General features: G+C 36.1%; 4 protein-coding genes across 4 annotated transcripts; 3 read left to right on the top strand and 1 right to left on the bottom strand.

Moving 5' to 3' along the window:
- Positions 1 to 22673: 22673 nt before the first annotated feature.
- LOC120425179 (uncharacterized) lies at positions 22674 to 23884 on the top strand. The gene is made up of 3 exons (XM_039589612.2): positions 22674 to 23286; positions 23354 to 23543; positions 23602 to 23884. Exons 1-3 carry the CDS (start codon positions 23101 to 23103, stop codon positions 23712 to 23714), a joined length of 489 nt encoding a protein of 162 aa, XP_039445546.1. The 5' UTR covers positions 22674 to 23100; the 3' UTR covers positions 23715 to 23884.
- A 12328-nt stretch (positions 23885 to 36212) lies between these two features.
- On the bottom strand, positions 36213 to 48156 carry LOC120425232 (SET domain-containing protein SmydA-8). The gene is made up of 6 exons (XM_039589667.2): positions 47596 to 48156; positions 39623 to 39760; positions 38953 to 39075; positions 37520 to 37710; positions 36717 to 37462; positions 36213 to 36648 (listed from the first exon to the last, which is right to left on the bottom strand). The coding sequence occupies exons 1-6, from the start codon at positions 47782 to 47784 to the stop codon at positions 36410 to 36412; spliced, it is 1626 nt and encodes a 541-aa protein (XP_039445601.1). The 5' UTR covers positions 47785 to 48156; the 3' UTR covers positions 36213 to 36409.
- Positions 48157 to 55931: 7775 nt separating this feature from the next.
- Positions 55932 to 58018, top strand: LOC120425035 (methanethiol oxidase). Its single transcript, XM_039589407.2, has 4 exons — positions 55932 to 56092; positions 56159 to 56322; positions 56385 to 57601; positions 57696 to 58018. The coding sequence occupies exons 1-4, from the start codon at positions 56080 to 56082 to the stop codon at positions 57742 to 57744; spliced, it is 1443 nt and encodes a 480-aa protein (XP_039445341.1). The 5' UTR covers positions 55932 to 56079; the 3' UTR covers positions 57745 to 58018.
- A 3812-nt stretch (positions 58019 to 61830) lies between these two features.
- LOC120425025 (three-prime repair exonuclease 1-like) lies at positions 61831 to 62860 on the top strand. The gene is made up of 3 exons (XM_039589399.2): positions 61831 to 62111; positions 62169 to 62219; positions 62281 to 62860. Exons 1-3 carry the CDS (start codon positions 61892 to 61894, stop codon positions 62634 to 62636), a joined length of 627 nt encoding a protein of 208 aa, XP_039445333.1. The 5' UTR covers positions 61831 to 61891; the 3' UTR covers positions 62637 to 62860.
- The last annotated feature ends 9229 nt before the right edge of the window (positions 62861 to 72089 follow it).

Raw genomic sequence — 72089 nt, 5'->3', positions numbered from 1 at the left:
GGCTTTTTGCCCCCGATAGAAAAAACAGCAAAGGCTTTTCGACCGCATGTTGTCGTGGTGCAGGGGCGCCGACTAGTCCAAAATGTTGGGGGGGCACGGTTGTTTTCCGAAATCGATAGGTAAGAGTGGCGATTAGATGTTAAAGTTTCATGTATATCACGAATTTAAATAATTTTTTTACGATTTTTTTATCATTCGGAATCCATTTTTTTAGAAAAAGATAATTTATTAAAACGTGATTGAGAATGTTAATTGGGGGGAAATTTGTATATGTTTGGAAGGCAAATTCCTTCTCATTGGCATATTCTCACTTATTTTCTAGAAGCAACAGTCAATAATAAAAATAATCAGATATTTAGAAATTCAACAAAACAAATATTCTTAAAATAAAAAGCAAAAGAAAAAAGCAAAAATTTAGAACTCCAGAAATTTTAAAATACAAATACACATTTGAAAAACATCCATTTTCCAAATCTGCAATTTAGAAAAAAAAATTCAATATTCCAAAATAAAAAAAATAATATTTTAAAAAAATTCTAGGGTTAAAAAAACTCATGGCTTAAAAATGTTAAGAAGTAAAAAAAATAATCAAAAAACCAGAAATTTATAAATAACAATATTTTTCAATATTTTTTCAATTCAATGTTTAAAAAAAATCGAAAATTTCAAAATTATGATACATTTATCAATTTTTTAAGAATTCAAGAATTTTAGAAATTTAAGAATTTAAGAATTTAAGAATTTAAGAATTTAAGAATTTAAGAATTTAAGAATTTAAGAATTTAAGAATTTAAGAATTGAAGAATTTAAGAATTTAAGAATTTAAGAATTTAAGAATTTAAGAATTTAAGAATTTAAGAATTTAAGAATTTAAGAATTTAAGAATTTAAGAATTTAAGAATTTAAGAATTTAAGAATTTAAGAATTTAAGAATTTAAGAATTTAAGAATTTAAGAATTTAAGAATTTAAGAATTTAAGAATTTAAGAATTTAAGAATTTAAGAATTTAAGAATTTAAGAATTTAAGAATTTAAGAATTTAAGAATTTAAGAATTTAAGAATTTAAGAATTTAAGAATTTAAGAATTTAAGAATTTAAGAATTTAAGAATTTAAGAATTTAAGAATTTAAGAATTTAAGAATTTAAGAATTTAAGAATTTAAGAATTTATGAATTTAAGAATTTAAGAATTTAAGAATTTAAGAATTTAAGAATTTAAGAATTTAAGAATTTAAGAATTTAAGAATTTAAGAATTTAAGAATTTAAGAATTTAAGAATTGAAGAATTTAAGAATTTAAGAATTTAAGAATTTAAGAATTTAAGAATTTAAGAATTTAAGAATTTAAGTATTTAAGAATTTAAGAATTTAAGAATTTAAGAATTTAAGAATTTAAGAATTTAAGAATTTAAGAATTTAAGAATTTAAGAATTTAAGAATTTAAGAAATTAAGAATTTAAGAATTTAAGAATTTAAGAATTTAAGAATTTAAGAATTTAAGAATTTAAGAATTTAAGAATTTAAGAATTTAAGAATTTAAGAATTTAAGAATTTAAGAATTTAAGAATTTAAGAATTTAAGAATTTAAGAATTTAAGAATTTAAGAATTTAAGAATTTAAGAATTTAAGAATTTAAGAATTTAAGAATTTAAGAATTTAAGAATTTAAGAATTTAAGAATTTAAGAATTTAAGAATTTAAGAATTTAAGAATTTAAGAATTTAAGAATTTAAGAATTTAAGAATTTAAGAATTTAAGAATTTAAGAATTTAAGAATTTAAGAATTTAAGAATTTAAGAATTTTAGAATTTAAGAATTTTAGAATTTTAGAATTTAAGAATTTAAGAATTTAAGAATTTAAGAATTTAAGAATTTAAGAATTTAAGAATTTAAGAATTTAAGAATTTAAGAATTTAAGAATTTAAGAATTTAGGAATTTAAGAATTTAAGAATGTAAGAATGTAAGAATTTAAGAATTTAAGAATTTAAGAATTTAAGAATTTAAGAATTTAAGAATTTAAGAATTTAAGAATTTAAGAATTTAAGAATTTAAGAATTTAAGAATTTAAGAATTTAAGAATTTAAGAATTTAAGAATTTAAGAATTTAAGAATTTAAGAATTTAAGAATTTAAGAATTTAAGAATTTAAGAATTTAAGAATTTAAGAATTTAAGAATTTAAGAATTTAAGAATTTAAGAATTTAAGAATTTAAGAATTTAAGAATTTAAGAATTTAAGAATTTAAGAATTTAAGAATTTAAGAATTTAAGAATTTAAGAATTTAAGAATTTAAGAATTTAAGAATTTAAGAATTTAAGAATTTAAGAATTTAAGAATTTAAGAATTTAAGAATTTAAGAATTTAAGAATTTAAGAATTTAAGAATTTAAGAATTTAAGAATTTAAGAATTTAAGAATTTAAGAATTTAAGAATTTAAGAATTTAAGAATTTAAGAATTTAAGAATTTAAGAATTTAAGAATTTAAGAATTTAAGAATTTAAGAATTTAAGAATTTAAGAATTTAAGAATTTAAGAATTTAAGAATTTAAGAATTTAAGAATTTAAGAATTTAAGAATTTAAGAATTTAAGAATTTAAGAATTTAAGAATTTAAGAATTTAAGAATTTAAGAATTTAAGAATTTAAGAATTTAAGAATTTAAGAATTTAAGAATTTAAGAATTTAAGAATTTAAGAATTTAAGAATTTAAGAATTTAAGAATTTAAGAATTTAAGAATTTAAGAATTTAAGAATTTAAGAATTTAAGAATTTAAGAATTTAAGAATTTAAGAATTTAAGAATTTAAGAATTTAAGAATTTAAGAATTTAAGAATTTAAGAATTTAAGAATTTAAGAATTTAAGAATTTAAGAATTTAAGAATTTAAGAATTTAAGAATTTAAGAATTTAAGAATTTAAGAATTTAAGAATTTAAGAATTTAAGAATTTAAGAATTTAAGAATTTAAGAATTTAAGAATTTAAGAATTTAAGAATTTAAGAATTTAAGAATTTAAGAATTTAAGAATTTAAGAATTTAAGAATTTAAGAATTTAAGAATTTAAGAATTTAAGAATTTAAGAATTTAAGAATTTAAGAATTTAAGAATTTAAGAATTTAAGAATTTAAGAATTTAAGAATTTTAGAATTTTAGAAATTTAGAATTTTAGAATTTTAGAATTTTAGAATTTTAGAATTTTAGAATTTTAGAATTTTAGAATTTTAGAATTTTAGAATTTTAGAATTTTTGAATTTTAGAATTTTAGAATTTTAGAATTTTAGAATTTTAGAATTTTAGAATTTTAGAATTTTAGAATTTTAGAATTTTAGAATTTTAGAATTTTAGAATTTTAGAATTTTAGAATTTTAGAATTTTAGAATTTTAGAATTTTAGAATTTTAGAATTTTAGAATTTTAGAATTTTAGAATTTTAGAATTTTAGAATTTTAGAATTTAGAATTTTAGAATTTTAGAATTTTAGAATTTTAGAATTTTAGAATTTTAGAATTTTAGAATTTTAGAATTTTAGAATTTTAGAATTTTAGAATTTTAGAATTTTAGAATTTTAGAATTTTAGAATTTTAGAATTTTAGAATTTTAGAATTTTAGAATTTTAGAATTTTAGAATTTTAGAATTTTAGAATTTTAGAATTTAAGAATTTTAGAATTTTAGAATTTTAGAATTTTAGAATTTTAGAATTTTAGAATTTTAGAATTTTAGAATTTTAGAATTTTAGAATTTTAGAATTTTAGAATTTTAGAATTTTAGAATTTTAGAATTTTAGAATTTTAGAATTTTAGAATTTTAGAATTTTAGAATTTTAGAATTTTAGAATTTTAGAATTTTAGAATTTTAGAATTTTAGAATTTCAGAATTTTAGAATTTTAGAATTTTAGAATTTTAGAATTTTAGAATTTTAGAATTTTAGAATTTTAAAATTTTAGAATTTTAGAATTTGACCAAAAACGTTTTAAAATGGATCCCAATACTCAATAATGCTGATTTCCTGTTTTTTTTATTTTTAGTATTATTCTCTACCCCCTGATTTTTCGGCATATTTTTTGAGGGTGCAGTTAAAATTTCTTTAGCCTTTTTATTTTTTTAATCGAACATAAATTGCAGAAGACGATACACTTGTGTTTTTTAAGATTATAATGTGAAATTGTCTCAGATTAGGTTTTAATTTGTCTGTTTCTCAGTAGAGCGGTGCGCTAGTTTTCAAAAATTTATTTTTTTTGAAACAATTGTATTTTTCGGCTAAAATTGGTATAGAACGGTTAGCGGTTAACAAATGTATTTGAAATCTTTTCAAATCGTTTCTAAAATTACCCAAAAAATTATCGAATTAATCAGCATTTTTGTGTGTTTCAGTTTATATTCGCTAAATCCTGATCTACAATGGCAAATCGCAGAATGTTGCGTTTGAAAACATGATGATTGTTTTCGCAAGAGTTTGCGTAAGTTTGATTGTAGATGAAGTGCTATGGAAAAAGTACATTGGTTTTGTTTTTGAAACAACATGCACAGATAGAAATCTTATGTGCAAATCCGTTAAATCTATGTTGACGACATCTCTAAAATCATTTACCAATGACTCTGTGCTCTTGTACTAAGCTTACTAATTTTCCTAGAGAGCACAGTGGTATAGATAAAATGTTGTCGACTTAGAATAAAAATGCATCTAAATCCAGAAAATTGTAAACGATTTTGTTCAAAAAATTTCAGCGATTTCGAAAACAACAAATGTTTTTGAACTATTTTACGGATTCGCTTACAAGAATTCTATCCGTGTGTACAAACAATGTTCCATTTAAGTTGTAGATATTATTTTCAATTATTTCTGTGATTTTTTTATATTTGATATAAGAATATTTTTCTTCCAAAATTTCTGGGGGGGCACAATGTATGGGCTGCCCCCCCAGTCAAATTTTAGGGGGGGCAAAAATTACCGTGCCCCCCCAGAGTCGGCGCCCCTGTCGTGGTGTAATCAAACTGAGGAGGTGGTTTCCATTTTTTATTGCCCTGGTCAAACAGACGACGACGACGAACCGAATTGAGAACAATCTAGATAAGATTGGCGAGCGAAAGTATACTCTGGTACTTTTAAAAATCATGCAATTTAATATTTAAGCTGAATTTTAATATCTTGCTAATAGAAACACAATTTTGTAAAACATTGTTACACTCTAAAAATTAATCCTGCAAAGTTACCAAAAGCACGATACTTTAAAATGGAATGTTTTACTCTGAACGAAAAAAATATCTTTCTGGGGATTCAAAAAGAACATGACATTTCCCAGAAAAAGTACATATTTCAAAAATGTTTACAGTTGTGTAATGAAATATGAAAGCTTCTGGTTTGTATTGATTACTACTGAATGCTCTCAAAAGCACACCAATTAAACCTTTGAGAAGGTAGTTTCCAAATATATACAAGAGGTCAGTTATTAGGTTATCTTGTTTTTCAAATTCCCCAAAAAGTATGTTTGCATCAATGTTGAACAAATTAATTAAACTTTACAAGCTTCAAAACGAAGCTATTGGACCGGAAACTGGACCGAATGAAACAAATCCGGACAAAAATTAGTTCAGCCAAATCCGAGAAAATTGAGTGCGTGTTTTTATTAGAAAAATGAATAAAATCGATTAAAGTTTTTAATATCACTGAGTGTGCTTGTTATCCTAAAGCTGGTTGAAAATTAATTTACAAATTTTGACTCTCCTGACGTTTGGTGCTGATAATGGGAATTTTTATTTCCTGACGTGAAAAACGAAAAAGAGAAAGCTGGAGATAGCACTTTGAGAAATAAATTGTCCCTTTTCTCACAGTTGAAACAGCGATTCGCACTCATTGGGTAAGTTTTTTTTCTGTACCAAGAGACTTGTGAGGTCGTAACTTAAGCCCTTGACACTTTTCCTAATCAATTGGGAAAGGCGAGGAAAACCTAGAGGGGTTGCGGAGGCTGGTCGTAAATAATGTTACGACGAGTGGATTATTTCTGTCAACTTTGTACCGAAAGTGTGTCCCAGACGGGGAGCACACAGACACACACACACACTTACAATTTATGGTAAATGAAGTCATAAATATGTTATGGCTCTGGTTTGTCCACTCCCCGAATCAGGCCACTGAGCTGGGGGTTGTCTTTTTTCAGTGCGTTTCTGACCAAATGTTGGAATCTGTGTGGACATGGCCCATCCCGGACAATAACAATGTTGGTGTCCTCTAACTTCGGGTCCAGCTTCCTTCGAAATGCAAATCTCAGCCCTAGCAAGCAACGGATGGCATTTATTTTGCATGATGGTGTGAACGAGCACTCCAAACTGCTACTACACTTGTGTGACGATGGTGATTAAGATACTGCAATAATGTTTTATGATCTCGTAGCATTTTTTTATGTTTGTTGTCGTCTACTGGTTGGGAAGAAGTGGATCACAATAAATTGTGCTTTTGTTATAAATCATTAAAATTATGTTCAAGATCAATTTTATTGATGTTAGCAGAGTTTTAGTTTATTTTTTTATGAATCATCGATTCCAAAATTATTCACGTTCTTAGAATTGCCAACAAAATTTTTGGCACTTCAATCTCTGCAAAAAAAATACACTTTATCATTTTGAAACCCAAAATTACCCTTTATTACAAAGTTTCACGCAAATCGATGACGGGTTGGGGCAACTGCCTTGTAAGCTGCACAGTAAAAAAAAACGTAATTTTGGAAGGTGAAAATTTGATGGTGTAAAAGTTTAAAGTTTTATATTACCTCTAGGGTGCACAGCAACCAAGGAAGTTTTTGCCTTCTTATACTAAAATTACGGACCCAATCCTACAAAAATCTGATTTTAAAAATAGTCAAACTATGTTGTAAATTATTTGTTAGACTGTACTTTAGGGGATGAATAAAAAAATTATCGATAGTTTGGGTAGTTTTGAAGATACTAAAATGTCTGTAATAAAAATCTTGGTGCGAAAGCTCTGGTTGATGTGCACTGTTAATGATGTGGCAAAACACTCAAAAAGTGGTAAATTTACACATTTGTAGAGGTAAAATTACACATTTTTCTGGCAAACAAGAAGTACCCATTCCCAGATGTAATACTACCATGATTTTTTTTATCAGTGTGGCGGAGAATAGCCCAAATACTTAGACTTAAAGTGCAGACCCTTTTACACGTTCTAGTGACATTCATTTGAAAATCAACCTTGATCTCTAAAGTAAAAAAATCGCAGCACATTGCATTGTCGCCGCAGGACTTAATCTGCTCGTGACAATGACAACAAAATAAGGTATGTGTTCCTTAGATTGAACCAGTTTGTATTTACAATGAACTCCCCCTTCCTTTGCAGACTAGACAGGGAAGCTAGTGTAGAGCAAACGTTTGCTCTCGCTGATTTTTTTCTGCTTGTGTTTTTTATGCTTTTTTCTCTTTGAAGTAAAAAAACTAAAGGTATGCAGTGAACATTTTATTCCTTCCGGTATCCGGCAAAGCTTTTATGCTGCACTTTTTACAAAACATTGTTTATGCATTGTGCATCGCGTTTTCTTGTTTTTTCTATGCTTCTGCACCATAAACGTATCTTCCTACACAAGTACACAAGCTTTTTATATTTGTACCTATTGGATGTGCTTTTTATTTGATATGAATGAAACCGTCTCTGTCTACCACAGAAATTCCAGTGACAATGTGGAAACTGAGTTTTTGAAATTTCTCTCAAGCTCTTCTTTAAAGAGTCTTCTCTGAACATTTTCAAGTATCTCAAACTGTCGAATATTGCACGAAATTCGATCCAGAAGCTTTTCCGTCATAATTAAGGAGAATTTAACTTAAGACAGCGGCGTAATAAATCACTAGTCACGCCCACGTCACGTTCAAGGACAAACGGAACAAGCGTTAAAAATATGAGGAAAATTTCGAGAAAAATCACCATAAATTACGAAACCTATGGAAGAGATGCTGCATCCAAGGAAGATAATTTATAAATCAGCTGCCTACTGAAATGAATTATGAGACAATTTCTATCGCTTTCAAACCTGTCAGAGTGCGGCTTCCGCAGTAAACAAACTCTTGTTTGAGCGAGTTTCATTTACAGAACACTGCGCTGACTGCTGCCAAACAGCTAATTAGAACAGGTACACTTGGCATGAATTCAGCGAGCTAGAAGTAACGATAACAGGTACTGCTCTGCCTTTTGTTGATTTTTCCAATAAAATGTTTTTCCCTTGCAATAGACTGTTCACACAGTTTTATATATCTAAAGTTTTTTTAATAGGTCCTATAAACATCACAGAAAAAAATTATGGTAATATTCATCAGGAAATGTTGACAGATTTTGTGTCAAAAAAATGTGTAAAATTACATCAGAAAATTATGAATTTTCATCAGTTTCTGGTGAATATTCCAAGAATATTCATTAGGTTCACATTTTTACACATTATTTAGGTGATATTACTCAAAAAGGAGGTAATATTGAACCTAGCAAATTTTCAACATTCCAAAATTAAACTTTTTTTGCTGTGATATGAAAGACAATAGTTTGGGATTTTTTTGTTGATGCCCTGCCTTGAACTCTCAAAAACTGTAACAGAAATAATAATAATAAAAATTGTGCCTCCAAGATTTGTACCAATTAGTCCCTATTTTGCGCTTTGCTCTTTTGAAATATACACACAGACAAAAATTATCGTAATATTGATCAGGAAATTGTGACAGATTTTGTGTCGAAAAAAAATTGTAATATTACAACAGGAATTGGTGAATATTCATCAGTTTTTGATGAATTTTTATCAGGTTTACATTTTTACACATTTTTTATGTAATATTACTCAAAAAAGATGTAATATAAAGCCTACCAAATTTTCAACATTCCAAAATTAAACTTTTTTTTTACTGTAATTTGTTTCCAAAAACTTTTTGGGAAATATTTTTATGTAGAATTTCTAATTTTTCTAAATCCAAAATTATGTTTTATTTTTAACCCTCTACAATCCAACCTTGCCGTTAGAAGGGCTTCGATCTAAAAAAAATCGCAAAATAGTAGTTTATGCAACAAGTTGCAAAAAGAAGATTTTTTAGCACGAGTGGTACGTTTATCCAACGAGGTTTACCGAGTTGGATAAATAGGACGAGTGCTTACAAAATCTAGTTTTGCAACGAGTTCCATACAACATTTTGTGCAATTCCGAATATAACCTTTGAAATAATTGTAAATCATTTAATTTCCATGTATTTAGTTTAGTAGTTTCACGACGGAATTGCAAAAAAACAATTTTCATCAAATTTTTGATCTTTAAAAAGCATTGGAAAGAAGAACTCTTAAAATTTTAGAAAATTTTAGGGATAGATGTTTTGTTTGTTTTATGTGACTTTGCCAATGTTTTTAAAAATGATTTTTTTTCGGGATCAACTTTGGCTGTGTTTTTTTACTAGTAAACTAGTTTAAGTAAAAAGAAGTATGCAGTATTTTTTATAGTGTCTCAAAATATGCCTCTACGTATTTTTTTACATTTAAAATGATAATGGTGCCATTCTAGAGCAGAAAATTAAAAAACAAGCAAAAAATTTAAAAAAGTTACTTCAAAAACAAGATAAATTAAAAAGGCAAAATGTAATGATAGGAGGTGGTAAAATTGGCCAAATACTATAAAAAACATAAATAAACTAAACAAGATAGATGCAAATTAAAATACTAAAAATAAAACTAGAAAACACATAAAACAATAAAAGTTAAGTTTTTCGTAGAACAAAAGTTGCTCAAAATGCCCACATACACGGGGAAAAAATCCGAAAAAAATTTGGGCAGTAAAGGGTTATTAGGTACATTTTTAAAATTTGCAAGTTTGTTTGACCACTTTTTGATACGATGCAACGGCTTCGAGATACTTCACAAAACTTCGTAATATTAACTAGGGTCTTGTGGGACCCCAAGACGGATCGAATAGGACCAGTACGGTCAAAATCGGTTTGCCGGTCCGGAGATAATCGAGTGCATTTTTTCGGTGCACGGACTTACAGACATACACACGCACAGACATTTGCTCAGAATTTGATTCTGAGTCGATATGTATACGTGAAGGTGGGTCTAGGAGGTCGATTTAAGAAGTTCATTTCGACGCTGTCGTGCTTTCATGTCGCACCCGCCATTTCGACGTTCCGAGAAAAACGCGTTTTAATGTTTGACCTTGAATAAACAAAAACGAGAGCACGCAATGTAAACTATGAAAAACACATTTTGTTTGGTTGACCATTCTGTGCATTGTCCCGAAGTTTGGTTGAAGTTGGTTGCCGGAGTCCCGAGTTATAATTACAAATGTTTACGGTAGTCTAACTTGTACGTGCGTCAAACGCATTCTGAGTTGAAATCCCTTTGGCCAATTGTCACACTTACATCAATTTTCAGGGAGTGACAAGATAGCACGACAAGAATGAAACTTCTTTCATAAGAAAAGTGACAAAAATCCGCGGAGCTTTTTTGGTTTTTATTGAATATCTCAGGATTGGAATCGAATTTTGGGGATCTGTGAAGGTCAAAAGGTGAGGCATTGTGAGCTGCACAAAATGGCGTTTTTAACTCAATTTGGCCCAAAATGCACGTACGACAAGTTAACACGATGGCGACGATTTTACGATTGATTTTGAAGCCTTTCCTCAGTAAGAATGGCAAAAAGGTTCAACTCTGATAAAAAAAAATATGAAACATTGATTTTTATCATAAAATATCAACTTTTGTTGTCAACAACAACTGTTGAGCATTTTTGAATTTACCTTCAAAATTTTTCAACTGTCAAGAAAGCACAATCGATCGGAACTTCTTTTCATATGAAGTGTGACAACATTGCAAGGGGGTTTTACAGTTTTTGTTGAATAGATATTGTTGGATTAAAATCAAATTTTGAGATCTATGAAAGTCAAAAAGAGAGGCATTTAATGCTATTCAAAATGGCGTCCTTAACCTAATTTAGCATAAATGAACATGCGACATGGTAGCACGATCATGACGAATGGTTGTTTTCTTACTGTATCAAAACTTTTGAATGTATATAACATTGTATAACTTGAAATGATTCTTTCCACTCAACCACAATTCAATCTGGGCAAACTTCTCTAATCTGTATTATAAACTAGAGCACCCACTAGCTTCCAGTGATCATCTTGGAGGGGAGGGGGGTTATCTTCCCACAAACTAGAATTGAGCCACCTCGTTACAAGTAAATGCAACACTGAGCTCGAATGCAACTGCACGGAATTGCATTTCACATTGCCTCGGGCCAGAACCCACCGACGTGGCGCGTGCGAATCCACCGGAAATCATATTCCAATTTGGCTTTTGAAGGCAACTTATATGCAAATCCAACGTGTTGCTTCCTGCCACGTTCAAGATTCGCTCCGATTCACCACCAAGCCGGCAGCAGCAGCAGCAGACACCAGCGTCGTCGAAAGTTCCCACGGGAAAGGAAAGGATATGAAGCCAAATATCTTCACGTCGAAACGGGGGGAAAAGCTTACAAAATTACAAAGTTATGTATGGAGAATAGAAAAGGGAATAGGGTGGATCAAGCTTTAAAGTGAAATTGAGTCAGCAATCCAAAAGTGAACATTGTCCCCCTCTTCAACGAAATTTTCTAAACATAAGAACCAAAATCCACTATTCGTAAAAATCCACCACAAGTTTTTGTGAACCACCCTAACATAAGTTGCATTTCCAGAACCCATGTGCAGCCACAGTCAGTCAATCCGTCCCGGGGAGTCAAACTTCCGCCGAGCGAAAGCCAAAAGCCCCGGTTGATGACGGTGATGCCTTGCGGGATAAACAGCAGCCCGAGCAGGAGACACCGTGACACAACTGTCAGCCAAAGACGGACGGATGGACGCCGGCGGCGAGAGTGGCCGGAAATGGCACCGAGATCCGTTTCAATTTGCATTCGTGCGGGGATTTGGTGCCGCCATGGAGACATGTAAGAAGGGGGTTTTGGTGATTGAATATATAATTTTGATGGTGTGGTGCGAGGATGAAACCGGAGGAATCATATTCCTTGGATGAAGAAGTTTACAGATGTATAACTTCCGTTCTACCTCTTTATTTGGGTGCAGAGGTTAAATTTAACTCAAAAGACTTTGTTTCATTTTTTTGTTTATCAGAATTCTTCACGAAACTGGGGGTTCCTTGGCCGAAATAATTTTTTTGTTTTGCCATTAGGGTGGCGCCAAAAAGCTGCAATTTTCTTCGATTTACGCCGTTCAAATGGCAAATGGCGATTTCTGGAGTTTTTTTTTTTGGTCCAATAAACCAAATTTCCAGTTTTTGCCTTTGGGTGTTTTTGAAACCGCCTTGAGTATTAAAAAACACCCAAAAAGCAAAAACTGAAAATTTGGTTTATTGGACCTTTTCAAAAATAACTCCAGATTAAAGCTTTAGTTCAACTTTTAAGAAAAAATAGTATAAAGTTCTAAGAACCGTATCTCGGAATCCTGTTATTGAAATTACACCATTTTTGATATGTTATGTAAAATTTCCAGAGAAATCAGATAAAAAGATTTTCAGACATGGGTAATTCTCTACCAACTCACACGAAATCGGGAAAAGTTGTCCCGATCCCTTTTCGATTTGCGTGAAACTTTGTCCTAAGGGGTAACTTTTGTCCCTGATCACGAATCCGAGGTCCGTTTTTTGATATCTCGTGACGGAGGGGCGGTACGACCCCTTCAATTTTTGAACATGCGAAAAAAGATGTGTTTTTCAATAATTTGCAGCCTGAAACGGTGATGAGATAGAAATTTGGTCTCAAAGGGTCTTTTTATGTAAAATTAGACACTCGATTTGATGGCGTACTCAAAATTCCGGTAAAACGTATTTTTCATCGAAAAAACATTAACAAAATTTTAAAAACTTTGCCATTTTCCGATACTCAACTGTAAAAAAATTTGAAATATGTCATTTCATGGAAAATTTAATGTACTGTACAGAAGGGTAATTTTTTCATTAAGAACAAAATTTATCATTTTAAAAATTTCATGTTTCTCTAACTTTGCAGGGTTATTTTTTAAAGTGTAAAAATGTTTTACAGAGTTGTAGAGCAGACAATCACAAAAAAAATGATATATAAACATAAGGGGTTTGCTTATAGAGCAATTCCATGTCAAATAGGGAATCGGTTGTACCCGACCCTCTCCGATTTCAATGAAACTTTGTAGACATGTTATCCTACGCTTATATAAGCCATTTTTGTGTATATGGAGCCAGTTACACTCGATAATGACATTTGAGAAGGGCGTAAGTGTTTTAAATATTTTTGTATTTCGTAATTTAAATATTGCTGTATCTCGAAGCCGTTGCATCGTATCAAAAAGTGGTCAAAGACAAACTTGTAGGAAATTTGACGGGCTTTCCGGAAAAAATACACTGGAAGAAAAAAACACGCCACTTCTATGAGATTTTTTGATTTTTAAGTTTAAAAGTCAAATTTGAAGGTGAGCCCACGATTTTTTTTCGTTCAAAATTTTTGTGAAAATAGCCTAAGATGTTACAAAAAGACTCACGAAAAATGCAGGATGGAGCAACTCACCTAAAAAAATACAAAAATCATTTACTGAAACTGTTTTTTTGAAAAGTGCTCTAAACGTCAAAATTTTCAAAAGCCGATAGTGGGAATCGATTCTCCAGACAATTTTACATAAAAGTCTCCATATTGACCATTGTCCTAAGTCCAATCCTTGTGAAGTTACAGCGGTTTTAAAAATAAAAATGTTGAAAAAATAGGTTTTTTGATGGTTTTTGGCAATTTCTATGTGACAGAATTGATTTTTCAGTCTCGAAAATATTTTTACCGGAAAGCTCGTCCAATTTCCCACAAGTTTGTCTTTGACCTCATTTCAATTGGATGTATGGGCTTACAGATATAAGCTTATTTACTATCCAGGTTACTATACTACACTGAAAAAATATTATGTTTTCAGTTATGAGCAATGTAATTAGCTTATATCTGTAAGCCCATACATCCAATTGAAATGTGGTCAAAGACAAACTTATGGGAAATTGGACGAGCTTTCCGGTAAAAATATTTTCGAGACTGAAAAATCAAGTCTGTCATATAGAAATTGCCAAAAACCATCAAAAAACCTATTTTTTCAACATTTTTATTTTTAAAACCACTGTAACTTCACAAGGATTGGACTTAGGACAATGGTCAATATGGAGACTTTTATGTAAAATTGTCTGGGGAATCGATTCCCACTATCGGCTTTTGAAAATTTTGACGTTTAGAGCACTTTTCAAAAAAACAGTTTCAGTAAATGATTTTTGTATTTTTTTAGGAGAGACATACCATCCTGCATTTTTCGTGAGTCTTTTTGTAACATCTTAGGCTATTTTCACAAAAATTTTGAACGAAAAAAAATCGTGGGCTCACCTTCAAATTTGACTTTTAAACTTAAAAATCAAAAAATCTCATAAAAGTGGCGTGTTTTTTTCTTCCAGTGTATTTTTTCCGGAAAGCCCGTCAAATTTCCTACAAGTTTGTCTTTGACCACTTTTTGATACGATGCAACGGCTTCGAGATACAGCAATATTTAAATTACGAAATACAAAAATATTTAAAACACTTACGCCCTTCTCAAATATCATTATCGAGTGTAACTGGCTCCATATACACAAAAATGGCTACAAAGTTTCATTGAAATCGGAGAGGGTCGATAAAAAAGTACCTAAAAAATTACTGTTTTGGGCTGGAATTGCTCTATAAACATCACGAGTTATCGCGATTTTACGGTGATTTTTGTAACTTGGCAGGGTTATATTTTTAGAGTGTAACAATGTTCTACAAATTTGTAGAGCAGACAAAACAAAAATTTGAATATAAAAACATAAGGTTTTTGTGTATATTTTTACGAGTTATCAGAACTTTACAATATTTAGATTTTTGTTCGAAGGGTGCTCCTATCCGAAATAGGGTGGTCCAAAAAATACGTTTTCGTCAATTTTCGCAAAAACCACATTTAAAAAAAATCATATCTCTAGAATGGCTGAACACATTCTAGAGCGTCACGTTTCAAAAGAAAGGTTATTAGGCTTTTTAGGAAAAATATGTTGAGGTCCGAAAAAACCTGCTGAATATTTAAAAAGGTCCTATGCAAACTTCATTTGCGGATTTGAAGATCTTGGGACCAAAGAGCTCATATCTTAAAATATTTTTCCACGATTCCTTGTAACATAACATATTCTTAAATTGCGAATATCCATTAACAAGATTCGGAGATATGATATTTATTAAACATAAAAATGGGGTTTGTCGACGCGCCGCACTCTTAAATGGCAATGGCGAATATAATTTCTCTTTTAACTTTTTTTTCACCAAAACTGTGACTTTTTACGTGATTTTGTAACTTTTTTTAGCTGAACCTATCCACAATATTTTTTTTATCAAGGAATTTTCCATCGCTTTTTATCAGTTTTAAAAAAATTAACATATTTTGCCCATATTTTGGAACTATAGCATTCAAGATCAGGGCTAAAGTGTTCTTATACGCTCCGCCTTCTGATTTGCTGAAATCTCAAGCACTTTATGGAGATTTTTGAACAATTTTTCTACCCCTAAATTAAAGTTGAAAAACGATTTAAATCATTTTTGTGATGTTTTAAATAACAAAAAAAACAACAATATATGGGTCATTCCAGGTCAACTGAGTACACTTTTGGACTCGACCTTCACCGATTTGGACCAAACTTGGAGGGAACGTTCATCTATCGATAGTTTACAGAAATCCCAAGTTTTGGTGCTGATTGGACCATCCCTTTATGTTCGGCACCGCCCTCTTTTTTGGCGATTTTCTAAAAAACTTTTTTTTCTTTTGATTATAACTTTGCAACTATTTGAGCAAAAGACTTTCTACAGGTTGCATTTTATAGAAAATTGTCCAAGGAATTCGATAAAAATAAAATTTTAACCCTTAAATGCCCACTAATATTATATTTTAACGTTTTAAGTATTAAAATTCAGTTTTGACCAATTCCTTATAATTTTATTTGTTTTATTTTGTCACCATCGTGTTCCCCGGACAATTTTACATAATAATCAATGTAGACCTAAAACTAAAATGAACTATTGGCGAGATACAGCGATTTTACTGAAAAAAGTTTGATTTTGTGCTGCACTCTGTCCTATGAATTCAAATCCGAAATAAGTTTCTCACATATAAAAACCGAATTATATGGGATTCATGTACTTCCGATTGCTGCGCAAAATCAAACTTTTTTCAGTAAAATCGCTGTATCTCACCAATAGTTCATTTTAGTTTGATGTCTACATTGATTATTATCTAAAATTGTCCGGGGAACACGATGGTTATAAAATAAAACAAATAAAAATATAAGGAATTGGTCAAAATTGAATTTTAATACTTAAAACGTCAAAATATAAAATTAGTGGGCATTTAAGGGTTAAAATTTTATTTTTATCAAATTCCTTGGACAATTTTCTATAAAATGCAAACTGTAGAAAGTCTTTTGGTCAAATAGTTGCAAAGTTATGATCAAAAGAAAAAAAAGTTTTTTAGAAAATCGCCAAAAAAGAGGGCGGTGCCAAAAATAGAGGGATGGTTCAATCAGCACCAAACTTGGGATTTCTGTTAACTATCGATAGATGAACGTTCCCTCCAAGTTTGTCCAAATCGGTGAAGGTCGAGTCCAAAAGTGTACTCAGTTGACCTGGAATGACCCATATTGAGTGGTTTATCCAATATTTCTTAAATTTTATAAAAAACAAGCCTTACCCGACAAACATCGTCTTGTATTTTTTTCGTTTCTTGACGTTTTTAGCTTGTTTCCGGAAAATCTGCAGATTGTATGGGAAAATTGCGTAAAATCGAATTTTGATCACAGGAGGCTGAATAAGCAACAATCTGCTAGCTTATCTGAATAAATATTGTTGAGAGGATGAGAGAAATATTATTTTTTTTTTCAAGATTGATTTACGTTTAGGACAGTAAACAGAGTATCTTACAGGAAGTAGATAAGCGAATCCAAATATATGTCGACTAAAAATAAGCACTTAGAATTCAAAGTCTGCAATTTATTCGATGCAACTGCATCAGCACTTTTTATCTACTCGGTGTGAACATTGGCTTTTGTCACATTTCGACGTTCCGAGAAAAACGCGTTTAAATGTTTGACCTTGAATAAACAAAAACTAGAGCACGCAATGTAAACAATGACAAACACGTTTTGTTTGGCTGACCATTCTGTGCATTGTCCCGAAGTTTGGTTGAAGTTGGTTGCTGGAGTCCCGAGTTATAATTACAAATGTTTACGATAGTCTAACATGTAGGGGAGAGTGGGGAGACTTGATCCCCGGGGACACTTGATCCCAAGCCTGTATCTCGTCAGCATGTGGGTAAAACAATTAGCTTTGTTCTAGAAAGTTGTGCGAAATTGACTAAAACTCATTGTAAAAAACAAAGAAAAACAATAAAAAAAAATTAGATTGAGTTACACACATTTTTCTAAAAAGTGCTGCAAAAAACCTCCAAGAGATCTTTTTTCTTTGTTTTGATATGTATAGAAAACACTCGAAATTTATTTAAAAAAATATATATTTTATACACGAATTGTTTGATAAACTTATCAACTCCAAAACCCATACGCATTTGACGTTAAATTTATCGTCATACTTTTGTTTAACAATCAATTGTTTAAAAAAGTGCGTTTAGGGAGACTTGATCCCTACATTTTTACAGTCACTGGAATCAGCCTCAAGATTAAATAATTGGGCTGGATTTTCTTACATATTTTCCTTTAGTATAGTTGTACATAACTTACTGCAGTTTGAACCATTTTTCAAAAGTTTTGTAAACAAAAATTACCAGCTTTTGTAAACATGCTCAATTGTGGTCTAAAAAAGACAATTTTAAGTTTTTAAATATTTTGCATGCTAAACTTGTTATATTTTGAACACAAACGTACAGGTTTAATGTGAAATTGCTGTAACTTATAGAAAATTAACAGTTTGGATGAATAAGAAACATTTTGCTTAAGATTTCTTAAAAATGTTGAAAGGGGGATCAAATTACCCCCAACATTTTGAAAATGCCGGTTTAAAATGTTTTTTTTAAACGCTTGGCATGATTCGAAGAGTTTATCTGATGAAATACCCTTATCAGCCAAACATAGTTGAATGTTTAAGCTTTCAATTCATGCAAAAAGTTCAAAGTTTTGTGAGAAATTGACAGAGTTATGTGCGATACAAAAAAAAGGGATCAAGTCTCCCCACTCTCCCCTACGTGCGTCAAACACGCTCTGACCTGAAATCCCTTTGGCCGGTTTTCGCACTTACATCAATATTCAGGGAGCGACAAGATTGAAACTACTTTCATATGTAAAGTGACAAAAATGCACGGAGTTTTTTTTTTGTTTTCGTTGAATATCTCAGGATTGAAATCGAATTTTGGAGATCTGTGAAAGTCAAAGCATTGTGAGCTACACAAAATGGCTTTCTTAACTCAATTTGGCCCAAAATGCACGTACGACAAGTTAGTACGACGGCGACGAAATGTTATATATCTAAAGATAAGCATACATTAGGGTGGGTACGTTTTTCAAAAAGTTCTCGGATCAAGTTTTAGTATGGTTCCCCTTGTAGGGCATGCCCATAGGGACTTTCATGCCAAATATCAGCTCATTTGGTTGTAAACTGGCTGCGCGCATCAGGGTTAAAGTTTACATGGGAATTACTATGGGAAATTGGAACTTTTTGTTCAAACGCTCCTACAGGTCTGGGAAAATCACGCGCCAACTTCTGGTATGGTCAGGCCTATGGGGAATGGTCTGGAGAACATTTTTCCCGAAGAGAGCATATGGATTCGTTGTCCCTAGACCTGGCGCATCGGCAAACAATCCGATGTCTCCGGAATCAACGAGTTTCCCTGAAAAAGCATAAAATTTTCCTTAGCATGCTATGAAAGCTTGATGCACACCGCGACGCCATACGTCAGGCAGCTACCACGTGGGTGAGAAACGGCTGGAATATTCAATTGCAAACCTTCTTTTAACTAGAAAATGATCATTTCGAGCGATCCTGATATTATTTAGTCGAATTCAGAATCTTTGCATAGAAAATTTGTATTTTTTTGCAAATATTTCAACCACGTGGTAGCTGCCTGACGTATGTGGTACCAACATTACAAAAAAAGTGTGCCATGGCATGACAGCCAAACTTTTTTTCTAATGTTGGTACCACTGCGCGATTTTGACATTTCGGGCGTGCACCATTCGTAACGCCATCTTCGCTTAAAAATCTGGATACGATTTAAAATTTAATAGCACATATATACCTTGATCAACACTTGAATTAACTATCACAGGTTTAATATGACTCAAAACATTGAAAAGAGCAAAATAATACGCTCATTAAATTGTGTCGAGCAGTGTCATTTCTCACCCTAGTACGAAAGTTTAAAATATAAACGTGACTCAAGCTATCAAAAATTGCGTACATTATTCTCGCATATTACTAAACAGGCCTTAAATAGTTCAACTGGTGACGATGTGACGATAAAATTATCGATATCACAATGCATGTGAATATGATTTCAATTGAATAACGATGCATAAGTTTGGTACAAAAACTGCAACGTGAAACGGCCACACATCAGATTCAACTGGTTAGAGAACATATTCAGTACACGAGCAGACGTGACAAACTTTGGAGTGAAAAAATAACATTACTTTTTTTCTGTTCAGAATGGTTTCACAAGAATCCTTCCGCAGGATGGGCTACATTTACGCCGGAGTAGGCTCAATCAGCTTTTTGCTCTTATTGATCAACTCTCGCCTGTTGGTGGAAGATATGTAAAACTTTGAAAAGTCAATTTAAACATTTTTTTTTTGCACATTATTTTCATTCACTTCATATGTTTTTATATTAGAAAAAGAAAGCATTTCAATTGCCTGCCTTTTCTTTGCCATCTTCTCGATGACTTTCGACATTCTGCTCATTGTAGGGATAACTTGGGTAAGTTACACCAGTTAACTTAAATGTGCTTAACTTTTCTCAAACGCCAACCTAACCCCCGCAGCAGCGCAACCAGCTCGTCATCGTACATCTGATTTGGGTCGCCTTTTCGTACGTGCTGCTCGTAATTACCCTGTTCGTTTATGGCGTCATCCTTGGGAAACGGGCCGCCACGTATGAGCTGGTGCAAAAGTCCGCTTTGCTGTCAAGTATGTTGTCGACTAGCAACTTCCCAGTCACAGAACATCGTGGATTCTAGCATTCTAGCAGAAATGTTTCACCGTTCTAGCAGGATTCTGGCAGAATCAGCTCTGCTAGAATTTTTCGTGACTGGGTTAACTAAACTTACAAAAATTCCAATGATTTGTAATCTGTATTTTTTTAGTTTTCTATACCTTTATTGCTTGGATACTAAACGGCGTAATTGGAGCTTACTCTGAGACAAAAAAAACCATCGACACGAAGAACTCCAATTTATACATCGATTAGAGTGAATCACGGTTGTGTGGGAAATTTGATGCTTTTTTATTCATTAGGCGAATAAAATTTAATGAATTTATTAAATGCGGTAAATATTAAGAGTTTCAATTTAAATCAGGAGTGAACAAAGTATGGCCCGTGGGCCAAACGTGGCCCGCAATGTGATTTTGTGGCCCGCAGACTCGTTTTGAATGATCATGTAAAATGGCCCTTTGAACCATCTGCAAAGTGATTTTGTAATTTTAACACATTAAGGTTTAGTTAAAGCTTTTTGTGAAACTTTTTATTTGTTGTTAGTATAAAACGAATAATTTCTACAAACTTTGATCCAAACATTTTGTTTAAATAATCTATATTTTATGGACTTTTCTTGCACTTCAAAATCTTCAGCTTCGCGATTCAAACTTATGCCATTTGGGTTACTTATCTGAGTAACTAACATCTGCTTCTTGCAGAGCAAAAAAAAAACGGAGGGATGATTGTTTAAAAAATCCTTTTGCAGAATTTATTATTAACACCTCTATTTGTTTGTTAAAGTATGAAAATTGTAGTAATGAGCATTTGAATAATATTTTTTTAGATTTTTGATTCCAATAAATTTGATTCCTCCGTTTTATAGATTGAAATGACGTAATTTATTTTTTAAATCAACCATTTTCACATTTGGCCCGCAAGCTTATCTGAGTTTAAATTTGACCCGCCATTCAAAAACTTTAATTACTACAATTCCATTTTTTGTTTAAGTTTTAAAACTAATAGTTGAATAATTCAATAATTCAATTACCAAATTACGGATTTTTTGATTTTTGATTGTTTTTTTTTTAATTTGTTTTAAATTATTAGAAAAACATTTTTTAAGCCATTGTGCGAGATGGTGCAGAATCTGGTTTAAGAGACATGAATTATTGAAAAAAATGTGTTCTAGAAACCCTTGAAAATCTAAAAAAATAAAAATAAAGTGATTTTTCAAGGCAAAATTTCGCATAACTTTCAATTTTTAACTTTGAAAATCGGAATAATAGTAGCCGAGATATCGTCGGATAAAAATTATAGGCTAATTAGCTGATGCTTAGAGAACTTCATTTTCATCGATTCGAATTCTTTGTGAGACCTTATCTCAGAAACTAGTTGTTCGACGTTCAAAGTTCAAGAGAGGAAAATTATAGAAATTTTCTCAGCTTTAAGAAAAATCAGGGGTGCCTTTCCTTCAAGAACTATTTTTTAAACTCAAAATCCTAAAAAACATCAAAAAATCATATCTAATAGTAGCTATAGAGCAACTCTCTACGAAATCGGTTTTTTTTTTAATTAATTTTAATTTTTGTATTTTTTAATCCGACTGAAACTTTTTTGGTGCCTTCGGTATGCCAAAAGAAGCCATTTTGTATCATTAGTTTGTCAATATAATTTTCCATACAAATTTTGCAGCTGTCCATACAAACATGATACATAGAAATTTCAAAAATCTGTATCTTTTGAAGGAATTTTTTGATCGATTTGGTGTCTTCGGCAAAGTTGTAGGTATGGATAAGGACCACACTGAAAAAAAAATGAAACACGGTAAAATTTTTTTTGGTGATTTTTAATTTCACTTTTTATCACTAAACATGATTTGCAAAACCAACACTATTTTTAATTTTATTTTTTTTTATTTTCAAATGTCAATTTTTCAGGAATTTCCAGAATGGGCAATAAATCTTTGACCGAGTTATGAATTTTTGAGTCAATACTGATTTTTTCAAAAAACCGAAATATTGGTCGCAAAAAATTTTAAACTTCATTTTTCTACTTAAAATCGAATTTGCAATCAAAAAGTACTTTAGTGAAATTTTGATCAAGAGCACCGTTTTCAAGTTATAGCCATTTTTGGGTAACTTTTTTGAAAATAGTCGCAGTTATTCATTTTTTCAAATTAGTACCCATGTTTGCCCACTTTTTAAAAAAATATTTCGGAAAAGCTGAAAAAAATCTCTATATTTTGCTTTTTGAACATTGTTGATACGACCTTTAGTTGCTGAGGTATTGCAATGGAAAGATGAAAAGAAAATTTATGTTTTCCAAGTCACACCCAAACAACCCACTTTTTTATAATGTCGATATCTCACCAACTAATGTTCCGATTTTCAATGTTAAAACATGAAACATTCGTGAAATTTTCTGATCTTTTCGAAATACTTCAATTTTTTTTAAATCAAGACTAACATTTCAAAAGGATGTAATATTGAATGTTAAAAATTTCGATTTTTTTCTCGTGTAATCTTCAAGTTTTTAATGTATATTTGAAAATGTCAGACAAAATGCATTACATTTTGTTATCAAAATAAAAAAAAAGATCTGATTCAAAAATTATCATCGATTCAACGAAAACAGCACGATTATGAAAAAAAGTTGTCCGATCGGGGTCTAAAATTTGTTTGAAGTCTGTTCTTAACATGAGAAAATCAGTTCAAAAATCTAACCATTCAAAGCAACTTAAAACACACATAATGTTTCATTTGGTTTTTCTGCTCAGTTTGTCAATGGGCGTGATTTCATCAACGTACTATAAAAGCTCGCCTCATTGAAAGGCACAACTTTGAACAGCTGCAAGTGTTGTACGAAGTGGTACTGTTTACATTTTAGTGAAATGGTTTCGAACAGTACATTTCTCACACTGGGATACACTTATGGAGTATGGCGGCTAATCAGCTCAATACTGTTAATAGTTAACGTGTTCTTGATGCAGAGCAGTGGGCCATTCAATATCATCTACAAGGTACATCTTGCATTATCACTGATGATGACCCCAGTTGTAATATACGGAATTTTTATGGTGAGTAGTCGAGGTTTGATTTGAGAACTGAAAAATCACACGGACAATCGTATCGATTCTATTTTAGCGTCGAATAATATTCATCGTGCTTCACTGGGTATATTTTACGATTACGTCAGCGTTGCAAATAATTGCTTTAATCACTGCCTGCGTGTTGACTGTTACAACGACCCGTGACAAAATGTTCAACACTGATCCAGAGCTGGCAGTCATTGTGGAAACTTACCTCTACATTGCTGGCATCACTGCGTTGATCGGTGGGAGGTTTTTTTTAGTTAAGGTTGATTTTGAATGACTAACTTTTTCTAATTTCAGTTTATTATACCGGAGTCAGTTGGGTCCTCCAAGGATTAGTCAAAACGATCAGGCACGAAAATAAAATTACAATCGAACGACATCTAAGCTCGTTACATTCCGTTATTGATTGATTGTTGATCTAATATAAAAAACTTGTTATAAATCACTTTACCTAAAAATAATCACACAACCCCCTTTTCAAAAGACCATCCAAAACTTCATTCCAAAAACCGAAAAAAGCATTTCATCCGATCAATTCTGCTTCAATTACTCATAATTGAAACTCACCGAACCGAGTTTAATATCTATTTGCTGGCGTGGTGCGCTCCAAGGAGAGAAGAAGAGTCTCTCCTGTTTGACCAAAAGAGAAAAAGGAGGAAGGTGGGAGGATCCGTCTGATGCCTCCAGGCTAAGAAAATTGCCAAAGTCGGGAAAATGCTGCTGATAATAGTTGCTGCTTTTCCTCGGTTTTTTTTCTCTTTACTCCTTCAAACAAACTCCTTCATCGGGCGGATGTTTGCTTTTGGGGTTCAATTCAACAGTTTTCCCCTCGGTGTGGAGCAAGGTACCGCCTTTTCCTGGGAAAAGCAAAAATGACATCGTATGGGAACGACCGAGCAACGATTAAACTGTTAGTATTTTCACTTACTCTAGAGAAAAGTTTTTCCAGCAGAGCTGCTTCTTCAGTTTGTCTGTCTTTCCCTGCTCCCTCAAGAGGCAATTTCGACAGACACCTTATGATGACAGCTCTCGAGTGCAGACACTTGAAGATGCGTTCTATTTTGAATTACCAACCGTTTAAAATGAGGGAATATAAATCTGTTTGATTGCTTCAGAAGATTAGCAGATTTTTTTTTATTTGCAAATATTTATGTATTTTACCATGTTTTTACAAAACCTTTTTAAAAATCAAAAATGATAAGTTAAACTAGTACCAATTTTAATCAAATTTGTTGTGCTTCAGCGATGATTGCACTTTTTTAAACTTAACAAACTTAGATTTTTTACCGAATTCGGTCAAGTTTATCGAATTTTCAACTGCTAAACAAAACAGTTCGCTAAACTGAAAATTACCAAATTTGGTAAAAAATTACCGAAATTCTGTAATTCACAAATTACCTAGAAGGGCTTAAAAAATGGTAAAATCTAAAGAGAGTTATCAGCATTTTAGTGAAAAATTGTACAATTTTAAAGCGAAAATTTAAAAACACATTTATCCGGATGTCAACTCGGTTCGACCTGGAGCTTGTAGGGGACGCCCGAGCAGGGGTAAATAACACGGGAATACCAAATTTTTGGTATTACTTTAGCAAATAACAGGGACCAAAATGTGCCCTTGGTTGCCCAGTAATAGATGGTAAAATACCATGAAACAATACCAAACCATGTTATTCCAAGGGTAAAATAATACCACCAAATAAAACCATTTCAATACCAAGTTGAGGTCCTCCTACCAAAACTTGGTATTGTCATGGTTTTATTTTTAGGGTATTCCCGCACTCTTGGAAAATCATATTTCGGTATTCCTGTGGTATTCCACCCACAAGATTTTGTATGATTTCATGGTATTTTACCATCTATTACTGGGCAACCAAAGGCACATTTTGGTCGCTGGTATTTGCACAAGTAATACCAAAATTTAATAATTCCAAGCCATTTTTTAGTGCAGCAGTTGCAGTTAGTGAAAAAACGGAAATGATCCATATGCAACAGCCAAATCTACCTCACCTTCACCACATCGAATACATTTGTCACGGTTTGAAGTTCTTGAAGCTTCTGAAAAATAACAAGATTGAAAAATAAGTGATATTAAAATGACTGGATTGGAAAATTCATCAAAATTCAATAATCTGTCAATTGACTCGTTTTTCACAGTAATTGGTTATGCCGACTTAGAGAAATTTCAACGATTTATAAAAATCTTAGTGGGTATATCAAAACATTGAAAATGAGCTTTAACATTTTTGGGTTTCTAGTAATTTTAGCGTAAAATTAATTTATCTTTGCAAAATTGGTAAAACATTTCCCATAGTTTCAGAGGAATTTGAAAAAAAAAACACTTTAATACCAAAATAATACCAAAATATGGTATCCTGACTAAGAAAATTTTCTTAAATTTCATGTAATTTCTTTAGGGGGTATATCAAAAATGTTTAAATTCATGTTTGAAATTTTCGGTTTTCGATGAAAGCATTCGCTTTGAGACATCATTTTAGCGCAAAATTTACTATTTTGTCAAAATTGGTCAACATTTTCCCATAGTTTCAGAGGAATTTGATAAAATAGTGTAATACCAAAAGAATACCAAAATGTGGTGTCCGACCATTGACAAATTCTGCAGTTTTGCAATATCGAAACGAAACAGTACCGTAAAACGGGGTGACTTTGATAGGTTTGCGATTTTTCCGCAAAATGAAGAGTACAATTAAAATACGTAAGGAATGGTTTAGAAACATACTGACCGTGGTAGAGAAGTGTTCAAAGTACCTCAAGAAGAACTTTTCATAATATTTTGACAAGTTTAAAAAGTTAGTTAACTATAGTTAATAAAATGTTGATGAAAGTCATTATTTTAAACTTCTCAAAGTGTCATGATTTTCTCAATGAACATGATTTTGAATCGGAAAACGGAATGCATTTTCGGATTCTTTGGACAATTTTCCACTAGGAGAAGGTTAAAAAAGTTTGTAAAAATAAATAATATGTGTTTTTGAAACGCAATTATAAAAACTCTCTAAATTTATAGGAAATTTCAGTTGAATAAATTTCATTTAAAATGTGAAAACTTGTGATTCGTGCTTCGAATTCAGTATAAAATGCAATATAAATCGATAATGTTATAAACAAAACTAGTTTTAACAAATTTCATGCAAAATTCCGACTTTTTAACAATTTTACCTAAAATTTAAATGTATTTTGCTTAAAAGCTTATACACTTAGTGTACTAAAGATAAACATTGATTTTTTTTCTTAAATACTATATCAGCTACTTTAGTGATGGTACATTTAACGTACAAATGAAGTTTGAACATCTTAAATATGATTTTAACAAGAAAAACTATGACACCCCGGAATTCAAACTAAGAATTTTTAACGTAACTATTTTTCCAAACATAATTGAAAAAACTTTTTTTCCGAAATAGTGCATGGACTTTGTGTGGCCTACCCCAGTACATGTTTTAAAAATAATAATCTTAAGAAAAACCTTACCTGTTGGAAAATATTCTAAAAACAAATTGAAATCCTATCAAAGTCACCCCGGTTTACGGTACCTTAAATTGGTATGATACCAAATTTTGCTCTTGCATAATCCTTAAGACAAATTTTAAAGGGTCCAGGAATACTAAAATTTGCTATTGATACCAGAAAAAGGTATTATTACACATTTCCCTTGTTATTTACCCATTCTCGGGCGTCTGGGACCATCTGAGCCTGAGAACGCTTTGGGTTACAAAGTTTTACATATAGAATAGACACTTTTTATGTGTAGTCGCTCTTATCACTTAAACTCCCATGCTCGCGAAAAAGTCGGAAGTCCAACTTTGACAAGCTGTATCTCAGCTCACCCTGGACGGATTTTCAAAATTCAAAATGCAAAAGATGCGGACAAATGTCTAGATAATTTTCCTTTTTTGAAAAGTCAAAAAAAGATGCATTTACCCTAAGTTATGTAAGAATCAATGAAACAACTTTTTTTCAAAAAAGTCGGAAGTCGATTTTGATTAGCTATATCTTCGCTCCTTGAGGGCGGATTTTCAAAATTCAGAAAGCCAAAGATAGGGACAGATGTCCAAATGATGTTCCTTGTATGAAAAGTCAAAATAGAGCCATTTACTCTAAGTTATGGGCGAACCAATAAAGAAACTTTTTTTCAACTCGTTTCATACGATTTGTCTTGACAGAAGATTGAAATATTATGTGATAATATTTATTAGATTCATATCACAGTGAAAGTGTAAACTTATTCATGATACTCAAGACCAATTCTGGACCGATGCGGCCACTTTGAGACCGGTTCCAGGTTCCTCGGTGAAACCCGGTGTATGGGAACATATAGTGTTTTTCGGGGAATATATTTTTCCTGCCGGTATGAGTATCCTAGTATAGAATTTTCGAAATCAAACTCATTCATGATACTGAAGACCAATTCTGGACCGATGTGGCCACTTTGGAACCGGTTCCAGGGTCCCCGGAGAAATCCGGAGTACGGGAAGAATTGGTGTTGTTCGGGGAATATATTTTTCCTGCCAGCATGAGTATCCTAGTACAAAATTTTCGAAATCAAACTCATTCATGATACTGAAGACCAATTCTGGACCAATGTGGCAACTTTGGAACCGGTTCCAGGGTCCCTGGAGAAATCCGGAGTACGGGAAGAATTGGTGTTGTTCGGGGAATATATTTTCCCTGCCAGTATGAGTATCTAAGTACATAATTTTCGAAATCAAACACATTCATGATACTGAAGACCAATTCTGGACCGATGTGGCCACTTTGGAACCGGTTCCAGGGTCCCCGGAGAAATCCGGAGTACGGGAAGAATTGGTGTTGTTCGGGGAATATATTTTCCCTGCCAGTATGAGTATCTAAGTACATAATTTTCGAAATCAAACACATTCATGATACTGAAGACCAATTCTGGACCGATGTGGCCACTTTGGAACCGGTTCCAGGGTCCCCGGAGAAATCCGGAGTACGGGAAGAATTGGTGTTGTTCGGGGAATATATTTTCCCTGCCAGTATGAGTATCTAAGTACATAATTTTCGAAATCAAACACATTCATGATACTGAAGACCAATTCTGGACCGATGTGGCCACTTTGGAACCGGTTCCAGGGTTCCCGGAGAAATCCGGAGTACGGGAAGAATTGGTGTTGTTCGGGGAATATATTTTCCCTGCCAGTATGAGTATCTAAGTACATAATTTTCGAAATCAAACTCATTCATGATACTCAAGAACAATTCTGGAACGATCCGGCCACTTTGGAACCGGTTCCAGGTTCCCCGGAGAAATCCGGAGTACGGGAACATATGGTGTTGTTCGAGGAATATTTTTTTCCTGCCAGTATGAGTATCCTAGAACAGAATTTTCGAAATCAAACTTATTCATGATGCTCAAGACCACTCTTGGAACGATCTGGCCACTTTGGAACCGGTTCCAGGTTCCCTGGTATAACCCGGAGTACGGGAAGATAAGAGATTATTCGTGGAATATTTTTTTTCCTGCCAGTATGAGTATCCTAGTACAGAATTTTCGAAATCAAACTCATTCATGATGCTGAAGACCATTCTTGGAACGATCTGGCCACTTTGGAACCGGTTCCAGGTTCCCTGGTATAATCCGTAGTTCGGGAAGATAAGAGATTATTCGTGGAATTTTTTTTTTTCCTGCCAGTATGACTATCCTAGTACAGAATTTTCGAAATCAAACTCATCCATGATGCTCAAGACCACTCTTGGAACGATCTAGCCACGTTGGGACCGGTTCCAGGTTCCCTGGTATAACCCGAAGTACGGGAAGATAAGAGATTATTCGTGGAATATTTTTTTTCCTGCCAGTATGAGTATCCTAGTACAGAATTTTCGAAATCAAACTTATTCATGATACTCAAGATCAATTCTGGACCGATGCGGCCACTTTGAGACCGGTTCCAGGTTCCACAGTGAAACCCGGAGTACGGGAACATATGGTGTTGTTCGGGGAATATTTTTTTCCGCATGATACTCAAGACCAATCTTGGAACGATCTGGCCACTTTGGGACCGGTTCCAGGTTCCCTGGTATAACCCGGAGTACGGGAAGATAAGAGATTATTCGTGGAATATTTTTTTGCTGCCAGTATGAGTATCCTAGAAATCAAACTTATTCATGATACTCAAGATCAATTCTGGACCGATGCAGCCACTTTGAGACCGGTTCCAGGTTCCACAGTGAATCCCGGAGTACGGGAACATATGTATCCTAGTATAGAATGAAATTTCATTCATGATACTCAACACCATTCTTCGAACGATCTGGCCACTTTGGGACCGGAACCTGGAACCGGTTCCAAAGTGACCAGATCTTTCCAAGAGTGGTCTTGAGCATCATGGATGAGTTTGATTTTGAAAATGTTGTACTAGGATACTCATACTGGTAGGAAAAATATATTCCACGAACAACACCAATTCTTCCCATACTCCGGATTTCTCCGGGTAACCTGGAACCGGTTCCAAAGTGGCCAGATCGTTCCTAGATTGGTCTTGAGTATCATGAATGAGTTTGATTTCGAAAATTCTGTACTATGGTACTCATACTGGCAGGAAAAAAATATTCCCCGAACAACACCAATTCTTTCCGTACTCCGGATTTCTCCGGAGAACCTGGAACCGGTTCCAAAGTGGCCTGATCGTTCCAATATTGGTCTTCAGCATCATGAATGAGTTTGATTTCGAAAATTTTGTACTAGGATACTCATGCTGGCAGGAAAAATATATTCCCCGAACAACACCAATTCTCTTGCCAATTCTTCCCGTACTCCGAATATCTCCGGGGCAGGAAAAAAATATTCCCCGAAAAACACTATATGTTCCTGTACACCGGGTTTCACCAAGGAACCTGGAACCGGTCTCAAAGTGGCCGCATCGGTCCAGAATTGGTCTTGAGTATCATGAATAAGTTTGATTTCGAAAATTCTGTACTAGGATACTCATACCGGCAGGAAAAAAATATTCCCCGAACAACACCATATGTTCCCGTACTCCGGGTTTCAACGGGGAACCTGAAACCGGTTCCAAAGTGGCCAGATCGTTCCAGAATTGTTCTTGAGTATCATGAATAAATTTGATTTCGAAAATTCTGTACTAAGATACTCATACTGGCAGGGAAAATATATTCCCCGAACAATACCAATTCTTCCCGTACTCCACATTTCTCCGGGAACCCTGGAACCGGTTCCAAAGTGGCCACATCGGTCCAGAATTGGTCTTCAGTATCATGAATGAGTTTGATTTCGAAAATTATGTACTTAGATACTCATACTGGCAGGGAAAATATATTCCCCGAACAACACCAATTCTTCCCGTACTCCGGATTTCTCCGGGGACCCTGGAACCGGTTCCAAAGTGGCCACATCGGTCCAGAATTGGTCTTCAGTATCATGAATGAGTTTGATTTCGAAAATTATGTACTAGGATAGTCATACTGGTAGGAAAAAAAATATTCCACGAATAATCTCTTCTCTTCCCGTACTCCGGGTTATACCAGGGAACCTGGAACCGGTCCCAAAGTGGCCAGATCGTTCCAAGAGTGGTCTTGAGCATCATGGATGAGTTTGATTTCGAAAATTCTATACTAGGATACTCATACCGGCAGGAAAAATATATTCCCCGAAAAACACTATATGTTCCCATACACCGGGTTTCAGCGAGGAACCTGGAACCGGTCTCAAAGTGGCCGCATCGGTCCAGAATTGTTCTTGAGTATCATGAATAAGTTTACACTTTCACTGTGATATGAATCTAATAAATATTATCACATAATATTTCAATCTTCTGTCAAGACAAATCGTATGAAACGAGTTGAAAAAAAGTTTCTTTATTGGTTCGCCCATAACTTAGAGTAAATGGCTCTATTTTGACTTTTCATACAAGGAACATCATTTGGACATCTGTCCCTATCTTTGGCTTTCTGAATTTTGAAAATCCGCCCTCAAGGAGCGAAGATATAGCTGATCAAAATCGACTTCCGACTTTTTTGAAAAAAAGTTGTTTCATTGATTCTTACATAACTTAGGGTAAATGCATCTTTTTTTGACTTTTCAAATAAGGAAAATTATCTAGACATCTGTCCGCATCTTTTGCATTTTGAATTTTGAAAATCCGTCCAAGGGGAGCCGAGATACAGCTTGTCAAAGTTGGACTTCCGACTTTTTTCGCGAGCTTGGTAGTCCGCGGGATAATTTTCTTCATGGGAGTTTAAGTGTTATTATCAAATTTTATAATTTGGTGCTTTGCCTCTGTCGAAAATTTGACAGCTATAAATGATGATTTCATGAAAATATTTGTGAAATATTTAATAAATATATAGTTTTAGGAAGGACTTCAAAATTCTTAGGATTACAAATCTTTGCGATCTAGTTAATGGGTTTATCAAAAATTAAAAAGAATGTAATGTTCCGGTCATAAATGAATTTATAAATGAAATTCAATGAATCGATTAGGCCAATGCAAATATTTTTCAAAGTTTTTTTCCCTCGGCTCTGAACGGGGCGAGGGGGGGGGGAGGGGCAAAAATATAATAATAATCAAAATTGGAACAACAAGCCATATTTTCAACATTTGAAAAAAGTGTTTAAAAGTGCATTTTACACTAATTCTGTTGTTTTCCAATCATTAGTTTTCCAAAAATGTAAGATTAAACAAAAACAAATTTCGCAACAAAAAAACTTTTTGCGGTATGTACAGTACAACGAATTTATTTCAAAAATTCAATAGATTTTCGAATAAACCCAAACATGCTGAAAATGAATCTAAACAAAAGAGAATGCGTTTTAAATTCAGTTCAGCTGATTACACTTAAATTTCCATTGAAATTTTGAAGTTTTTTGTTTTTTTTTGCCTCCTGATTTTTTGGGCCGATTTTTAGATACCAGCCTTAAATAAAATACAATGAAAACAAAATAAATTTACTTAACCTCAATTATCAATGTTTTTTTTTTTAACTGATTAGGGTAATTCTCTACCAACTCACGCGAAATCGGGAAAGGTTGGCCCGACCCCTTTTCGATTTGCGTGAAACTTTGCCCTAAGGGGTAAGTTTTGTCCGTTTTTTGAAAAAAAAAACACGAAATTTTAAAATGATTTTTTTTGTTCTAAATGAAAAAATGACCCTTCTGGGTCAATGTAGATTTGAAAAGTACATTAAATTTCCCTTAAAATGAGATGTTCAAATTTTTTTTACAGTTGAGTAACGGAAAATGGAAGAATTATTAAAACTTTTTGGTGTTTTTTTTTTTCCGATGAAAAATACGTTTTTTCGGAATTCTGAGTACGCCATTAAATCGGGCGTACAATTTTACATAAAAGTGCTTATGACACCAAATTTCCATCTGATTACCTTTTCAGGCTGCAAATTATTGAAAAACACCTCTTTTTTCGCATGTTCAAAAATTATAGGGGTAGTACCGCCCCTCCGTCACGAGATATCAAAAAATGGACCTCGGATTCGTGATCAGGAACAAAAGATACTCCTTAGGACAAACTTTCACGCAATTCGAAGAGGGGTCGGGGCAACTGCTGTGTGAGTTGGCGGAGAATTACCCATTAACAAAAAAATACAAGGAGCTGCTGAAGACCATCAAAACAGGCAAATTTAATTTGAACAATTTTGATTCTGGCATAAATGTCATCAAGTTTTTTTTTGAGTTTTTTAAAGTATTTGACGTATTATTCTGATTTTTAAATTTCGGAAATGTAGTAGCGATCCCAGAAGGACCCGGTGGCATTTTCGAGGCGAGATTTGTCTGATCACGCCTTCCGTCGGACGGGGAAGTAAATTTTGACCCCGGTCTAACATAGAGTTTAGGTCGTCCAGGTGTAGGAGTCGTCTCCCTGGGTCCTGTCTCGGTAGAGTCGCTGATAGGCAGTTGGACTCACAATCCAAAGGTCGTCAGTTCGAATCCCGGGGTGGATGGAAGTTTAGGTGTAAAATGAGGTTTGCAATTGCCTCAACAATCAAGCGGACACCTAGTTTCGAGTAGGATTCTCGCAATCGAGAACGCCAAGGCATTGCTGTAGAGCGAACAATTTGATTTGATTTTTGAAAATTTACAGGTTTTATGAAAAAAAAAGACCGTTTTGCTCTCTATTTGTTACGAGGAATTTAAATAATTAAAAGCAGATTGCTAGAAATTATAAAAGTAGAAAGAAAAAAATATAAAAAGGTTGTTCAAAAGGGTTCAAAATAAGATACAAAAAAAATCTAGTTTCTCAGAAACTATAATACTTTTTATTTTGACAGACATGACAAAGTAATTGTTATTTTTAAAATACAACTTTCATTATTCAGATTCAGGCAATGCATTTTCAACCTTCAAGAAGCAAGAATCCTGCCCACAAACTATTCTACCGGCTAGTCTTGAATAAATCATCGTTCGCTCACTTCGTAACTTAAACGCTTCAAACTTGCTTCAAAAGACCACAACTGCCGCGCATACACTATGCGGAAAGTAGTGCATCTGCGTAGACAACGCTGTTGTCGTTGCTGGATAAACTTTTAATTAAAATTTAAAACAAGCGCTCGTCTTGTGTAGACGGGTTTTTGCCTTCCTCACCTTACTGAGGAAAGGCTATAAAATCACTCGAAAAACGAACTTCTTAAATAGGCCTTGTAGACCCACCTTCACGTATACATATCGACTCAGAATCAAATTCTGAGCAAATGTCTGTGCGTGTGGATGGACGTAGAATTTTTTTCTCACTCACTTTTCTCGGAACTGGCTCAACCGATTTTGTCCGGATCTGTGTCGTTAGATCCGTCTTCAGGTCCCCTGAGTCTTTTTTGAATATCATTAAGTTTAGTTAAGTACTTCAAAAGTTATGCTAAAAAAACGATTTTAGTTAAAGTTCAGAAGATTGTAAAAAGGGTGGTTTTTGTAAGAAAACTGGTCATGCTATATATTTTTAGAAAGGTATTTGAAAGACCTTTAAAATGAGCCTAAAACATCAAAGATCTGATAACCCTATCAAAAGTTATTAGCACTTAAGTGTTATTTATGCACTTTTCGGAGGCCGGATCCCAGATATTTCTATCATAACGGTTTCCGGGTCTGGCATGTGACCCATCATTAGTTAGATAACTAAAAGGCCTTTCAAATGAGCCTAAAACATCAAAGATCTGATAACCCTATCAAAAGTTATGAGCACTTAAGTGTTATTTCTACGTTTTTTGGAAGCCAAATCTCAGATAATTTGATGAAAATAATTTTCGGATGCACAATGCGACCCATCGTTGGATGAGAAATCGAAAGACCTCTTTGCAAAGAAACAAAAACTAAGTAGATACATATTTTCTCATTTATTTTCATTTTTTATAAATATGACTTTCTCCACCCGTGGTCACATGAAATTTCCTCCTGCTGCCTCAAGTTCATCATCGTTTAAGATCTCGCGTATTTTGTAGTCTGGAAGACAATGTTGTATCTACCGCGGCAGGATCTTCGATTGCCGATCTGCAACGGATCGTCCCGGGATAGGAAGTTGTTCCGTCGGTCGTATTGGAAAGTCGATCAGGAACGGACCAGACCGACGATGACGCTGCCGCCGCCATCACTCTTGTTTAGTTTGACCAAAGACACTACAAAGAAACTGGTTAGAAATTATTCAAGTAACTGTAACAAAAATTACCTTTTAGCCTTTTTTTCACACAAAACTTGATCGTCCACTTGAAATTTGATAAAATTAAAAAAATAAATATGTTTTGTTTGGAATTGCTTTTGACAGATGACATTGTGAAGAATGCAAAACAGGAGATGGATTCTGCATTTTTGCAGGAACACTCAAATTGAGAATTGATCAAACGTCAAAATAACCTCTCACTACACACTGACCAAAAATCAAGAGTTCGTTTTCCTACATTTTCAAGCAAATTTTAGAGTTCAAGTCGAGCATTTTAGCTCGAGCCTCGATTCGATTTGGCTCGCGTTCAAGCCTTAATCGACTCGATGCTAGAGCCAAAATTCTCACTAGGTCAATGTTCAAGTACTAAACCAAAAAAAGGTTATGGTTGAACTGAAAAAATCGTATGTAAAAGTGATATAACGAATTCAGTGAATCGTAATTCTTGGTAAGGGTGATTTTATTGCAAAAAATAAAAAAAAATGTCAAGACAACATTTACGATAGATCAACTATGGTTCCCTTGGAACGAGGTTTCAAGTAAAATACTTTATGTCAAGATCGGCCGTGGAATCAATTTTTCAAAATTGATTTAAAAAGCTAATTTAAACCTATTGTGGTCATAAAAAGTGCCATTGTGCTGATAAAAAAACGATTCTCGTTGTAAACAAGAATATCACTAATTTTAGTACAATTTTAGGATTCAAAATAGATCCTATGTTTTGTTACATGAATAATTGTGGTGAGGGAGAAGGGATGTCCAATGTGTTCAAAAAATGACATCCTTTTCCCTCTCCAATAGAGTTATCTACGTGCGCAGGTAGGTGACAGGTGACTCACCACACATAACCTATCGGACGCCTAGAAATGAGCAGAAACACAGGGTCGTTAAAGTGGATTGCTTTGCTGTTTACGTGCGCAAGTATTGCGTATACGTACATGAAAAAGATTGAGGTTAAATTTTGTACCGGCCAGCAAAACAAATGGTGTGCCCTATTGTAAACCATAAATGTGAGGAAGGCACCAACCACCTAAAGGTGGATTAAGTAACGTTTTTTCTGTTGAAACCTTTTCGGAAAAGTTGTTTTCAAAGTGCGGAGATACAGGATGACGGTGTATGCACAAGTTGCATTTAACTATGAGGTCACGAATAACGAGTGGAAATTATACAACCAAACTGGCTAATTTTGTTTTGGTGCCTTGTGTGTCACCAAGAGAAGAATGGATTCTTCAAAATTTAGAGTTGAAAGATTTACTTCAGACGAGCAAACTTATTTTATTACGTCATATGAGGCTTATGCTATGTCAAATCTATCATGAACTGAACACTTATGAAATGGTAACGCTGGTGGTGCTTTATGGACGGTCACAACACAACTAATGATTGTCTTTCTTATAAAACCTATCAAATTCAACCAAATACACGTGCAAACACACTCCTCTCTCCATGCTCTACATTCCCAGCAGCACCTTCAACGAGGCAATATTCATCTCGGCTTGCTTGCAAATTTTGCTCTCCGGCAGCTCGGACGGCTCGTGCGACAGCATCCGAACGCACTCGGAAGCGTTGAACCACGAGTCCTCGAGGGCACTCCGGACGGCGGGATTTTTGGTCTCGACACCCCGCCGTCCGAACTCGGCCAGGGCAGCGTGCAGCTCGAAGCGGGTCGTTCCGATGACGCGGGCCTCAGCTGAAATTTGAGAGTGTTGATTAGATTGATTGATGGCTTGACTTGACACCCACTTTAACGCCTCTTACCGGGACAAACCTTCTGGAACAGAGCAATCAACTCCTGGCAGATTTTGATCTTATTCATCAGTGACTCTTCCGGGATTCTCTTGATGGCGTCCGGACTTCCACCGCCGATGATTTGCGACAGCAAAATCTTGACATCCACGATGTAGTGATGATTTGGGGACAACCAACGCGAGTAGTGCTGAATGTACTTGTTGCAGTGCTGCTCGTTGGTCTTCTCCATGGCCTCAAAATCCATCTTACAGCGATTCACAATATTGAGAATCTTCGGGGTCTCTACTGATCCCTGGCACTTGTTGCAAACCCACTTTCCTTCACTCCAGCTCTTCTCATTCTCCGGCATCAGCATCCCGCCACAGTTCAACTCCTTGTTGAACCCGGAACATTTCATCGCACTAAAGTACGTTCCAAACTCGCTCGGATCCGAACATCTCACGCACGTACACTGGAACAACTTGGTCTGCTTCAGGTGCTCCAATCGACTCCCGGTGTTCCAAAGAACATCCGAGTAGCAAATGCTCAACCTTTCACCACTGGCGATCGGATTCGGCGCCCAAAACACGATCTCACCCTTGTCGGTGAAGCTCTTGGACAGGTTCGGCCGGCACGAGTGCTCGATCATCGACGCGTTGTTGTAGACCGCAACCGACGGCGGTTCCGTCAGCGGAACCTCGTGGCCGTTAACCTGCAGAATGCCGATGATTCGCAAAATCTCGTCCTCGGTCCACTTGTTTTCGCACTTGAAGAACCTGCAACGATGCAACGAATTAAGATCCACGACGCGTCTCCACTGACACCCCCCTTACCGTGGAATCAGCTTGGCCACCCCCTCGCGGTCGTTCCGCCACTGTTCGGTGCCGCGGCGCTGCTCCTCGTGCGATTCCAGCTTGATTAATGCCTGCCATTTGGCCGGATTCCGCTCGGCCAGCAGCAGACAACGGAGCGGAATCAGGCACTGGTACACCGGATGGGGGACGTAGAAGTGCTGCATTGACATCTGAAAGTTTAAACAGCCAGAACTAATGTTATTACCGGTGGCGGCAGCACTCTGTATGGGATCTGTATGGTTTGTTCAGACGTTGCACTGAGTAGAGTGAGAAGATTCAAAATGGCCCATGTATTAAAACACTCAGGGTTATACAAAAAAAATGGAAGTGTGAAAAGAGTTCAGCCATACAATTGATTTTTTGTCTATTGTCTGTTGTCTGTTGTCTGTTGTCTGTTGTCTGTTGTCTGTTGTCTGTTGTCTGTTGTCTGTTGTCTGTTGTCTGTTGTCTGTTGTCTGTTGTCTGTTGTCTGTTGTCTGTTGTCTGTTGTCTGTTGTCTGTTGTCTGTTGTCTGTTGTCTGTTGTCTGTTGTCTGTTGTCTGTTGTCTGTTGTCTGTTGTCTGTTGTCTGTTGTCTGTTGTCTGTTGTCTGTTGTCTGTTGTCTGTTGTCTGTTGTCTGTTGTCTGTTGTCTGTTGTCTGTTGTCTGTTGTCTGTTGTCTGTTGTCTGTTGTCTGTTGTCTGTTGTCTGTTGTCTGTTGTCTGTTGTCTGTTGTCTGTTGTCTGTTGTCTGTTGTCTGTTGTCTGTTGTCTGTTGTCTGTTGTCTGTTGTCTGTTGTCTGTTGTCTGTTGTCTGTTGTCTGTTGTCTGTTGTCTGTTGTCTGTTGTCTGTTGTCTGTTGTCTGTTGTCTGTTGTCTGTTGTCTGTTGTCTGTTGTCTGTTGTCTGTTGTCTGTTGTCTGTTGTCTGTTGTCTGTTGTCTGTTGTCTGTTGTCTGTTGTCTGTTGTCTGTTGTCTGTTGTCTGTTGTCTGTTGTCTGTTGTCTGTTGTCTGTTGTCTGTTGTCTGTTGTCTGTTGTCTGTTGTCTGTTGTCTGTTGTCTGTTGTCTGTTGTCTGTTGTCTGTTGTCTGATGTCTTTGTTTTGTTTTTTTTTCTCTTTAGTTTTTTGATTTGATCAAATTGCTTCTACTGAATGTACCTATATCGAAGGCCACTGACCACCGGCCCCTGCCACACGTGTGCGTCCACCAAGTTCTGGCATGCGATTCTAATCAATTTCAGTGTTATTGCGTGCGTGAGTGTGTGTTTGTGGGCCACAAATTTGCATGCTAACTTGCACTGCCCAGCTCTCCTGGCACAGATTACCCCGTTGATGGGCTGTGAATAATGTGCCTTCCGGAGCGAATAACAATCCGAAGACAGTCCACACGTGACGGAATCCGGAATCCACCACCCGACTCAACCCAATCGCTTACCTTGCTGCCACGGGCGATGGTGAATTTGCATTCCGCCTGGTGACCGGGACGGTCTTGACATTCACGCCGGCAAACCGGCCAACCGCACCGTTCGCACTCCAGGAACTTCTTCTCGACCAATCCCTGCGAGGGAAGAGAGAGAGGGGAAGGAAGCGAGGAAACATTTTGATTAGTGAGTTTGGCGAGCAGTGAATGGAAACGGAATTATCTGTGGAACCGTGTAACGGATTGAAGGACATTAGGCGGAGCCTGCAATCTGAAATTGATGGTAATATATGTACTAGCTGGTTGGAGCAAATCATGGGGTTGATTCATGGATTAGTCTTCCAGTGGTTGTTTTAGTTTAAATTTATCGATTCTACTGATCCGTCCAGTTATGCAGCCCAGACTCGATTATCCGAAGTTCTTGGAAAAGTTTCACTTCGTATAAGCGAATCTTCAGATAATAGAATCACGAATTAAATTTTCTCTACACAAAATTGTTGATTCATCGGCAATGGAAGGTTTAGAAATACCAAACAAATTGTATTATATGGATTCATACAAAATTCAACTATTCATCCCTTGGGCCACAAATAATTCCATAAATCCATTTCGAATTTTATACCCCGACCATTTCGTTTCGTCATCATTGATCAATTCGAACCCACGCGCCAAAAAAGAAACTCACTTGGAGACATCCCACGCAGACGGGGGCCGTAATTTGGGCTGGACCCTGGACCAGGGGCGATTCCTTCAGCACGACTTCACCGGCTTTGATGTCCTTTGTGGCCACCAAGTAGCGTCCGAACCGTTCGTCACTGCAAATCTGCCGGGAGGGAAAAAAACGTAAATAAATACACGGGAAAACATGGCCAAAAGACACACACACAACAGCTGCTAGTGATCTCAAATGAAAAGTCACACACACACGTAAGAGAGAGAGGAAAATGTTAGCAAGACATCATGAGGTGAAAAGCAAGGTAGGAGATCTCCCCAAGAACGTCACTTGGCTTGGCGTATTCGTAGGTATGTACGTAGGTCGTAAAGATAGAGCTGTCGTAAAAAAATTCACCAAAGCATAAAATTATCACCACCGTTACAGCTGCGAAGGCCCACCAGTAGCTGCATTGGTGATCTTGTGATGTATGCTACTGTTGCAGTTGGGATGATCGCAAATTATAATCAAGAAATCTGTGTTTTACCCGTCGGATAAAGAATCAATATGACCCAAAGTATAACATTAGCATTTTTATTAATTTTGAAACGAAAAAGTTGTGTTTGACATTAAAGGAGACGCATGGTAACTCAAAAAATAATAATTTGTAATGTCTGATTTAATGATTTTTGATTGCTTATAAGCAATCAGCGTCGTCGCTTGTGTACTATCTTCTGACACGTCTGCTGTAAAAAGATAGGAGGAAGATAACACAAAAGCGACATCATATTTTTCAAAATTTTCTCTTCTGTAGCTGCCATGCGTCTCCATCAATTTCAAACATGTAATGAAAATCCCACATTTTCATTACATATTTGAAATTGATGGAGACGCATGGTAGATAGCGATACCATGAGAAGCCTTGTTTAGTATGATCAAGCATAGTTTTTTTAATTTTTTAAACCATACATTTCAGCTAAAATCACTTTAAAAATCGTCAGAATTTACACTGAAAACAATGGATAATTTTATTCATTTCCATTGAAACGTAAATTTTACTTTTTTTAATCCTCAAAATAACTTAGGAGAAGTTACCATACAGGGATCCGATCCAAATCCCGTCAAAATTGCTTTTATTCTCTATTCAAACAAATAATCATGCAAAATTTTGTATGTAAACTTGCTTGCTCACTTGCTACTAATCTGTTTACTAATATTTGGAAATTTTTGATTGGTTTCGGGTAGAACAGACACAGAGTAACAAAAATAGTGCATTGATATACAAATTTCAAGCTTTTAATTTCTCTAAAACTTGCTGTCTAGGTTCGCCCCAAATGACGGTCTCAAATTTGCTAAATAGAGATTACTATTTAACCGTCAATTATTTCCAAAGAAAATTGATCATCACTCTAAAATGCTCTGTACTTAGTGGAATCTGACGATTTTTCGCACAAAAATGAATCTAAATCTATGAGCAATTCTCCACCAAAACCGAAAATTGATTTTATTTATATTTTTTGACCTGGTAAAATGGTAAGTAAATATTCGAAAATTTGTAACTTTTGAAGGAATTTTGTAATCGGTTTGGTGTCTTGGGTAATGTTGTAGGTATTAATGAGAGCTATTCAGAAAATAATAGCCACCTAAACAAATTACGATTTTTTATTATTTTTTTCACAATATTGAATTTTTTGCAAATTTCCCAAACTCCGTATTTACCTATTTATTTTTAATTTTGATATGTTTTGGGGGATAAAAAACCGCAACTTTTGAGCCATTGAAAAGTTTTAGATATTGACTTTGGACTTCATTCCTTAAAATATTTTATTCGAAGAGTTCAGAAAATGTCCACGTTTGGCGAAAAAGTGTGATCCCTGCTAAACTTTTCACCGACTTGACATGAGAGAACTTACCGATGGAACTTTAAAAAAAATCCACCAAAGTCGTATGTTTACCAATACAACTTAGACCTCTAGTTGCTGATATACAGCGGATATAGGAAAAAGAAACGAATAAATTAAAAATAAAATACGGGAATGATAGGGGAAATATACCCATTTTAATCACTCTAAGCCGTTCGACCAATTCTCATCACTTTTGCGTTTTCCGCTATTAAATCAACATTTTCAGCTGTATCAACAATGGAGCGTTGCTTGCTCACCTTTATTTGAGCTATTTATTACTTTGGAACAGTCAAAAACGCTTTATGAAAGCTGTAATTAATGATCAAAGTGCTGATAGGCCTCTAAAATTCTTTGTGTAAATATGGGTATTCGGCGCCGTCGCTCCGTGCCATACTTTCATACACTTAGGAGCCCAGGGCGGCGAAGTCCTTGTAGATAAAAAGGAAGACACTAGTGGTTGGTACTAGCAATGGTGGCCGACAGCTATAAAGTCAACTTCGTTTTTTTCGTGCTGATAGGCCGATAATAGAAATAGGCTGAGATAGTTCCCCTGAATTGATTTTTTGTAAAAAAAGGTAATTAAATAAGATGGTTTTTTAATGCTGATGCTCTTATTTATTCACATTTTTGACGAAAATACCTTATATCGCTGTAAAAGCACGAAAACTAAAACACTTTTTGCCCCTATTTTGGGGATAATGCTCCTAGCACACGACCTTCTTTGTGCATATTTTAGGCCTACCTTCTGATTGGTTGAAATCTCGAAGCACGTGGCGAATTTTATTGACGTACGGTTCAGCCCCAGCTCGTAAAAGTGAAGAGTGATTTTATTATTACATTATTTCTAATTTAAGGGGGAAAAGTGAATTATTCTTGCCTATCAAAATGAAGACAATGACACCACGAATCATTCTCAAGTGGCAAACTCCTGCCCGATTTGGTGAAATGCTTAATTTCGTTGAATTACGGTTGATAGACCCAAAATAGGTACTAGACCCAAAATAGGGACAAATACCCTAGCACGACAAGATTGGAACTTCTTACATATGAAAAGGGACAACAATTTTCGGAGCTGTTTGGTTTTTATTAAATATCTCAGGATTTAAATCGAATTTTGGGGATCTGTGATGATCAAAAGATGAGGCATTGTGAGCTGCACAAAATGGCGTTCTTAACTCAATTTGGCCCAAAATGCACTCATAACTTTACAAAGATGAAGGAAATTGTTTCCAAAATGGTACTATTCTAAACAACTTGTAGAAAGAATTTTGAAAAAATGCTGTAAACGAAGCAAAATATATATCGCCTAACAAAACTTCATGGCAATGGAGGAAGTCGTCCTTAGGAAATTTGAAGCTGCAATTCTCTGAAATTTTGTGATATTTATTCCATCATCGTCGTACATTGCTACATCCTTTGATCATTACCAGTCCAACAAAATTTTACAACTCAATTGGTTCATATTTGTAGTAAACATTTGCCGTCTTCGGTAAAGTTCTAAATGAAAAGACAATTCAAAACAAATTGGTTTCCGTAAACTGGGGCGAATCGGGACAGCAGTTTTTAAATTAGGCATTTTAATTAAGTTTTATAATTATCCTACTGGTTTACCAGCCTGGATAATGCGTTAAAGCATTTTTCGATTGCAAATTTTATTTTACATCAAAAATAAAGTCAAACAAATTGTTCAACTTTTTCCCTATTTGATAAAATAAAGTTTTCTACAAATTGGCAACACTGTCAAATGAAAAGATCATAATTATCAAAAGATGGCATTTTTATCCAAAAACAAACCAAAAATTGTTATTTGGCACAGTTCATTTTTTGTGTGAATAGTCTACATGAAAAAATAGGTATTTTTTAAAGCGTAAAAAATTACGGATTGTGAATATTTTAACATCCTTTTTGAATGGATAGCAGCGAAATTGTATAAAGGTTTTGCCTTCCTCACTGAGGTAAGGCTATAATCCTGCTCGAAAAATGAACTTTTGAAAAACAGCTCATAGACCTATATTCATGTATACCTATCGACTCAGAATCGAAAACTGAACAAATGTCTGTGTGTGTGTGTGTATGTGTGTGCGTATTCCCCTTGGTACTCAAAATTCTTGCCAAGTTTTCTCGGCACTGGCTGATCCGATTTGAGTCAAACAAGTTGCATTCGATCCGGTTTGGTGCCCCATACTGCACTATTGAATTTTTTGAAGATCCGATAAGTAGTTCAAAAGTTACGTATAAAAAAGTGTCAGAGTTGCGAATCAGGTGCTGGAATTTTGATGCCGGATCTCACTTATCTATATTAAAACTATGTCCGGATCTATCATCCGACCCATCGTTGGTTAGGTAATCGAAAGACCTTTCCAATGAGTCCAAAACATTGAAGATCTGGCAACCCTGTATCAAGTTATGACCACTTAAGTGATATTTATGTACTTTGTTGAAGCCGGATCTCACTTAAATGTATGTAAACTATGTTCGGATCCATCATCCGACCCATCGTTGGTTAGGTTATCAAAAAACCTTTCCAATGAGACTAAAACATTGAAGATCTGGCAACCCTGTCTCGAGATATGACCACTTAAGTGAAATTTATGTACTTTTTCGAAGCCGGAACTCACTTAAATGTATGTAAACTATGTCCGGATCCATCATCCGACCCATCGTTGGTTAGCTTATCAAAAAACCTTTCCAATGAGTCCAAAACATTGAAGATCTGGCAACCCTGTCTCGAGATATGACCACTTAAGTGAAATTTATGTACTTTTTTGAAGCCGGATCTCACTTAAATGTATGTAAACTATGTCCAGATCCATCATCCGACCCATCGTTAGTTAGCTTATCAAAAAACCTTTCCAATGAGTCCAAAACATTGAAGATCTGGCAACCCTGTCTCGAGATATGACCACTTAAGTGAAATTTATGTACTTTTTTGAAGCCGGATCTCACTTAAATGTATGTAAACTATGTCCGGATCCATTATCCGACCCATCGTTGGTTAGCTTATCAAAAAAACTTTCCAATGAGTCCAAAACATTGAAGATCTGGCAACCCTGTCTCGAGATATGACCACTTAAGTGAAATTTATGTACTTTTTGAAGCCGGATCTCACTTAAATGTATGTAAGTGATGTCCGGATCCATCATCCGACCCATCGTTGGTTAGGTTATCAAAAAACCTTTCCAATGAGTCCAAAACATTGAAGATCTGGCAACCCTGTCTCGAGATATGACCACTTAAGTGAAATTTATGTACTTTTTTGAAGCCGGATCTCACTTAAATGTATGTAAGTGATGTCCGGATCCATCATCCGACCCATCGTTGGTTAGGTTATCAAAAAACCTTTCCAATGAGTCCAAAACATTGAAGATATGGCAACCCTGTCTCGAGATATGACCACTTAAGTGAAATTTATGTACTTTTTTGAAGCCGGATCTCACTTAAATGTATGTAAGTGATGTCCGGATCCATCATCCGACCCATCGTTAGTTAGCTTATCAAAAAACCTTTCCAATGAGTCCAAAACATTGAAGATCTGGCAACCCTGTCTCGAGATATGACCACTTAAGTGAAATTTATGTACTTTTTGAAGCCGGATCTCACTTAAATGTATGTAAGTGATGTCCGGATCCATCATCCGACCCATCGTTGGTTAGCTTATCAAAAAACCTTTCCAATGAGTCCAAAACATTGAAGATCTGGCAACCCTGTCTCGAGATATGACCACTTAAGTGAAATTTATGTACTTTTTGAAGCCGGATCTCACTTAAATGTATGTAAACTATGTCCGGATCCATCATCCGACCCATCGTTGGTTAGCTTATCAAAAAACCTTTCCAATGAGTCCAAAACATTGAAGATCTGGCAACCCTGTCTCGAGATATGACCACTTAAGTGAAATTTATGTACTTTTTTGAAGCCGGATCTCACTTAAATGTATGTAAGTGATGTCCGGATCCATCATCCGACCCATCGTTAGTTAGCTTATCAAAAAACCTTTCCAATGAGTCCAAAACATTGAAGATCTGGCAACCCTGTCTCGAGATATGACCACTTAAGTGAAATTTATGTACTTTTTGAAGCCGGATCTCACTTAAATGTATGTAAACTATGTCCGGATCCATCATCCGACCCATCGTTGGTTAGGTTATCAAAAAACCTTTCCAATGAGACTAAAACATTGAAGATCTGGCAACCCTGTCTCGAGATATGACCACTTAAGTGATATTTATGTACTTTTTGAAGCCGGATCTCACTTAAATGTATGTAAGTGATGTCCGGATGCATCATCCGACCCATCGTTGGTTAGCTTATCAAAAAACCTTTCCAATGAGTCCGAAACATTGAAGATCTGGCAACCCTGTCTCGAGATATGACCACTTAAGTGAAATTTATGTACTTTTTTGAAGCCGGATCTTACTTAAATGTATGTAAACTATGTCCGGATCCATCATCCGACCCATCGTTGGTTAGCTTATCAAAAAACCTTTCCAATGAGTCCAAAACATTGAAGATCTGGCAACCCTGTCTTAAGTTATGACCACATAAGTGATATTTATGTACTTTTTTGAAGCCGGATCTTACTTAAATGTATGTAAACTATGTCCGGATCCATCATCCGACCCATCGTTGGTTAGGTTTGAAGATCTGGAAACGCTCAGTCTCAAGTTATGACCACTTAAGTGACATTTGTGTATTTTTTTTATTGAGAAATATATGGAATTGGTGTCCAAACCCATCATATCACCAAATATTGGTAAAAAGTGAGGAAGGCGTCAACCACATAGGTGGATTAAGTTAGTTTTTATGTACGAACTAATGATGCAAAATTTATTTTTTGGTCGTAGAAATGTTTCATCCAAATCAAACAGTAAAAAAAACTAACTTAATCCACCTATGTGGTTGATGCCTTCCTCACTTTTTACCAAGAATGGGTAATATGAGTGGTTTGGACACCTATTTTTTTAGATCCAGAAAAATAAGTACACGCAGAAAAATATTTTGTAGAATCAGCCTGTACTAGGTTTGATTCAACAAAATTTTTGTTGAATATAATCAACGCCGATTTTGCGTTGAAACAAACCTCGATTTTCTCAATTTCACAAAAACCCACCCACCCACCCACATTTTCAAACTAACAAAACGTTTTGTTGATTCAAATATGCCTTATTTTTCTGTGTGTACACAGATGTAACTTAAGTGGTCATAACTCGAGACAGGGTTGCCTGATCTTCAATGTTGTGGACTCGTTGGAAAGGTCTCTCGATTACCTAACCAACGTTGGGTCGCGTGATGGATCCGGACATCGTTTACATGCATATAAATGAGATCCGGATATATGTGAAAACACATTTTTATACATAACTTTTGAACTAGTTATCGAAACTTCAAACAATTCAATAGCGATGTATGGGAACCTATACCAAGTCGATTGCAACTGGTTTGGTCAAAGTCGGTTCAGCCAGTGCTGAGAAAACTCAGTGAGAATTTTGGTCACATACATACATACACACACACATACATTTGTTCAGTTTTCGATTCTGAGTCGATATGTATACATGAAGGTGGGTCTTCGAGCTTTTAATAAAAAGTTCATTTTTAGAGCAGGATTATAGCCTTACCTCAGTAAGGAAGGCAAAATATTGTCGGATGTTTCAGAGAATTGCTCCATTCAAAAGTACTAACATACTTTCTGAAACCTTTTGATTTAACCTTTGAAGACAAGCATTGTTAATTCTTTGCCAACAATTTAAAAGGCCAATTATCTATCTAGAGATTTGTTTTCTTGTTTCATGGGTCGATTGGGTATTATTTTTTTTAATATTTGTAATATATTAAAAATATTTTCTGGAAATGACATGAATTAATTTTGTAAGTAAGGCGAGAATATAGAATAAATTAGTAACTTTGCCGAACATCCCTAAATACCCCGTAAAACACTATATTACAACGGGAGACCGAGAGCCGCTAGAAGATGAAGCCGGCTCGATTCTAGAATGTTCTTGAGAGCCTCCGAAGACCAAACCGAAATAATAATAAATTTGCTTGTGCAAAAGAAGAAAAAACAACACGTGCAAACACAAAGAAGCAGCCGGGCGCACATACTTTGAATGGGTGGCAAACATTTTTATGACTCTTCCAGTCCTGCTTTTGATGGTCAACGCTGCAGTAGTACATGGCACTACAGCCGGAACATCGCTTCGTGGCCGGTTCGTTGCAGACCGGACAAATTCTTCCTGTCGGCGAGGCCGCCACCGCCACCGTCGTTGCAGGTTCCTTGCCGTCCTGAACCATTTCGTCTTCACTTCTTCACAGCTCACTACAATTTACACTCGGCAAGCAAGTTATTACACCCTGGGCAGATAATCTCCCTTGAAATATCGCTGGGATCGCTTCTTCCGTTGGCGGTTTCTCGATTTACGACACGGTCGTTTCGATTTAGCACACTCCGAGCGAAAAAAAAAGCGCTCTTTATCACTCCGAAAAACTGCGATGAAAATGTCAACCGCCGAAAAAACTGACTGACCTATTTATTCCAAATTCGGAATTCGAACCGTTCTTCACACGTTTTTGTGCGAGCTCTAACTTTGTGCACACGATCACTTCAAATGAGCTCGCTTCCCTGCTGCTGAGACGGTCGCGTGGAAAATCGGCGGAAAACCGAGAAAATTAAGCCGGTTCACGAATACACGGACAACGTGAGCACCAATACAGCTTAGAAACGTGCGATCTAGAAAGTTTTCATGCACGTTCGGTGCTAGAATTTTCACGAGAAGTCCGGGGGTGTGGTTATAAAGAACGTAACATTACGAAAACGTTCAATAACATTTGCGTCATTTATTGGAATGCCTCGCTCCTCTTTACGGGGCTCATGTTTTTCCTCTTCGGGTGGCCAACGACTGATATCAGCAGTTTACTCTACAAAACACACACGCGAGTGGTTTAATTTTGGATCAAAATACACACATTCAGCTGGCTCAGAAGTGGCGGCACGAGCCGCAGGCGTTAAGGTGTTGCACCTAACATAACTCGGTAATTTGTTGTCGCGGTAGCGACGCAGGGATGAAGTTACGGTTATAAATCACAGATTCTTAAAAATATATACATGAATTTGGTCCATACAAGATTTTAAAGATATGTTTTGTTAAACGCGGTGTACACATTAAAAGTTTTTTCTTTGTGAAAAAGAACATGAATCAATATTACCAATATATCAATGTAATACTTTGGTAAATTTTGCCTTCGAAACGAATGGGAAACTACGTTGAGTTTTGTAGTAACTTCGTTGACACTACAAATTTGACCAATACCTCCAATAAATTTTCGATGCAAATTTACCGGAGGGTAGGGTAGTCATCAATGAGACACTTTTGGTTTCCAACTTTCAACGATTTTTCTATTTTTTTCATCAGCATGTTTAAATGAGCTTTCTGTTGCATTTTCTTTCTTTTAATGTGTTCTAACATTGACCAAAATATGAGATCGATCTGACGTCTACAGCCAGAGTTATTCAACTGTCTCATTGTAGACGCACTTGGCAGGAACAATGAGACAGCTGGGGAACAATGAGACACTCTACGAAAATCAATACTTTTCTAGTAAAACATCATGTTTTTGTATTGTTCCATTGCAGGTGACTTGCCTTGGACATTTTAGAGCAATTTTGCAAACATAAAACTTTAATTAACAAAAGTTATACTAAAAAGTATTTAAATTTTGTAAAATCCATATATTTATACCAAATAACTATGTATTTTTGCTTAAATGAAGTTAAAACTCTCTAAATATGCCAAAAATCACTTTCAATTCATGTTTTGAAAGATTTCCATAGAATTTGAAAAGTTTAATGAAGAAAAATCGAAGTGTCTCATTGTTACCCATGGGCTGAAATGAGTGGGGAACAATGAGACAGCCCTGGATTCTGGGTATATTCTAAATTTTGGCCAAACCTAATGAAGGGACATTGTAGCCCAACTCAATCCCTATAGAACGGCGAAAGAAATTTGAAGAAATATTAGTTTTGGTGTAAATGGCAGCTTACGAGCGAAAATGTATTTATTGTCCATAATTTACTTTTACACCCCAGAATCAAACATTTATGAATTACTTTTCTAGGGAGCGTCCATAACCAAAGCCACTATTATGGCAGACGTGTATCCAGTAGACACACCTTTCCCCCAAATATGAGCCTGATTGGTTGCAACTACGACTTGTGAGAGCCATTTTATCATTGTTCCCCGTGTCTCATTGAAGACTACTCTACCCTATTCTAGCTTTCTTTAAAATTGCCCCAAAATCAAAAATGGAAGAACTGCGACTACTGAATAAAAATCTTTTCTTTGTTCTTAAGGATTGAAACTTGAGTATTTAATTTAAAATCTATTTATTACCCCAACATAATTTTTGCAATTTAATCGTGAATCTATTTACATTTCCTGCGACAAAACGGCCTACTTTTCAAAAATAACAAAATGGAAAATTATTACCTTTGAATACACAGCAAAAAATCCGATGGTAAAATCGCATGCACATCCCCTTCGTCAAAAAAGACACATAATATTACACACTGCGTGTACAATTTTTGTAAACACAAAAAAAAAGTTGCAACCCACGGGATTTAAACCCACCACCAACAGTAAGGACTGGTGTATTAGCCGCTCGGCCTTCAGACCGATGAAGAATGGAAAGGATAAACGCATATATGAGCTTGCCGTTTCGGTCAAGTAGGTTTCCCATACTTTTGGGCTACATATTTCAGAGTGTAATATTACATAAAATTTCATAAAATAATGCAAAATTTATTTTACACCCTGATGAACTTTTTTGGAAAATGAACCCATGAGTAAAGTACTCTCGGTAATTTCGGGTTTTATCCTCTCCGTCCGTTCACAGTACCATTTTACTACCAAACCGTACTCTTTATCCTCTCGTATGCCGATGCCCAATTCTGGGTGTAGATTACTACATTTTTTGCTATATACCAATTCTGAAAAGTTCTACTTTTGAGCTCTGAAATGGATGCTGATGATCATGCTCAAATGGATGCTGAAAAGTTGAACTTTTTAACACTAGTATCGAAAAGTATTATTTTTCAAAATTATTTTGTTTTGAACGGTGAATTCACTTAATACATGGATGTTTGACATAAATTCCATTCAAAAATCATTTTTCGGAATTGCAAAAAAAAAATGTTAGCAACTCGATGCAAAACTAGATATTTTCAGCGCTCGTCGTATTTATGAAACTCGGTAAACATCATTGGATCAATGAACGACTCGTTGCAACTTGTTGCATATACTCCTATTTCAGCACTTATTTTGAAATGCCTCGTTTAAAAACTCTGTATTTTTTTAATTTTTTTATTTTTTTCAGAAGCTAGATAAGACCATACTTTCTTCGGGAAAATTTTAGAGGACATTCAGGCCAGTGCTGAAAATGTAAGGGGTCATGCACGAAAATCGGCGACGCTGACACGAATTTTTCATCTCCATTCACCAAATCACAAAACCGTGACATAAACAACCCTGACTGACGGACGAGGCCGACAACGGCCCGAAAACGGCCCGACGGCTCGACAAAACGGCTCGAATTCCGACGGTTTGTCCGACGGAATTCGGGCCCTTTTCGTGCGTATATGCAACACTTTGTCCGACGATCGTCGAAATCGACGTTTGAGAAAATCGACGTTGACGGGCCGTTGTCGGGCCGTTGTCGGGCCGTTTTCGGGCGCCATTGTTATTTAGATTGTCCTGCCACTGTCGGGTGCTCTTGTTTCGGATTTTTTGGTTGATTTGATGCAACTAAAAGAAATTTCATAAGCAAACTCGTACTGTTTATTATTCTTGTCAAGGTATACACAATTGTTGTTCACATTTAAGCCAATTCCAATATATTTCAGCAGGGCTTTTGTGTTTCTTGGTGTTCACTTGCCGGGCTCGGAACTCGTCTTTGGTTCGTTCTCAGCGGCCGTTGTTGGTCCCATGTGGCAGAGCCAGCATTTTTTCATTTTTATCTGAAACAGGTTCATTTTACTGAAGTGGCATGAAAGGCATAATCTGAATGTACCTCTTTCATTTATATGTCTGGTAAGTCCCGCCATGCTCCTGATTGTGGACACAATTTTCACTTTGTAGCTTTTTTCACCATTTTTTCACTGGACTTGGAATCCGCAATAAAACGTATCTGTCATTATTTTTTTCAACGCCTGCTGAGAATTTAGCACGCACTAGATGTCACCTCTCTGACATTCGATCAAAACGCACGACAAACGCTCGAAAATGGCAGGACTCAATCGACATCGAGCAGATAACGCTTCGAATCGCACGACCGCGGGACTGCAGTCCCCTGACAGACGGACCGGGCCGACAACGACCCGAAAACCGCCGGACGGCTCGACAAAACGGCCCGAATTCCGTCGGTTTGTCCGACGGAATTCGGGCCCTTTTCGTGCGTATATGCAACACTTTGTCCGACGATCGTCGAAATCGACGTTTGAGAAAATCGACGTTGACGGGCCGTCGTCGGGCCGTTTTCGGGCGCCTTTGTTATTTAGAATGTCCTGCCATTATCTGACGTACATATTTCGGCTTTTTTGATTTTGTAATGGAAAAAGGTTTTTTGCCTTCCTCACTGAGGTAAGGCTATAATCCTGCTCTAAAAATGAACTTTGTATAAAAACGTCGTAGACCCACCTTCATGTATACATATCGACTCAGAATCGAAAACTGAACAAATGTCTGTGTGTATGTGTGTGTGTATGTGTGTGTGTATGTGTGTGTGTATGTGTGTGTGTATGTGTGTGTGTATGTATGTATGTGACCAACAAACTAGCTCATGTTTCTCGGCACTGGCTGAACCGATTTGACTCGAACTTGTTGCATTCGACTTGGTTTAGGGTCCCATAGATCGAGTTTTATAAAGATTGAAGTTTCGATAAGTAGTTCAAAAGTTATGTATAAAAATGTGTTTTCACATATATCTGGATCTCACTTAAATGTATGTAAACAATGTCCGGATCCACCATCCAACCCATCGTTGGATAGGTTATCAAAAGACCTTTCCAATGAGTCCAAAACATTGAAGATCTGGCAACCCTGTCTCGAGATATGGTCACTTAAGTGATATTTATATAGTTTTTTGTAGCCGGATCTCACTTAAATGAATGTAAACTATGTCCGGATCCATCATTCGACCCATCGTTGGTTAGGTAATCAAAAGACCTTTCCAACGAGCCCAAAACATTGAAGATCTGGCAACCCTGTCTCGAGATATGGCCACTTAAGTGATATTTATGCACTTTTTGGAAGCCGGATCTCACTTAAATGTATGTAAACTATGTCCACCATCCAACCCATCGTTGGATAGGTTATCAAAAGACCTTTCCAACGAGTCCAAAACATTGAAGATCTGGCAACCCTGTCTCGAGATATGGTCACTTAAGTGATATTTATATAGTTTTTTGTAGCCGGATCTCACTTAAATGAATGTAAACTATGTCCGGATCCATCATTCGACCCATCGTTGGTTAGGTAATCAAAAGACCTTTCCAAGCAGTCTAAAACATTGAAGATCTGGCAACCCTGTCTCGAGATATGGCCATTTAAGTGATATTTATGTACTTTTTTGAAGCCGGATCTCACTTAAATGTATGTAAACTATGTCCGGATCCACCATCCGACCCATCGTTGGATAGGTTATCAAAAGACCTTACCAACGAGCCAAAAACATTGAAGATCTAGCAACCCTGTCTCGAGATATGGCCATTTAAGTGACATTTATGTACTTTTTTGAAGCCGGATCTCACTTAAATGTATGTAAACTATGTCCGGATCCACCATCCAACCCATCGTTGGATAGGTTATCAAAAGACCTTTCCAACGAGTCCAAAACATTGAAGATCTGGCAACCCTGTCTCGAGATATGGTCACTTAAGTGATATTTATGTAGTTTTTTTGTAGCCGGATCTCACTTAAATGTATGTAAACTATGTCCGGATCCACCATCCGACCTACAAGTCCAAAACATTGAAGATCTGGCAACCCTGTCTCGAGATATGGCCATTTAAGTGATATTTATGTACTTTTTTATTCCGGATCTAAAAAATAGATGCAATTAGTGTACAACCCCATCAAATCAGTCATTGTTGGTAATGAGTGAGGAAGGCTCCAACCACATAGGTGGATTAAGTTAGTTTTTTATTTAGGTATTTAAAAGCGTTTTATTTTTATTGAACTCTCTCTGATTATTTATAATAACAAGACACTTGAATCGACACTGGTTTCTTGGTGGACAACGTGAAATAGAAATCAAAGCCTGAAAAATGAAATTGACAGAAAATTAGACACAAATAGATGGTTGATTTGAAAAATTCTTACCCAGTGTACCGGCTGATGGTTCTTTGTTTTTCGTTGATGGCCACTTGGGTTGTGCGGTTCTGCGTCAAATCACAAATCTTGACCATATTTTCCAAGCACCGTGAATTCCTTCTGCTGGCAAAACTTCATTGCCCTTTAAAAAATGTTTAATCACACTGTAGCCACCCACTAATCAGCAGAAATTTCACTAATTTTACTAAAAAATTATGAATTTTCACAAGTGAAAAAATGGGCTTGAACAAATTGAACTGTCATCAAATTACGACGCCTACTATTATAAACAAGAACTGCAAATGTCGCCTTTGACATTCGATCAAAACGCTCGACAAACGCTCGAAAATGGCAGGACTCAATCGATTTCGAGTAGATAACGCTTCGAATCGCACGACCGCGGGACTTCAGTCTATCAGGGTCTATCAGGGAAACCCGACTCAGTCGTGAGTGCCCTAGCTCACTGAGCAGCAGCACTGTGTGGCAGTAGTCGACCAACGCTCAGTCGACGTTGCACGCACACACATAAAGAAACAAGTTTTTACACAAAAAGTTCGCATTTATGCGTGGAAATGTAATTTTGAATACAAGTTGTGGTTGTTTAAAGTGTTTTGCACAGTCTAGAACCATTCAATTGTTTAAAAATAGTCAAAATAGTGTTTAAAGAGGATATTACGAGTCAGTCATATGACACGAATTGAGTGAGTGTAGCTCATTTTTCACGTCTCTAATTCTCCAGCAGCCGACCGGCACGAGTCAGGCGGCAGTGGTTGACAGACACAGTAGGCTTACAGTCACATGCTAGCAGTGAACTGACATTTTGGTTTGCTTCATGTGTAGGCTGGGTTGAAAACTTTTTGCAGGCCTGTTCAGGACTATACTTCTGTGGTGTTAGATTTTAAATTCAGTGAAAAATTTAAATTATAAAAATCAAAATGTAAAGGTTTTCTCATACAAATTTGAATTGTTTTGCGTAAAGTTTGCGTTTTGGTTAAATCGAATCGCTCCCAAATTTTAATGGGTTGTTTGGGAGCCCTAATGGAACCGGAAAATGCCTGTTCTGGGAAATTGATCATGTTGAGCATAAGAATGATTGTTTCAAAATCATCACAATTTTGAAACAATTATTGGAAACGTGACAACATATTTGAAGCTATTAAAAGGATAAATCCAATTATGTTTGCAAACTTTAAGAAAATAGTTTGGATTGTAGAAATCTTTTAACTTATAATGGAAAAAAATAAGACAAATATTTAACTTTGAAAGTTTTATGAGTTGGTCGCAAAAGGCAGAAATAAAACAAATGGGCAGATTAGGGAACTAGGTACTTCAAAAAAACGCAAAAAAAGTTCGTTATTAAATATTTAAACGTTAAGCTAATGATTGCAAAACAACAGTACTGGTGTAAAATAAATTTAAAAACACTTGTTTCATTCAAATGTTTTTTCAAAAAACATTTTTGTGATTTTACCTTGCCTTAATTTGTGACAAAAGACTGAAATTCGTATCTAAAATTTTCAATATTCCAATGACTTTGCAGAGCGTTCATTTTAACATCCAAATTTGCTGATTATTGTCTTACATTTTCGATTCGTTTATTCCATGGTGAATTGAAAATTAAATAAAATGTCAGCTTTATCAAGCTAGATAAAACATCCATTGTTATATTAGGAAGGAGACAATTTTGTTCACGCCATTTCCAGACTTTTTTTTACACACATTTATTTTATAATTATGCCTAATTATTGCTAACGACTCCCAAAAGTACCAAACACAGTCTCTCTCATATCGCATTCGCGCTCTGCATACTCAATGAAATTTAACGTCCACTTATCAACTCGAATATGCACACTTTCAAACTCAAACTCTCACATCGGCGAGCTGTGATCAAATCTGTTTCTGATATAAATCCCTTGAATGATAAGGATTGCTTCAAACTCATTAGATTTCGTACTTTCGATCCCAAAAGAATCAATTGACCAGCTCTTATCGAGGAGGTCAAGTCCCCTTACTCTTCAGTGCCCACCCAACAGAAGCAGTATTGATACAGACTGCTTCATTGTATTACACCATGCACGTCTACAAACGCCTCAAGAAACCGGCTTTCGCGTATGTACACAAATAACATCACCAGTTCTGCCTGACTATCAGGCTCATTGGTCGCCGTACCGTTAGCCGGTCAAGTCGTGTTCTTCTACGTCGTCCGTCCAGCGAATCAACAACAATGAGTCAGCACAGTAAGTTAGATCTTGTTTTGGGCCGTCGTATCTTGCTATCAATCTGAACCGCTTGTTTCCATGCAGAGTGCTACTGCGGACCGGGTTACGCGACCCCGCTGGATGCTGTACGGGATGGCCCGCGGGAGAAGCTGCTGTACGTGGTTACGGTGCAGCCGAAGTTGGACGAACCCCACGGAGACTACCTCTCGACGGTCGATGTGGACCCCGACAGTCCGACGTTCTGCCAGGTTGATTGATTGCTGGGTTGATAAGAGGTTTTTTTGGGAACTGATATGATGGTTGCTTTCAGGTCATCCACCGTACGTTCACGAATAGCACCGGGAACGAGATGCACCATAGCGGGTGGAATACCTGCTCGAGTTGTCACTTTGTGGAAGAGAAGGGAAAGGCGCCGCAGCGGGATCGGCTGATCTTGCCGTGCTTGAACTCGGACCGGATCTTTATCGTGGATGTTGGAAGTGATCCAAGGGCGCCGAAGATGGCCAAGGTCATCGAGGGGGACGTGCTGAAGAGGGCGAACGTGACGGCTCCGCATACGACCCACTGCTTGCCCAACGGGAACGTAATGATCTCGACGATGGGTGATGCCGAGGGTAATGCGAAGGGCGAGTTTATCGAGTTTGACAAAAACTTTGAATTTGTTGGGACGTGGACAAAGGGGGAGACTGCACTGTGCGGATATGACTACTGGTATCAACCGCTGTTCAACGTGATGGTAGCATCGGAGTGGGGCGCTCCGAAGTTGTTCCGACGTGGATGGCGTGACTCCGATCTGGACGATCCTACCCAGTACGGGCGGCGTATCAACTTTTACAAGTGGAACGAGCGGGAGTTGTTCCAGACGATTGATTTGGGAGATGAGGGAGTTTGTCCGTTGGAGATTCGATTCTTGCACAATCCTAAAGAAAATCAAGGTTACGTTGGATCTACGCTGTACTCCAAGGTGTACAGATTCTACAAAGATGAAAAGTCCGACAAATATCTAACGGAAAAAGTGATTGATTGCCCGGCCAAGAAGGTCACCGGAGCCGGCAGTGAATACATCAACGGCATGATGACCGACATCCTAATCTCCCTGGATGACCGTTTCATCTACTTCTCCAACTGGATGCACGGCGATGTCCGCCAGTACGACATAACCGATCGCTCCAACCCCAAACTAACCGGCCAGGTGTGGTTGGGCGGGGCCATCCTGAGCGATTCCCCCGTAAAAGTCATCGAGGACAAAGAGCTCACCAAACAGCCGGATCCAACTTTCATTAAGGGACGACGACTGCTGGGAGGACCGCAAATGTTGCAACTGTCACTCGACGGACAGCGCCTGTACGTGTCCTCAAGTTTGTTCTCCCCCTGGGACAAGCAGTTCTACCCGGAAATGGTCAAAGCGGGCGGTACCATCGTACAAATTGATATCGACACGGTCAACGGCGGAATGACACTCAACGAGAACTTTCTGGTCGATTTCGCCAACGAACCGTACGGACCATCCCTGCCCCACGAAATGAGGTAAGAAGTCCTAAGTAATTAATCTGATTGATTGCAACATTGAAAGCGTATTAAACTTCTCCCTTACTTCCTTCCTTTCTTCTTCTTCAAATAGGTACCCGGGTGGCGATTGCACTTCCGACATCTGGATCGTAAACGAATAATTCAAACCTCGGGAGTAAGTTCCGGGCTATCGCGTTACATTCCAAGAGTGCAAGTGCAAGAACGAGATTAAGCCCAGCACAGCAAATAAAAATCCCATTCCCGTTCCGAAAGATTGCGAAACCACCAGAGTAACACCACTTGCATTAGCAGAGATTGGAGCGGCAGTGAAATGGAAGCGATTAGGGTGATGTTACGCATGTTTGAACTATAATGTTACAAATTAATCTGTCGAAAAAAATTTAATAAAATAAAGAGAAAATTATTTCTTTTGTACATATCTCACTGACTGGTCACCTCATAACTCACACTTTACGTTCATACTAAAATTACAGAACTTAAGCTGAAAACAAGGCTGTCAGCCCTGCATCAGGAACAATAAACGAATGTGTCCATGCATGCTTACAGTGCTGCCAGCAGAACTCGAAAACGTATAGCAGTTCATAATACAAAATAGAGATTAGTGGCAACCAAAATTGATACTTTTATGAACAATTCATTTTTTATTGAAGTTTGTTCAAACTTGAAACTTTTTATTAACTAAGCCAAATATTTAAATAAATTTATTGAAAGTAATAAACTTAGTCAAAGAAACAGTTAATGGCATTTGTTTTTTTTTTATGAAACATTAAAATAGGCCATACGAATGATCAATTCAATTGTAATTAATTAATTTTCTCACTTTTAGCCTGAAATTTGTGAGAAATGCAGTGACTGTCAAAGTCATCCTGGGTTTCAACATTCAACGAAATTTACACCTTTGAAAAAACGTTACCTAATCCACCCTTAGGTGGTTGGTGCCTTCCTCACATTTAGAGGGTAATGATATCCAAAATAGATACAAAAGGGCGGACATTTTAGTGTTCTATCAACTTGATTCATTATTCATACCATAAGATTAGGTAGTCAGACCTTCATAATTCAAGAGACTTTTGTGCTTCCGGACAACGTTTTTATCAAAATATTTGAGATCCGGCCTCTAAAAAGTGCATAAATAACACTTAAGTGCTTATAACTTTTGATAGGGTTGTCAGTTCTGCAATCTATTGAACTCGTTGATTCTGAGTCGATATGTATACGTGAAGGTGGGTCTAGGAGGTCAAATTAAGAAGTTCGTTTTTCGAGTGATTTTATAGCCTTTCCTCAGTAAAGTGAGGAAGGCAAAACCACCCTTTTTACAATCTTCTGGACTTTTGTTAAAATCGTTTTTTAGCATATCTTTTGAAGTACTTAACTAAACTTTATAATTTTCAATAGCGACTTATGGGACTGTAACTTACGGGTTGCTCCGACTCATAAATGTCGTTGAGACCTTCTGACCACAAGTGCCTCAAGGTCGGCACGCCTCTAGATCAAGTCGCGGGTAGCTTGGGGAATGCTGGGATACCAATGGAAACTCCAGTGTGTGCAGGTCAGAAACACACTTTATTTCTCCTTCTTCTACAGTGCTTTATTCCTCCCACTTTCTTAATCCTACACTGACCTGACCTTTCACTTCTTCTTCTTCGTCGTCGACCGCAGCACTCTAGCGACGTCGGTACTTCACCTTCCGCTTCCTGCTCTCCTCTCCTTCCGCTTCAACCTCTGCTCTCACCTCTGCTACCAAGTCTCTCTCTCTCTCTCTCGCCTCGCCTGGGATGGTACTGGCGCTCCGGCGCGATCGTCGATGGACCCGTTAAGCGGCTCGTCCTGTCCTCCGCCACCGATGGTTACGGCGGTGACCTTCGGATTACCGTCGAGGGTATCCGGACTCCCGGACTAAGGCACAGGTACGAGCTGTTCGGCTTCTGCGGTGACTCGGATGTAGCGCGAGTCTCCGGATGGTGCACTTGGCCGTAATGGCTATGCCAAAGCACAAGGGGTCCTGGTGGGGAACGTTTGAGGTTAGGGATATCGTGACGGTTGGGTTTTGGGGTTTGGTAGGGGGGGGGGGTCGTTTGAGTACTCGGGGAAGGCTATTGGCGTACCTGGTGTCCTCCAATTCCACACGGGAACAATTCGGCTTCCCCTGAAGCTCTGGGGTGTTACAACTAGCACTATTGTGGCACTTTAAAAGTAACTTCACTTTCGGGCACAGCAGTGGAATTAGCTTTCCTACTGCTCGCGATGGTGTTGTCCGGGAAATAGACCGAGTTCGTGGATCAGCTCGACGATGGCGGTCCTTGCTACCCTTCGTCTCCACCTCTTCCGTCATGCCTTCACCCCTGACCCCCATTCACCCTGTCACGACTCCTTCGCTACCCCACCCGGCAGCTCGTTGGTAGCGCTGGCTGCACACTGGGACGTCGCTGGTATTGGCGCTGTGCTGGGTCCTCGTTGGAGAAAACTACCGGATTCCCAACACCTCCCAAGCTAAGGTTTTTATTACCGAACACTACTACAGACGATCTCGTAGAACTTCACAAGTCGTCAGCTGTGTGCTATCTTGTGACATATACCATTTTGGTCGAAAATGAGTTAATGATGACGTTTTGCTATACTTAACAAACACTACCAGATGCATTAACCCGATTTTGGAAACTTGCTTCCGTTTCCCGGATATCGCAATACACACTTGTGACATAGACCAATTTATCATCAAAATGATCGTGCACACTTGTGACACGTCATACATGTTGTTGGAAAATGTGGAAAAATTTTCTTGTTTTTCACAATTTTATGTTGATACACATTTTCTGAAGGCAAGCAATCTTTTGTTTTTGAAAATATACTGATTAAGTCGGTTAAACTATTGATTTATGTCTATTTTAGTTTGAATGGAAATTCTGTGCACACTTGTGACACGTAGTACAATTTTACTTTCAAAACACACTTGTGACACGTGCTTTTCAGATTTTTGATTACATAATTTACTGTATCTTTTAACTGGTGTAACCAAATTAGTTGAACTTGGAGCGTTTGTTAAGCGATAGTATACGAACCGATTGCTTCAAAAAGTTTGGCTCTACCATTCATAGTTTTGAAAATATTTATCATCAAACTTTAAAAATCGATTTTCTCGAAAAGTACTAGATGGTCGTTGTCACAAGATAGCACACAGCTGACGAAGTGAAGGCCCTATGGTTACAGGACCCCAAGACGGATCGAACGAGACCAAAACGGTCCAAATAGGTTCAGCCAGTGCCGAGATAATCCAGTGCATTTTTTTTTGACAAAACCTCCCACCTGTATACATGAAGGTGAATCTAGGAGGTCAAATTAAGAATTTCGTTTTTCGAGTGATTTTATAGCCTTTCCTCATTAAGGTGAGGAAGGCAAAAAACATTTTTGCAAAATAGTACATGGACGTTGTGTGGCCTACCCCAGTTCATGCTTTAAAAATATAAACCATGAAGTAAGAGTAATTCTCCGCCAACTCACACAGCAGTTGCCCCGACCCCTAATCGATTTGCGTGAAACTTTGTCCTAAAGGTAACTTTTGTTCCTGATCACGAATCCGAGTCCGTTTTTTTGATATCTCGTAACGGAGGGTCGGTACGACCCCTTTCATTTTTGAAAAAGCGCTGCAGCCTGAAATGGTGATGAGATGGAAATTTGATGTCAAAGGGACTTTTATGTAAAATTGGACGCCCGATTTGATGGCGTACTCAAATATCCAAATCACGAACGTCGGATTCGTGATCAGGGACAAAAGTTGCCCCTTAGGACAAAGTTTCACGCAAATCGAAGAGGGGTCAGGGCAACTTTTCCCGATTTCGTGGGAGTTGGTAGACCCATAAGTTATACCGGTTGAATAATATTTGAAAAATTAAATTAAATCCAGTCAATGTAACTTTTATTCGTTCCGCAATACATGGGAAGTTTTCATTTTGGCCAATCATGATTATGAAAAAAGGTATTTTTTAAAAGTTTTGTTACACCCTACTATGTATAATAATTTCTAAGGTAAAACGTTTGGTCTTTTTTTAGTTTTAAAGTTAGTACCCATCCTTGTTAATTTTTTTTCAGCTATTTGTAAATTCGATTTGCGAAAACGTAGAGAATTGCGCTGCTTCCAAATTGCAATGCAATACATTGCCTTATCATGAACCTTCGTTACGCAATATCAATCACTACGATTAGATTAAACAAAAAAATATTTCTAAAGCGGGTTGCAACTGCAGCTGCACCAGTAATGTGTTGAACTTCAACCGAATTCGTTGTATCATAATGCCGGATATAGGTTCATTTGTGTTTTTGCACCAGGAAACGACAGGATTGTCAGGCGATTTTGGGACTGTAAACGTTACGGAAATTTCGTTTGTCGCTTGTTCGAAACTTCATTTTCTGAACACAACAGATGGAAATATTCCGAGAGTGCTACACAAACTTACATTTTGCTTTAATCCTCAAGGGTCAATCGCAACGATAGCATCACAGATATCAGGAGGTTCATGAATTAATATTTGGTTGATATAATTTCTTCAAATACAATTCTTTTTTTCAGGATTGTACAATAATCTTCTTGAAAGGGAAAGCAAATTCGACAACGATACTGGTAACGTACCCTATTACTAAATTCATATGTATCATCCTAATCCAACTTAATAAATTTACAGCCCAGTCAATATTGCTGTTTCTGAAACGACTGCAACCTCCGATATGCTTGGTAGCGCACAACGGAAACAGATTTGATTTTGGCCTTTTGAAAAATAAGCTCAAAGTTTTGGAAACTATGCTGCCTGATGGAACGTACTGCGTCGATACACTGACATTTTTCAGAAATGTTGAAAATATCCCCAATCCACCACTTGGGTACCTCCGGCTGGTCAATATTTATGAGCGCTATTTTCACGTTCCACTCGAAATAAACGCTGAAGAAAAGGCGAAAGCTTTGCTGAAATGTGTGATTAGGCATGGACCTGGGTTTGTCCAGCACGCTGAAATGAAATGTGTTGAATTCAATCATATCTAAGCAACAAAATGGAATTTCAGAAATTTAGTTAATTGAGTAAATATTTGGAAAAATAGAAGGTAACTTTGAAGTAAATAAAATTGATTTGAGTAATGGCCTCTCTACAATCACTTAGCTTAGAAATGTTAAGTAAAGTAAATTAGATAAGTTACACTCCAACCCCGACGGTTTGTCACCAACTGTTTTGTTTAATGAACGGGCTCACTTTTTAGTTTGACACCCCTTTTACACGGAGTTTACACAGACTACCAAACGTTTGGTTTGATAGTGTGCGTGAGAGCCGTGTAAAAAGTGACAGTTCGTCACTTTTTAGTTTGACTTTGACCAACCGGGGGTTGAGTACGCAACTTACGGCTTGTGATCTACAATCAACTTTAAAAACTTGCTGGGCTGACTTTTGAGATAGAAACGTCAACTTGCCGTAGATTTTAAAATTTTCGCTTCGCTTCGCAAGGAGACGGTGATTTTAGCGGATTGCAGACTGGATTTCGCCATGTTAAGTGATTGCCGTAGATTTAAAAAATTTCCAAACTAAGTGCAAATTTCTAAATATAGTAATTGTAGATACACAACAAAAAATCCGATGGTAAAATCGAATGCCAAAGCATGCACATCACTTTCGTCAAAATAAACACATAATATTACACACTGCATGTACAATTTTTGCAAACACAAAAAAAGCTGCAACCGACGGGATTCAAACCCAGCACCAACAGTAAGGACTGGCGCCTTAGACCACTCGGCCATCAGACCGATGAAAAGCTATAAGGATAAACGCATATAAGAGTTTGACATTTCGGTCAAGTAGGTTTCCCATACTGATAGGCTACATATTTCAGGGTGTAAAATCACATAAAATTGCATAAAAAAATGCACTATTTATTTTACACCCAGGCCTTTTACACGCAGCTGGATTACTACTTTTTTAGATGTGTAGGCCAGAAGTTTCCCTAATGTTTATCAAATTACAATAACATACCTTATGCCCGATCTACAATGGCAAATCGCAGAATATTGCGTCTGTGACTTTTGACCCTGTTTTCTTTGTTACTTCGATGTCACACATGGATCGAAGCAACCGATGGTCGATACTCAACTGACTAGATGATTTTTTTCACAAGAGTTTGCGTAAGTTTGTTTGTAGATAAAGCTTTTTAAAATTTCACGTAGCGTAGAAATTAGAAACCATGGAGAGGAGCTCTTCTACAATGGAAACGTATGTTTATTAGTGACTTGACGTAATGGCTTTTCTAAAATCACTCGTTTTTGCTTGTGAACTGCTCAAACTGATCATTGAAATTCTATTTTTATCAAAAATGTGAAGTATTAAGAAAAAAATATTTTTCCTCTCATTTTTGGGACTGATTTTGAACTTTTAAAAATAACTGCTACGGCCTAAACAAAAAAAAAATATGATGGTAATATTCATCAGGGAATGGTCACAAGTTTTGTGTCAAAAAAGTGTAAGATTACACCATAAACTGATGAATTTTCATCGTTTCTAGTAATTTTTTTTATCAGGTTCACATTTTTCAGGTAAAATTACTCAAAAAAAGAGGTAATATTCAACCAACCAAATTTTCAACCTGGGTAATTCTCCGCCAACTCACACAGCAGTTGCCCCGACCCCTCTTCGATTTGCGTGAAACATTGTCCTAAGGGGTAACTTTTGTCCCTGATCACGAATCCGAGGTCCGTTTTTGATATCTCGTAACGGAGGGACGGTACGACCCCTTCCATTTTTGAACATGTGAAAAAATAAGTGTTTTTCAATAATTTGCAGCCTGAAACGGTGATGAGATAGAAATTTGGTGTCAAAGAGACTTTTATGTAAAATTAGACGCCCGATGGCGTACTCAGAATTCCGAAAAAACGTATTTTTCATCGAAAAAAAAATCTAAAAAAGTTTTAAAAACTCTGCCATTTTCCGTTACTTGAGTGTAAAAAATTTCGGAACATGTCATTTTAACGGAAATTTAATGTACTTTTCGAATCCACATTGACCCAGAAGGGTCATTATTTCATTTAGAACAAAATTTTTCATTTTTTTTCTGTTTTTTTTCTAACATTGCAGGGTTATTTTTTAGAGTGTAACAATGTTCTACAAAGGTCTAGTCAGACAATTACAAAAATTTTGATATATAAACATATGGGGTTTGCTGTTATCGCGATTTTACGAAAACAAGTTTTGAAAAAGTCACTTTTTGTGTTTCTCTTTTTTCGTCGTCCGTGTCTGTCGCTGGTGACCATGAACGCCATGATTTAGGCTAGTGATTTTTCGCGATTTCGCGGAAGCTGCGTAATCCGTGAAATTTGCCCCTGGCCGTGAAATTTAGTAAATACCGTGAAATGCCGCGAAATTTTAAATAATTATTAGAAAAAATACTTTTCAGAACAATAAAGCATTGATTTTTTTTTTATTCGTACACTTTACAAGTTTCCAAATAATAAAAATAATGTAAGGCAAATTTAGAACAATGTTTTTGAAATATTATTCTTCGATATACAGATTATTAATTGCAAATTTCCAGAAAAATTTCTTGAATCCGCAAAATTCTGATGGAATGTAAGAGAACGTTATTCAAAACTACAGCAAAAAAAAAGTAAAAAAAATGAGCTTTATAATTTTTTAATTCCTGTAAAATTAATTAAAATATGGATGAACAAGTTAAGTTGCATATAATGTGATATATTTTTATTATAAATGAAGTTTTTTATTCAATTGGTTTCATGTAAATTACAAGTTGAAATAAAATTTACTTAGCATTTTGTATGCTATCATAATTTTCTGGAATTATCAATAAATGTAAAAAAAATTGCTGCAGATGAAGCCTGAACGTTGTTTTAATGCAAAAATAGTTTTTTGCTGAAATTTATGAAAATAAACATACAAATTATAACATTAATTTTGCTCATTCTACTTTGAAGGATTTGCTTCGTGTTAAAGATATTTTAGCAAAATCAATTTCTTAAATCTCAGTAAAATTAAAATAGCTAAATTATAATTCAGCTGACGAAAATTCTGCATAATTTCATAAAATTCAACCAACATTTTTTTTTGTAAGTAAATGAGATGTGTGAGGGGTTTTATTTGTGTCTTGAAGTACTGCTCACTTTTTAAAACCCTTTTCTGTACATAATTATGCTTAAACAAAACATTTTTATGTTTATTTTGAGCAGATTTTAGAGTGCCGTGAAATTGCCGTGAAATCCATGGTTTCAAAAACTAACATGCCGCGTAATTTGGATTTGATTGCCGTGAAAAATCACTAGCATTAGCCATGATCAACGAAGACCAACTTTTTCAAAACTTTTTTCAAACCAATAAATAAAATGTATTTAGTTTTAACATAAAAGCTTCTAATATCAGTTGAACACAAAATCAGATACCTTAACGCAAACTTTCCCAGCTGATGCAGAAATTTCCACAACCCAACCGAACTTTTCCCCGGCAAGGGGCGGACAAGACAAGACAAACTTTGATAGGCAAGAGAAATATTACAATTTCAATTTCCTGTGGTCGAAAATTTTTGCACCGCTCCACATCCCAAAAGCGCAAGCTAAGGCAACCCATCGCATGTTCCGAAAAAGATCGTTCCGTTCCGTCTTCCCTGGTGCTGGAAAGGCAGGAAATGGTCACACTAAATCATAAATCGGATCGAAAAACTTTTCGCTCAAATCTTGCTGACGGCTAGAGCTCTGGTGTTTGCTCATCCGCCCGAGGCTAGGGAGCAGGGGAGGACTCTGTGTTGTCTTTGGACGGGCAACGGTGCGAGATAATGCCCGGTTCCCGGCCACTGACTGCCACCAAGACGGAAGACTGAAACAACCCGGACTAGAAGAAAGTGAATATTTAACTTGAGTTCTGGGCTAAAGAAAACAAAACTGAGGGATTTTCTCTCTGCGCTGCTTTTACATCAATAGATTAAAACTGATAAAAAAATCAAATTATGTTAAAAATCTCAAATTTCAATCAATCCAATCATGAGTTAACAGAAAAGCTTTAAACCAAAGAAATTTTGATTACGTGTAATAAAGCTAAAAACTGAAAACATTTTTTTAAGTGCCATCGAAAAGCTCAACTTCCGTTCAAAACACGTGGCCACACCGAGCGAGAGAAAGACGAAGGTATTTAATTCATCAGCAGAACCAAAGTTTCCGGGCAAAAAGACTTGACTGACTCTGATTTTACCCCTCCCAGCGCGAGCAGCAGCAGCGTTGTAAAAAGTATTTCCTAATTGAAACTTTATGGCGAGACGCTTCGCTGGCGTTTTCTTTTTAACGTGGCAAGATTAATGCTTTCGTTTTAAGGTCCCTACCTCCATACCTAATGCTTTACGCGCTAACGCTGCCCGCGGCTGGGCTGGACTTTCACTGTGCGCTTTTAAGCTGATGACTTTATGAGTAAGTGGAAGCGGTGAGTGCAGAACTGAAGGCGTTTATTGAGGGTAGGGAGCAATATTTTTCACGGAATTTGTTTTCTTTTCGTATACTAATACATTCATTGTTAGACAAGTTAATTTTTAATAACGTTTAGTTTTCTGAAGAAAAAAACAATGAGAAGTTTTGAAAAGTTTTTGGTATTATTCAACTGTCATTCAAATAGGGCAAGGGTAAGGGCAAGACGGCCAGGTGGGGTAAGACCAGGGTTACCAGGTCTGAACAGAAAAAAATCTGACAAAACAGTCTAGAAAAATCTGGCAAGCCACGTTCCTCAAAGTAATGTGTGGTATTCAAATTTCAAGCCTGGTTTTCGAATTTTTGAAACCAAGTGTATTACAAATTATTACAGATTTGCTAACCATAGACCAAAATTCAACTTAAAAACAAAAGTAACATAATCTTAATGTCTTTACAATGTAAGTATTCTGACTAGTTTTCAATCGATTTCAAATGTTTTTTCAATGAAAATTCAAATGATAGTCATTTTTTATACTTTGATCGTTTATGGGGAAATCTTACAGGGTGGGGGAGCAAAAGGTAGAAACAAAATTTGCCATGCTCTAACCGGATTGTGAGGTATGATTTAAAAAAACATCGGATTTCTGTACATTTATCGAACTTAAAACACCATGCTTCTCCATATATTTAAGACCGTAGTGCATTTTACTGAATATGCTAGATTATTCAAGTTCTTCTTATCAGTATTTATCCGTAGAAGCCCAACTTTACACTTTCTTTCGCCAACCAAAAAAAATGGTTATGATTGTTTTGGCCAAGGAACACCAAAATAAAATTTCAGCGAGATCCGCTTTCCATTTCAAGTATTTTGAATATTTGATGGAGAATTCAATAAAATCTGAATTTCAAGCCGTTATTCATCTACAAATCTTTTATTTGGCATGTTCAGTAGCATTCGCAACTATTTTGACTGACATTTACTTGCCCTTTTCGCAAAAATAAGTGTTATCACTTTCACAACAAAACAGCATTTCTCTTTTATGCTTGAATTAACAGTCATTGTTTGACTGATTATTTCACTGAAGTGAGTCGAAAATTGTAATTAAAGAAACTTAACTCAAATAACACCCACGCCACGGCAGAAGGAGATGATCATTGCACACTAGGGTGCCCAGAATATGGGACTTTTTTTCTAAACTTCGCTCCACAAGCTGAATATTGTTCCTTGACTTATTTTAGGACTCTGGGCCAAATATGGGCAAAATCGGTCATCATTTACCCATTGATACTTGGAGGTGAAGTTTGTATGGGAAAAATAGAAAAAATGTATGGAAAACGCATGTTTCTTACGGTTTTGTCTGCACGGTGCACTACTTCCATCCAAATATTCCCAAAAGTGAGATTCTTATTGAAAAAATTAATGCTCTACAACTTTGTAGAACATACCAAAGCTGTAAAACTCGATCCTGAAAAGTTATTAGCGGACGAAAAAAGTCATTTTTGTATGAAAAACATTTTTTTTCACTAACTTAAGGCTCGGATATCAATGGGTTAATCTCATCCAATTTCGCTCAAAATTTGCACAGATGCTTAAAATAACCCAAAAAAAAAACGTTTTCCGCTTGTGGAGCAGGACGGAAGGACGCTTAGAGCGTCCTTCTCAAATCTAGATTTAATTTTGAAAAGGTCCTATCTTCATAGGAAACCCATGACTCATGGTTGTTTTAAAATTTCAATCTAGAAATATCAGTGAGGGACCATCCATAAACCACGTGGACACTTTTTCGGGAATCTGTTACACCCCCTTCCCCCCGCCCCCTCGAGGACCATTGTCCATACAAAAAAAAATCTTTTAATCTTTTTTGTATGGATCGTGGACAATCGCTATACAACCCCCTTTTTTTTCATATTAGCAATTCCATTTGAAAAGAGCCTAAACCGAAAAAAAAGTTCTCCGATCGGGCTCAAAATTTTTCTGGGGTTCCTTGGCCAAAATAATTAGACCCGTATTTTTTTGTTTGGCCATTAGGGTGACCTACATCGTGCTAGGGTGGTTCAAAAAATGGCAATTTTCGTAATTTTTCGCAAAAATCACTTTTTTCGAAAAATCATATCTCCGCGCCATTTCATCCGATTTTAGCTGTCTTAGACGCAAAAGAAAGGTGATGAGTTTGGCTATTTGGGAAAAATAGTACAAAGTTCCAAAAATCCAGCTTAACTATTGAAAAAGTCGTATGAAAACCTAAAATGGCGTTATGACCGTGTCTGGAACAATGAGCCTATGTCTGAAAATATTTTTATCGGATTCCTCGGAAAATTTCACATAAAATATCAAAAATTTGGCGATGTCGAACCGTACGTTTCCAAGATATGATTTTTTGAAAATAAAAACTGAGTTTTTCGACGCGCCACGCGCAAAAACAGGAAAATGACGAAATCGGCAAAAAATCAACTTTTTTCACTAAAACTGCGATAACTTCAAAATTTCAGCGATGACCTATACATGTTTGGGTATCAAAATTTTCGTAATTGAAAGACGCAACTTTTGGTACCCAAACATGTATAGGTCATCGCTGAAATTTTGAAGTTATCGCAGTTTTAGTGAAAAAAGTTGATTTTTGCCGATTTCGTCATTTTCCTGTTTTTGCGCGTGGCGCGTCGAAAAACTCAGTTTTTATTTTTTTTTAAATCATATCTTGGAAACGTACGGTTCGACATCGCCAATTTTTTGATATTTTATGTGAAATTTTCCGAGGAATCCGATAAAAATATTTTCAGACATAGGCTCTTTGGTCCAGACACGGTCAAAACGCCATTTTAAGTTTTCATACGACTTTTTCAATAGTTAAGCTAGACTTTTGGAACTTCGTACTATTTTTCCCAAATAGCCAAACTCATCACCTTTCTTTTGCGTCTAAGACAGCTAAAGTCAGATGAAATGGCGCGGAGATATGATTTTTTGAAAAAAGTGGTTTTTGCGAAAAATGACGAAAATTGCCATTTGTCGAACCACCCTAGCACGATGTAGGTCACCCTAATGGCCACACAAAAAAATACGGGTCTTATTATTTTGGCCAAGGAACCCCCAGAAAAATGTTGAGCCCTATCGGAGAACTTTTTTTTCGGTTTAGGCTCTTTTCAAATGGAATTGCTGTATATTTTGATGAAGGTACACGATCATTCACAAAGCATCGTTTTAGGTAAAGATTCAAGAAGTATCGCGCGCCTCCTTGAAATATATGAAAAATTTAAAAAAAATGGAAAATTCAAAAATCCCTAGATGAAATATTTTCTAGATCACGGATATTTGAAAAGGACCCTCTAAGCGTCCTTCCGACAAAATATTTTTTAGGTAGAGACCATCCATGAACCACGAGGACACCTTAAGGAGGGGAGGGGGGAGCTGAGTGATTGTAACTACTCGATTTCGAGCAAAATTAATGGGGTCCAATATAGGACAACAGACAAACCAACTTTCCCAAAAATGGAACCCTGTTAATTTATCATACAAAAATGATGACAACTGTGTATTTACTTGAGTTTTTTTTAAACATGATGTAATAGTAGTTTATGCAACAAGTTGCAAAAAGATGATTCTTTCAGCACGAGTCGTACATTTATCCAACAAGTTGTTGAAAAAATCAAGTTTTGCAACGAGTTCCATAAATTTATTTTTTTTGCAATTCCGCAAACACCCTTCGAATAGAATTCTAGGTTAAATGTCCATGCATGTAGTCAATAAATCATTTAAATCAAATTTTTTTTGAAAAGTATTACTTTTCCAAACAAGTGTTGAAAATATCTACTTTTCAGCACCCATTTCAGTGCTGAAAAGTAGAACTTTCCAGCATTTATTTTGAAAAGGGTCACTATTCGATTCTGTTATTTTCGAAGTGTCCCTACACCCGCTACAAATTTCCGGCGCTTGGGGAGGGAAGCGGGAAACCATTTTGATCTATGCGCCGGAATTTGTAGCATTAAAATTCGTGCAAAAAAACTTATGCACGTGGGTGTACAGATTACGGAGTAAAAGATGATCGAATTGTTCACCTAGCGCTCACATGTGTTTCAGGACCAAGTTGCCTGCGGGTATGGGGATCATACATACATACATACATACTATTCGATTCTGTTATTTTCGGTAGAGAAAAGTAGGCTGTTTCGTCGTTCGAGAATAACAGAAAAGAGTTTCACGACGGAATTGCAAAAAAAGTATTTTTTGCATTTTTTTAATCATGCATATTGATATTGATTTAATTTTTAACTATTTAGATCAAAAATATAGTGCACTTAACTTAAAAATTTCAGGATGGTTCAAAAGACTTTAGATTGGTTTGTGCTTGAAAATGCTTGAAATGCTGAAAAATTGGAAAAAATGGTCATCGGTTCTACTAAAGGGTCCACTAATGGTTTAGCCGAGCTTCCGTGGCCGTGAGGGTACGAGTTTCACCTTGTAAGCGGAAGGTGATGGGTTCGATTCCTGTTTGGCTCGGCAATGTCAGATCCCTTAACATTCCAACGCCCAAGGCTCCAAAAAAGTTGGAACGGTAACTTCAACTCGCTGGTTCTCGGGCATAACTCAACTAATCAAGATGATTCTTCTTTCCAGTGATTTGTTAGGATGTCTAGATGATTCTAGAACTTTGCAGAATTTAATTTGATCAAATCTGTCATTTTTGCGATCAAAAACATCGTTCCAACTTTTTTTTTCGCGTGTAAAAAAAAATCGCCAAAAAATCCGCGGAGGCAGTTGTTTTAGAAAAAGGTGAACGATGTTTTCGGTCGCAGAAATTACAGATTTGATCAAATCAAGTTCTGCAAAATTTTAAGATCATCTAGACATTCTTACAAATCACTGGAAACAAGAATCGTCCCGATTGGTTGAGTTATGCCCGAGAACCAGCGAGTTGAAGTTACCGTTCCAACTTTTTTGGGAGGCTTGGGCGTCCGTGTAAGTTGGACATGCGTTGGGCGTACCAGTGTTAAAAGAGTAAATATGCTCACTGGGAATACTGACCGGTAGGGGATGGGTTTCGACTAGCGGCGTGCTGG

Source organism: Culex pipiens, chromosome 2 (assembly GCF_016801865.2).
Source record: "Culex pipiens pallens isolate TS chromosome 2, TS_CPP_V2, whole genome shotgun sequence".
NCBI lineage: Eukaryota > Metazoa > Arthropoda > Insecta > Diptera > Culicidae > Culex > Culex pipiens.
This window is presented reverse-complemented; position numbering and strand designations above follow the sequence as displayed.

Coding starts and splice junctions, on each gene's coding strand:
- LOC120425179 (XM_039589612.2), top strand. CDS start 23,101: ATGGTTTCGAACAGTACATTTCTCACACTGGGATACACTTATGGAGTA. Junction 23,287..23,353: donor TAATATACGGAATTTTTATG/GTGAGTAGTCGA, acceptor ATTCTATTTTAG/CGTCGAATAATATTCATCGT. Junction 23,544..23,601: donor TGGCATCACTGCGTTGATCG/GTGGGAGGTTTT, acceptor TTCTAATTTCAG/TTTATTATACCGGAGTCAGT.
- LOC120425025 (XM_039589399.2), top strand. CDS start 61,892: ATGCCGGATATAGGTTCATTTGTGTTTTTGCACCAGGAAACGACAGGA. Junction 62,112..62,168: donor AGCATCACAGATATCAGGAG/GTTCATGAATTA, acceptor TCTTTTTTTCAG/GATTGTACAATAATCTTCTT. Junction 62,220..62,280: donor CAAATTCGACAACGATACTG/GTAACGTACCCT, acceptor ATAAATTTACAG/CCCAGTCAATATTGCTGTTT.
- LOC120425035 (XM_039589407.2), top strand. Junction 56,323..56,384: donor ACAGTCCGACGTTCTGCCAG/GTTGATTGATTG, acceptor GGTTGCTTTCAG/GTCATCCACCGTACGTTCAC. Junction 57,602..57,695: donor TCCCTGCCCCACGAAATGAG/GTAAGAAGTCCT, acceptor TTCTTCAAATAG/GTACCCGGGTGGCGATTGCA.
- LOC120425232 (XM_039589667.2), bottom strand. CDS start 47,784: ATGGTTCAGGACGGCAAGGAACCTGCAACGACGGTGGCGGTGGCGGCC. Junction 37,711..38,952: donor CCATCGCCCGTGGCAGCAAG/GTAAGCGATTGG, acceptor TTAAACTTTCAG/ATGTCAATGCAGCACTTCTA. Junction 36,649..36,716: donor GTTCCAGAAGGTTTGTCCCG/GTAAGAGGCGTT, acceptor CTCAAATTTCAG/CTGAGGCCCGCGTCATCGGA.